At 42.5% G+C, this 65,604-nt stretch overlaps 1 protein-coding gene across 5 annotated transcripts; it reads right to left on the bottom strand.

Annotated features, from left to right (window-relative positions):
* Positions 1-6,157: 6,157 nt before the first annotated feature.
* Positions 6,158-59,033, bottom strand: LOC122536622. Of its 5 annotated transcripts, XM_043669111.1 has the most exons (7): positions 58,933-59,033; positions 58,239-58,713; positions 57,911-58,199; positions 47,814-47,961; positions 39,965-42,043; positions 10,641-10,777; positions 6,158-9,733 (listed from the first exon to the last, which is right to left on the bottom strand). In XM_043669111.1, the coding sequence occupies exons 5-7, from the start codon at positions 40,146-40,148 to the stop codon at positions 7,307-7,309; spliced, it is 2,748 nt and encodes a 915-aa protein (XP_043525046.1). In that variant the 5' UTR covers positions 40,149-42,043; positions 47,814-47,961; positions 57,911-58,199; positions 58,239-58,713; positions 58,933-59,033; the 3' UTR covers positions 6,158-7,306. The 5 variants fall into 5 exon arrangements, with proteins under 5 accessions (XP_043525046.1, XP_043525049.1, XP_043525047.1 ...); XM_043669114.1 differs by lacking the exons at positions 39,965-42,043; positions 47,814-47,961; positions 57,911-58,199; positions 58,239-58,713; positions 58,933-59,033 and adding exons at positions 32,389-32,640; positions 47,578-47,588; XM_043669112.1 differs by lacking the exons at positions 39,965-42,043; positions 47,814-47,961; positions 57,911-58,199; positions 58,239-58,713; positions 58,933-59,033 and adding an exon at positions 32,787-34,281.
* Between the last annotated feature and the right edge of the window lie 6,571 nt (positions 59,034-65,604).

The raw sequence follows: 65,604 nt of genomic DNA, 5'->3' as shown, positions 1-65,604 counted from the left end.
TTTTTTCTCTCCTCTGCCAGCGAGCGAGTTGGCAGGGCCCGCCGGATCGCAGGAAATTTGAAACTGAGGGCGAAGCACATCCGCGATGAAAGTCGAAAGCCGGACGAAAACTGGTCTGCTCTTCGTCGATCGAATTGCAACGAGAGCGCCGGTCTCCGAGGAAATTGCGTTTTCCACTCCGTATCGGTAAACTGCGATATTTTCAACTTTCATTCGAAAATTTGCCGCGCGTCGGGAATTGATCAACCCTGTACCTACAACTGAAATTTTACTCGTTTAGAGAGAGAGGTTCGTATGTATTTGCAATCTTCTATTTAACAAAAAAAAAAAAAAAAAAAAAAAAAAAAAAAGATGGCAGCGGAAACAAATGGAAAGTTTATATAGTGTATTTATATAGCTCAGAAGAAAGGTTAGACTTCATCTTTATATACAGAGTGTCCAAGCGAAATGGAGGCAATTCTGCGTGAAAAAACAAGTAAAAAATAAAGAACAAAATTTTTTTCGTTTTGCAGGTTTGTATTCGAATAAATCGAATTTAAATATTCTCCGAGCATGGTTTCGTGCACACACGTGTAGAATTACCTCTTCTTCACCTGTACGATTCTCCTAAAAATTTTAAATTCCAATTATTAACAAACGAAATTCCAATGAAGTTGCAATCTCAATAGTTCAGAAAAGGTCCGATTTCATATTTCCAAAAGAAATAACGATCGGTAATTAAAAGAAAAAAGAAGAAAAAAGGAAAAAGAAATTAAAAGAGCAAAAAAAAAAAGAAAAAAAAATGGAAAAAAAGAAAAAAAGAGTAGGTGGAAAGGTATCAATTTGGTACGTCGACAGTGCATCGTTTGTTCAGAGTTCATCCATCGGCGCTGCAGCTCGTTTCGCATGCCGGCGCAATTCGCAAATATTTGCGCGACGAAGGAGCGATTGCAAAAACGCGCGGAGTTCCGGCAGAACCGGCTCCAGAGCGTACAATACGCGCTCGCGCGCACGCTCATAACAGGATATTGGATGTTTCATGTAAATGAACCATTTGTATCGCGCGTTGTCCCAACTGTGTTTCGATTGCGACAGAAAGTTTTTAATCGGTTAATAGAAGTGTTCACCAAGCGTTGTTCAACGAAAAGCAGCGAGGAAATTGCGATTTTTTTTTTTTCGAAAGGAGCGGAGATCGATTTCCACTAGCGTAGCCCGTTCCTCGTTCGCGGAATTTTTAATCGGGAAACAGAGGTAAAATTTGCACGTGCGAAATTCGACGAAACAAATGTCCCCGCTTCTCCACGTCCGCGATTGGAAGAAAGATAAACAAGAAACGTTGGAAAAAAAAAAAAACGAGAAACACAGAGGGCAAAGATGAAGTTTGCAGATTTTTATAAAGTATTGGAATTTTCACGCATGATACCATTGTAAAATGTATACAATCTATTATTAACAATAAAGGAGAAACAGTCGAGTGGACTAGACTGAAGAACAATAAAAAAAATGCGAAGAAGACGCATGAAGAGAATGTTCAAATGCGTGTAGAAAGCCATGAAAATGAGGACTTTGGAATGAACGAGAAGATGACCGAAAACGAAAGTATTCAAGTGCAAATACGTTTTATATAACATATAGGATATTCCCAAGTTACTAGGATCGAAATTAAAATCAATCGATGTTAGAATAACAACTGTACCAGCAGTTTTGAGGTTAGGAAATGAAAGGAACGACACTGTTTCGAAAATCTCCGGCACGGTGGGAAGTTAGTCGAGTTAGAAATGACCTACGGAAATTGATAAATTATTATGTTGCGTTGAATTATTAAACAATCAGCGGTTAACCGCAACGTTTCAACGCAACTTGTAACACAGTTTACACGAGCGTAAATTGCTGAATATTAATTGAAACTATGCGGCGACGTTGAACGCGTTTGAACATTCGCAACATTTGATAAGTTATTTCTCCGTGCCAAGGAACTTCGAAGTTTCCTCGAAGTGCTTGCTAAAAAAAAGAAAAAGGGGGAAAAAAATAAAGAAGAGAGATTCTTCCGCCAAACTGTTTAGTTTCTCGCTGTTTATGAGCCGAAAGATCTCGGATAGAATCTCGCAACGTGGCGAAAACTTTGTCCGAAACATCGCAAACATCGTCGTTGCAGTTATGTCCAATAACGTTCTCTCGTCGGGAATTACAAAGAAAACTTCGACGTCGGGCGAATTTCCGCGGGACAAAAGAGAAAAAGAAGAAAAAAGGGGGGGGGTGAAAGAAAAAGGAAGAGAGACAACGATGTCGAAATTACAGGATGAAAAGTTTCCACAGGGAAATATTCCTACGGGGGTTTGCCTCTCGCTTTCCCGATAGAAAAAAAAGAAAAAAAAAAAAAAAAAAGAAAAGGCGAGCGAAAGTGGCTGCAAGTTTCTTCCAGCGAAGAAAAATTCCAAACACTTCGAAACGTTTCAGCCTGGCGAAGAATTCATCCGTGCCTCCGTTGTTTTCCGCCTCTTCCATAGTGTGCCTACGCTACGGCGGCCAGAGTTTCATTACGTTTTTCGTCCGGACAATTTCGAGCGAGTAGACCGCGAGCTTTATTACGTTCTCGCGTTATGTCGCTGCACATCGGACACTCGAACGCCAGCTGGCTATTGTCCTTAGTGTTGGTGCCACAGGTCGGAATGAAGTTCCTTCGTTTAAGTCTCTGCTCGTTACCGCAACCATTGGATTATGAGTTTTTTTTTTTTTTTTTTTAATCCGGCGGAAGATTAGCAGATGTCAGTTGGCGGTCGTACAAACAAGATAGTAAAGCGAGTCACAATCGTCTAGTTCCATATGAAGAACTTACACACTGTACAAGAACTAACGTCAAAGATGAATAGAACCTTGCTTCTTACTAAACTTGATCTTTGAGTTTCTTTCAACTTTTATTCCCATTCCAGATAACCGTAAATTTTACACGGTTTAATTTTTTAATTCAGCAAGTTTATTCTTTCATTCTTGCTTCAACTCTTGCTAAACTTGATCTTCGAGTTTCTTCCAATTTTTATTTCAATCGTTAACCTCTTGCGCTGAAACGACGTGCACGTCGAGAACTTTTTTTTACCACAAATTGCAACATTTCCTCCGTTTCAAGTATATACGAATGACAACGAATGATAAGTCTATTACCTCTTAATCATTTCCAGTGATACCGTACCGACGAGTTCAAAAGGAAAAAGAAAGCGACGAATTATTGTATATACGGTTCGGTCACTCGTTACGGTCCGCGAACAAGTTGCCAGCGCAAGTGGTTAAATTTGTCAATTTGAAAAGAGGTATTAAAATGAAAAGAACAGCGAACCACAATGTCACGCAATAAATCTGGCCCATCTCAAGTGCACGTAGCTAATCGTTTCTCTTCGTTGCAGGTACGTAACACCGATACCATTGTGTCGTGGCACAAAGATTCGCTTAAACCACGGCGCCACGATGTCCGCTCGGCCTGACCGGATTCATAAAGGCTTTACGAGGTGCGTAATTAAAGCTGATTATCTTAACGGCCATTGTAACAGTAGATATCGTTCCCGTCTTCGGCCTATAAATACTTACGATAGGCTTTTAATTGGAATTCATGGCCGCTCCGTTGTATAGGTATTCCCTCGCCCGATAATCTTGCTCGTATCGCGCGATATCCGCGCGGGGCATAGAGACGAAGCACAGCCAACCTCTGTTTCGCAGCCTACGTGATAAACGTATCTCCCGAGGAGGTTGTTGCGCAATTACAATATATCTTCGGGGCTAGCGGTAATTAACCGTCGCGTTCCTTCCTTCGGCTCCTTCGTCTCGGCGAATTTTGAGGAGCCGATCAGCTCGTTTCAATGGTTTCAGAGTTTGTTCGACCCCTTTTGGCCGTTGTTGGTGAATTCTTTTCTCGTGAATTGCATATTTTTCTCGGGCGCCGGCGAGTGACGGGGGAGAACAACGGGGGTTCGAGTTTAGTTGAGACAAGATTGGCAGTCGTTCGAACTCGGCAACGTTCCGCGCAAACGGAACTCCGCGAATCCGCGGAATCCGTGGAATTTGAACGATTTTGTTTCGGGGTATCTTTCGGGGAGTAACTTTTTCGGGCATTTGGGGAATTTTTCGGGGGAGGAATTTTATCGGATATCGGATAAGATTCTCTGACACATTTTCACCGAGGGGGGAGGGGAAGGATTGAAACAGCCACTATTTGTTTCTTTTTTTTTTTATTGACAAAGAAGTAAAAAAATCACGCGCGCGAGTTTCGAATCATCTCGAAAAAAAAAGAACCGTGAAAATCCGCGAACAAGCCAGGTGGAGAGCGTCGCGAAACGCGAAGCACAACTTCATTAACTCCGCCTCTCATCAGAGATCTAATCCCTGACCCAGTCAATCCCTGTAATCTACACCCGCCACACGATCAAAGTACATATTTCCTCGCATCCGAGTCATGTCGCATCTCCCGTGTCGCAGACAATGAATAATTACGCAACCCCTCCGTGTCTCCGTTCTTGTTTCGCAATAATCGCGTCAATTATTCAAACGACCTCTCATCGCCAAAATACCACGGCCCCTTAAACGCGTGCCGTCTGCCGCTCGAGCAGAGGAGCCCACGTGAACGACAGTTTTATCAGAGGCGCGAGGCGAGAAATGTCCACTTTCGGGGGGGCGAAAATCACGGCCAAAACGAAGAGACCGACGTTTCGACCGACGTTTGCAAATGACGTTGGCCCGTATTAACAAAACGTCTCGCGTCGCTTTCGCCGCCATCGTCGTCGTCGTCGTCGTCGTAAATTAGTTCCAAGTTAATCGGTGACGGCGTAGGGTTGCGAGCACGCCAGCCTCTTCTGGAAAGATGGCCGCGCGAAAAGAGATAATTTGCATTTTAATTGCGCCGGTCTGTCTCCATACTCTGCGTCCGCCACCCCTTCGAACCGCGTGCACCCTCGTCGACGTTGACACTGCAACCTGCCCGCGCCTTTCCTCGCGAGCGGCAGAGTTTCCAGCCGCCGAGAGCTTTGTTTCATTGTGCCGCCATTGTGCCGCGAACATTCGCCTTTACCTAGTTTACAGTTTACAGCCCGCGAGACTCTGCTGTAGTCGACGGCTTCTCAAGGTCATTTCCGATCCGACCGGTGAGATTTATCATTTCTAGGTTTATCGATTCTTTAAATTGAGTTGTCTCCAGCTCGCTTTGATCGTCCGTGGAACCGAGAGTAGACGATTAAAATTGAATTGAATACCTCAAAGACCACCGGAATAGATCCCCACCGGAAGCCAGAAATTAAAGCGGCGGATATAAATTCGCGCGCGGGGCACAATCCATCTCAGCTTCATCGAGACGAAACAAAAAAAAAAGAATCAAAGAGCATTTCTCGCAAAGAAATGATCTCCGGCCGGCTTCCATTTCGTAGCATCCTCTCTCTTCCCGATGCTCTTAAACTTTCCTCGCCGCGGAATGGCAGAGAGGGGGGAGGGGGAGAAGAAAGAAAAAGAAAAAAAAGGAAAAGGAAAGAAGAGGCAGCGCGTTTAATTGTAAGTACATTCAATTTACCCGGGCGATTCCTTTCTCTCGATTTCTTTAAATTTCTTCCCTGCCCCCTCCCCCCTCCGCTCCGTGGTTCTTCGAGAGAGAGGGTAAAAGCAGGGATGGCGTGGAATAACGGACACGGAGAGAACGCTGCAGAAGTTTGCGCTTCGGCGGAGGATGCCGAGAGCGAACTTTACCTTTAGCTTGCGCGCCCGCTCCTCCTATTCCTCACCATCCCCCTCTCCTCTTTCTCTCTCCTCGTCTCGTTGCAGACCCCATTAATAAATGGGGCTCCTGCGAATAAGTTGCGTCGAATAATCAATAATTCGATGAATTAATACCAAGAGGGATCAATGACTCGGCGAAAACACGAGGGTGTATCGCGGCGGTTTGTCGAAAATTACGAGTATCGAGAGAGGAGTCGAGATGGAGAATAATCGAGTGTTTTCAGCTTGTTAATATTTATGATACGTACGTACAAAAGCGTGGATTCGAGGTAAGGATCAGCCGAGGGAATAGATGTACACTCTGGTCTTTTGGAAAGAATCGATCCATCTTCTTCCGCTCTCGTTTGCCGCTCAGTTCGACTCGGGAATCGAACATCGGGCAAATGCATTTCGTCATTCCGTCGATTTTACGAAATCATCACACGAAAACTTTACTTTCGAAACTGAATTGTTATTTACATCTCTTGGAGGTTACATCGTAGATAAAAAGCAATCTTACGTAAAAATACAAAAAAGGACATATTACTCTTAATCTCGTCTTCAGATACGTTAATCTCCTCGACCTTAAATTACGATAAATGCACAGACGTGTCTCCGAGAACTTAATACCTAACGTCGAAGGCTTGAATCGAACGAACAGGACGAACAAGAAAAATCCCTTTTGTTCCGTTGGAATCGGCTAAGAGCGATCGATAACAAAATTGGATGGTTCTGGCACAGTTTGCGAAACTTTTATCGAGGCGATCATCGACGCGGCAGGTCTGACATCGTTACGTATTAATCCCCTAATTCGATTCGCTTGCTTCTCGAGCAACTCGGCGCAGAGGGCAGGGACCCGTGCTTCTGTATTCCTGGCTAGAACACCACCACGGTTGCAACTGTCACCTGAACGGGGTAACGGGTTTTATGGTGTCCTGGTTCCGCCTGGCGCTAGTTTTACGACCTCCCCCATTGGCTGCAGCGGTTGCCTTCTAGTTACGCTGAAGGTCGATACTGCTCCTCCTGGACTGTGCCAGTTCTATGTTCAATATTTTCCTTCGGTTACTCCTTTACGAGAAACCACTCGTCCCACGGTCGATCGTTTCCCGAGTTTATTAGATCGGTACGATCTCTATAAAATATTACGTATCTCTTTCCTTTTCCTTCAAGTTTCAACTTCTGACTGAACAATGTTACTCGTTCGTTTCTGTTTCATATCGTATTTTCCAATACAATGTCTCTTGTTAAATTATTTTACTCTCTACGGTAATTGTGAATTTTCTATCGCTCACAGCTCGAGAAGAAATTTTTTCCCAAACGACAGAATCATTTAAAATGATTCAACGATGCCGATCTACATTTTCCTAAACACGTCGTAGTCGCAGCGCGTGTCCTCTTATTTATTTCAAATTTTTCTCACGATATCGAAATGCACGTTCGCTCTTGCCGTCTCGCACCGGCAGACATTCCATCCGCGTCAGTCCGCTCCAAAATGAAAGCCGAGGGCGACACGCTGATAAGCCAGGCCGCAACATAAACAAAACTCGAACGTTTAATTAGATCCAGCCCGGTGCCACCAATAAAACCAATTACCGGCTCCCTAAACACACCCGTTGCCCCAGCAGGCGCACCAAGGCACGTTCCCGCTGCTGGTGCTCGCTTTCCTTGCCTTCCTTCCGCTGCCGATCTCTCGGCTGCTAACAGAATTAGTCCTCTCCCTCTCGGAGTTTAGCGCCTCCTTTTCTCGGCCAGTGTCCGAGCTGCCGCTTCTCACCGTTCTCACCGAGGTCAGAGACGGCCTCTTCTTCGCGTTGAAGTACAGCGACACCCTTCTCGTCTGCTCCTTCTTCGGCGAGTCTTGACCCGACGACGACGATCTGCTCTCGTTCTTGTCGTCCTGGCCCTCGGACGTGGTCGTCGTGGTGGTACTCGGCCTCGCGGGCTTCTTTCGCGTCACTGACTCTACCACTTCCGACGACGTGACGCTGCTCTGTTTCTTGTACTTCCTCTGAACGGCAGGCGACGGGGCGGCGGGTTTCTCCTTCCTGGCCGCCCTCTTTCTACGCCCGCTCGGCGTGTTCGGCGCGCTTTCTTCGTGGGACAGCGCGTGCTCGTCCTCTTGATGCGAGTCACCGTCTATGGAGGTCTGCGTCTGTGCTGGCACCTTGAGCGCCAGGTTGTTGTAATACATCATCCCTCTCTGCCCGTACAAACCTCCTCGCGGAACGAACGGCACGTTCTGGTACAAATTCTGGGTGTGCAAGTATGGATTGGCGTTCAACCTGCGCATGGGGTTGAACTCGTATGTGGTAGACGGGCCCACCAGAGTATGGGGGCTCGGTCTTTCGAACGACGTCACTTGGATCTGGGGCTTGCTCGTCGGTGACGTTAGCTTCCCGTTGATCAATTGATCGGACGGGATCAAGAGACGGTTCTTGTCCGACTGTTGAGCCGTTCTGTACCTGTCCGCGAGAGGGACTCTGCCAAAGGTGGACACTTGAGGATGCGGAGGGTAGTAGTAGAGGCTGTCGTCGTTCACTTGAACGGACAGGGGTCTGGTGACGTTGTTCCGGTTCGCGTAGCTAGCGGTCGGGTCGAAAGTTCGTAGGAAGGGGTTCTTGAAGAGCCGATAGTCCACCGTGGGTAGCTCGGGGATCTCCGGGGTGTCAGGGCTGACCGTCTGCTCGACGCGCGGCGTCCTCAGTGTCACGTTTAGGTACGATTTGTAAGGCTTCGAGTCCGATATATTGTCCAAAGTGTTGTCACTCCGGGTCAACATCTGCTGCTTGCCGCCAGATTGACACTTGCTCGGCAAATCCTGCCACGACAACGACTTCGTCAATTGATTGACCGTGGCCGACTTCGCGTCGGCGATCAATAAGTTGTCTATACTGAAGAACGTCCTCTGTCCGCTTCTGTCGTCCAGCGTGCGATTGTCCTCGCGCGGGATCGCTCCGTCCACGTAGAGATCGGCCGATCCCTTCCGAGGCGTGAACTGACTTTTGGACACTACGGTGGAGCCGGTTCCAGAACTGCTGATCGTCGGCGAGGATTCCTCCATCTGTTTCTTCGACAACTTCGAAGACAGCGGGGCGAAAAAGTGTTTCGGTTTCTCGGCTCCCGACACCGGTCCTGGACTCTCTTCAGCCTCGGTGTTCTTCCTCCCGTCGCCAACGTTCGATAAATTCGCCAGGCTCACGTCCCAGCCGTTTTCAATCATCTTCTCCGAGTTTCCAAACGTGGACGTCGCATTGAACGGGTTGCTCGACAGCCTCAAGCTAGCGCCCCTCTTTCGAGGGAAGCTCGGGAAATTGGGGAAACCGGCGACAGTCGGTACGAACGATTGTTGCTTCGATTGCTCCTGACGAATCCCAGGGAAGCTTTGCATACTCGGTACGCCGTCAAGGTCGATCGTTCCGAACGAGTGCCTCACCTGCGTTTGAGGCGTCACGACGTTGTTCTGCCAGCCTGCCGGAGGCGCGTGTAGTATTTGATGATCGTCGATCTCGTCCACGCTTGGCTCGGTTAGGCTCGATATCGGGACCATCGGCTCCGCGTTCATTCTCGGACACGGAGAGGCCAGCATCACCGACGACGCGTTGGCAGGCATCATCAGGTTCAGCGTGCTTGGGAACTTGAAGGGACACTCGGCGTAGTAAGCGGGAGGCTGATAGGCGCCAGGATAAAACGGGATGTTCTCGTGAAGTTGTCTCGGCTTCAGGATGGAATGCGGACTTTTCTGTTCGTTCGGTCGCGGAACGTTCTCCGTGGGAACTTCCTTCTTGTCCCTGTCCCTCTTCAGCTCCTCCTCCTCGTCGACCACCGACAGGTCGTCAAAGTCCACGTGCAGTCGGTGCAGCCCGTTGCTGGCCATCTTCTCCGTCGAGATCTTCTGATTCTCCACGTTCTCTAATTGCTCGGGTCTGTCCTGCTCTTTGGCGGCCTCATCGCCGTCTTGGCTGAGCTCCTCCTCGTCCTCCTCGAACGAGTAATCGGATCGCAGCCCGTCATCCTCGTCGGAGCGATCCTGAAATAATCCACGAAATTACGATCACGCGATATTCACGGTAATTTCGAATGACACTGTCTGTGGAATCTTTGTACCAAATTGTACGTACAGGGTGGGAAGGAAGAGTTTGTTTCTGGCTGTCGTAGATGATTTGATGGAGATACGTGTAAAGAACCTCGCTGCAAAATTAAATTTCAAAGACAAAAGAATTTCTTTCTCTTTCGCGTTGTATTGTACTCGTCACGAAGGTAAAACTTTTCCATATAGGAACCATATAGTTCTCTCGAATAATGGCAAAAATGTTTCTTAATCGTTGCGGACGTATGCGTACTAACAGCGACTTCATGGTTGTCTATTTTACATTAATTTTCGCATTAAGTTTCACCAACATTTGATTTATCATAATTGTAGCATCAGTGTGAGCCTAAATAATGAAATGATGAAACTAACTGTTAATATTATTCGAAATATAAACGTTACATCCACGCGTCCAGAATCATAAAGTCGCTGTTAGAACGCACGCGTCCGCAGTGTTTTAAATGATTAAGAAACTTTTTCAGGAGAATTATTCTATAGGATCTACGGTTCCTTGGGAAAATTTTATCTTCGTGACGAGTAGAATACAATGCGAAAAGCTAGCTAGCCGCGGACAAACTTTTCTTTCCATCCTGTACGTATACAATTTTTTTTACTAAATATTTCTAACTATATTTCTCGATACTCGACATCAGAATGGACAATTTATGACGCTTGTTCTCGCCGACTACATCGATTTTCCATCGGTATCCCTCGAATCGGGGATTCCGCCGACGAAAACAACGCTGCTGTTATCAATCAAATAACAAAACCCCGGAAAATCGACGAATCGATCAGTCATCCTCCCCTCGTCCGGATTCGAAAGGAAGGAACTTTTGAACCGTGCTACCTCGTATTCTTCGCTTTCCGAGCGGCACTTTTGCCTCTTCAGTATCTCCTCGAGCTTGTCGTACTCGTCCCTCAGGCTCCATATCTCTCTGCGCAGCTGCTCGTTCTCCCTGCGCAGCTTCTTGATGTCGTTCTGACCTGCAAACCGAATTGAAATCTTAAGAAATCTTCGATCGTAGAGATGGAATTTTTTGTAATAATAATCAAGAGTTTGAGAGAGTCGCTGAAGCATCGAAGTTTCTCGAGAAAAATCAATCAGACACCCGTGTCTTTCAGAGGAGATAAAATATTGGGTCGAGTCACAAATAATTTTCGCAAAACAACTGCAAGGAATATACAATTACACGATTACATACACTACCGGCTCGTTCGATAGCTCGATTGATTTGCGTTTTTTTACTTCCAGTTTGCCCATTTGTAGTCTTCAAGTAGCATCCCTTGTTTCTCCTTCTCTGAGGGATTTCTCAGATCTTAAAAGGCTCTTTCGGAGGATTCTTTGCGTCTGTTTTATGTTTTTCCTTTGACGTGAATTTTGTCGACTTTCTTTACACAACTTGTTTGTTGTATCCAAAATGGAAAATGAAATGCAGCATCTTCCCCACACGCTTCACATAACTCTCCTCTTGCTTGAACAGCATTCTTAGCTCTATAAGAAAGGTAATAAAAAAGCAAAATATGTCGAAAATGCTTTTTTTTATTTTCCATTTTTGATACGATACTTCCCCCCTCTCCAAAAAAGTAACTGCACAGAATTAAACGAATTTTTTTAAAAATAAACCTTGAAATGTTGGCTATCAAGATATATAATGACAATATGATTTAGAATGAACTTGGCTGGTAATGAAAATACAATTAACTTGTCGAAAAACAACATTTGCAGTGCAATTCTGCAATACCTCGATCCTCGGAAGAAGAACTGCGCGTCGGGTTCCGTGCTGGCTCGTTTTTCTCGCGGAAATCGCTTAATCACGTACCGACCGTCCGGTTGCACCTATCGAAACGATCGATCATTGGTCAGGCAACAATCTCTGACCCTTCGTCTTCCGGTGCGTCAAGGAACCGGGTGATAAATCACCCTTCCAATTACTTAAACCGAGTGGTACGAATAAAGTTCCGGCGCGGCCTAATCCAGCCGACGAAAGGCCTCTTGCACGCCTTTGGCGAAACAAATGAAAAATCGCGACGAAACGCTGGCCTCCTTCCTCCTCCTCTCGTTTATCCTCGTCGCGCGCAGTGTTTTGATCGATCGTCCGGCCAGGCGGAGATCACCCGGCACGATTAGACGCACCTCGCCGACGCAACGTTTTCCCATTGTGTCCGCTGGCCGGTTCTCCGGTGATTAATGCGACTTCCTCTCTCTTCGTCGAGCGTTTAGAGGGAACACGCGAGCCCCGTGCTCGTCTTGGCGTCGTTACGCTTCGAGGTTAGCTTAGCAGATGTGCTGGTCACTCTCAAATTTGTTTTCCGTTTCGTCGGAAGGGACAGTTGATGCTCTCGAACAGTATCACCATTTGCGTGGAATACTCTCGAGAGCAACTCGCGACAGTTTCAATTCTCCAGTGAACACCTAGCTTTATTCCTTTATTCCGGATTCGTTTTTCCTTTTCGTAGGGTGCAAAGCTTGAAACAAAAATGGTCCGAAAATGATTGTTGGTAGAGAAATGGCGTGAAACATTGAAAACGACGCGAAGACTCGGCAGACAACTCGATCGGCGGAAAGAAAAATTGTTCGATCGCGTTCTCTGTGGTGACGAATTGGAAAACTGGCGAAATTCGGCCACTCATCGGCCGCGTGAGCGCGCTTTATAAGCAGCCGCGTGATAACAGGCCGCTTAAGCCGTTACATGGCGCAACAAGAAAAGCCACGTGCTAAATCAGGATTAAAACACGAAGGGGGAGGGGGAGGGGGGGGGGGAGCTGGCCGCTCGGAAATTTAAATAAATTAAATCCTTCCGGCGGTTCATAAATTCGGATTTTCCGGCTGGACACCGACGGATATTTCGATCCTATTAAATCTCGCGCCCACTATCTCTCCTTTTTTCCCCTTTTCTTCTTCGTCTTCGTCTTCTTCTTCTTCTTTCTTTTCCTTCTCTAGCTTCTCCGTATACTCCGTCTTTTGTTTCTCTTTTGACAAATCGCGACGCTCGGACAGCGTTACAAATCGCAAATGGCACTAATCTTGTCAAATTGTCGCGCGACACGCCTATTCAAGCGTGCTTCGCGCGTTATTCGCGCAAGGGCAATAGCAATAACGGAGAGGGATGTGAGAAGTAATAAACAAACCAGGGATGCGCGATGGTATTTATAGGTGACTTTTACAAGCGTCGTATTTCGCGATGCTGAGGGCGTAAATTTGGCTTTGCAAGACGCGTATATTCTCGTTTCATGCAAAGACAAAGTTTTTCCAGTGACGTGTCGAACGTTTCGGCTCATTGGAAGTATCCACAAGTTTTTCAGTTATTAATCTCTGTATTTATTTTCTTATCCTATGGCACTTGTCTGACTATCTCTTTCACTTCTCTTTATCGTTTATTCTAATTATCTATTTATCTGTTATCTGAAATCTCGAAATGTCGCGTTCACGTTACCAAAGTGAAACGTTCCGAGTTACGTACGCGATTTGAATATTTCCGTGTCAATTGTCTGAGAACCTTTCGCCGGTCGCCCTTTCGCCAGTCGCGGCGAAGTTATTTTATCTCGAGATGATTTCCGCGTTGATGAAATGTCAGGTCTCTGTCGGGGTGACATTTGCGACGGACGGAAGAACGTGTTCGCCAATCGTGACGCTCGCTCGCCATTTGCATTTCGCGAAACATCGTCCAACACTGTCTTCGCTTTTCACAGAATTATTTCTCAAAAACTGTCGCACGATTTTTGGAAGATTCGTTTCCTTGGAAAGATCGCAGATCGACATTCCGCGAATTGTTACATTCAACTCGTCGTCTCCAGACGCGACTCAGAACCTCATCGAGATTCGCTTAACGAGGTCCGCCTGTCGAGGAGCGCCCTTCTGAAGTGTATCATCCTGGCTAAGACCAACCTTATCTCCTAAACACGATGCCAATTAATTCGAGTGCCGAGCAGAAAACGGTCGCATTAACGCGAGAGACTCAAGCGTGCAATGAACACTTTCCCCGGGCGGGACATTCGAAACGACAGTAAGAGAGATTATTATTTTTAATAAATAACTGTGCAATTTTTGTCATTAATTTAACTAATTTTAATTCTATCAATGTACCATATAATTAGTCGAATCTTTGCTTTCAAGAATTCGGTGAACATTTTCCCAGCGGGATATTTGAAATAACAGTTAGAAATAATATTTTTATGTATGTTTCGTAAATAACTGTGCAATATTTGTCACTGTACCATGTTAACTATTTTATTAATGTACTATAACAATCGAGCCCTGACCGATGTGACTGATTTCAAACTATCGTTTGAATTAAATGATACGGTTGTTCTCGTCAAAATTGATATTAATTTCTGTTTGGACAGAAACACGAGTGTATATAAATCTACCTGGTTTAGTTATCGTTTAGAATTATAGCGATCTCTGTGTGTAGAATACTTTGATATGGTTGTCACAAGTATTTTCATTTATATTAATATTTTTGGACTAACTAAAGTCAAATGTGAAAGTGAAAGTGTCGTCGGCGCCACTTTGCGGGCAACTGCGAAGAACAAAAACTGGATGTCCTTCCCTCTTTCCCTTCCTGCTCGAACGTTCGAACGCTCTATATCAGTTACGGCGAAACTTTTTGAGAAGTGGGTCAAATTTTGTTCATTATTTTTTTTAGTACTAGCTCGTGGGTCACTAAGTCAGTGGCGTCACTTGTAAGAGGGGAAGGGAGGATGGTTAAAAACTACTTTTTTTTGCTTCTCACTTTTATAATCCTCTAAAAAGTTTACGTTTCCTTTTTGTTTGACAACTTTTACTTTTGCAAGTGAAGAGCAAGAAATAAATGTCGACGTCGACAAATTGATATAAAAGGGGTGACATCATGCCCAGTCACCTCTGCACCATACATTAGATATATATACTTTATTTCTCAATATTTTTTATTTGTCTGTTCTCTCTTTTATTATATAAAAAAACTGGCAAAGCTAACCATTCTGAGAATGGAATCTAGTGAGTTTTTTTAGTGTTTATTACATCTGTTTAATCGTAAACGCTGTATAAAATTTCTTAGACACAACTAACTCATATAATAACATTTAAGACTTGGAATACCTACATGTATACATAACCAAGCCGTAAATCCTCCATAAAACACAATTATGCATTTATTTCTCACTTTTAACCTCCAACCGAACACTTGTAATTTTCTTAACATTTTTTGAAAAGAGAGGTTCGAAAAATAATTAAAATTCTTTTATATATACGATGACAAGTTTATAAAAATCAACGCGTGGATCGTTTAAAAAGCCTGCGTGGGTCAGTGTCTGACCCGCGGGTCATAGGTTCGGTCATCATTGCTCTATATTAATTACTTCACAAGGGCAAGGTAAGGTTTTGTCGAATGGCAAAACTGCATTAGACCGGAAGAGGCTACATAAACAGAGACGACGTACATTAACGACGCGGAGGTTGGAGCACGACGCTCGATGGAAAAAGGAGAGTGGCGTCACGTTTTCTCCCCGTCGAAGAAGAAGAAGAAGAAGAAGAAGCTGATCAAAGCAGCGGCGCGAGCCGCATATTTGGTTTCGTCGAGTTTCCATCCAGGGGGCGGGCTCCGCGTTCCGCGTTGGCCCCTTTGAAAAATGGAAATTGCGTCCCGCGGATGCAAACGAACCCCACCGAGGCCGTAGGCTGTGTTTTCCCTTCCCTTTGAGCTGTCCCCGGGACAAGAAATCGCGTAAGCCCGGACTGATTGATCCCCCGCGTCCCCGTCCAGGAAAACTTCGCGCCTGTTTGCCTGCCGTATTTACGCTCGATGTTAACGAGCCGCGGATTATTGTCGGATCGGAAGGTCCTTCCAATCCGGAGTCAATAACGCGTCTTTAATCGTTTTAGCGTCAGTAAAGAGCTATTTAAAAAAAAAAAAGCTCGTGTTAGTAAGTTAAAGTAGAGAGAGTGATAATTGCCCGTTTACGCACGTTCGCGTGGTTTAGGTTTAATTGAAAAGAAAGTAATTAATAAGGAGAGGAAGCTTCGATGTTACTGACGACGATGCGATGCTATAATCGAAACCGAGCGCATTGTACATTGAGCATCGCGATATCCCTTTGGTAACTTTGGTACACTTTGCGAAATTTTGTAATTATATTTATAATTTGAAATTTATAATTATTGTTTATAAATATTTATAATTTATATTTATATTTATAATTAATTTATATTTATATACATTATGCAAATATATATATAATTTGTATTGCAAATATATATTGTATTATAAATATTTATAATTTATATTTATATTGCAAATGTGTATTATATTATAAATATTTATAATTATAAATATAATTTATATTCTACATTTGTAAATACAAATACAAATTAAATTTATATTTACAAATTATGCTTATTACGTCTGCTACGATACTTTTCGAGGTGTCGCGCCGTGTCACACATAAACACTATCATCAGGTACTCATCTTGTAACACTTGTAAGGAAATATTCAAAAACAGCTTTCGGGTATAATCGAGGATCATAACCATACTTCTTGCTATTTTGTCATTACACTCATGGAGCAATGAAAATTTCTCTCTTGGCTGCCCTGAAAGCATCGTGTTACAAATTTCTTGCCAGACACACACTCTTTAGACGCTCTTACTAGTCCGATGCTACTCTCGTTCCATCCACTCGCCTCGACTCGAAACGAGAATTAATCTGTCATTGGCGATGAGAGGTAGTTTCTCAGAAGCCGCGAAGATTCTCAGGTACGACGGGGTAACCCCATTACCAGGGCAAGTGGCGATCGTCGATGCTTAATTGCACGGTGGGTCGCAAGCCGTGAGCTCGCAAGTTTGTAATCGAACGAGACACGATCGTCTGCCAGCGGTCGAAATTAGATCACGCCAATATCCTGTGTAAATTATCACGATCAAGAGAGAGAATGAGAGAGAGAGAAAGGGAGAGAGAGGGACGAGACGACGACAACGAGCGGCGAGCTCGCGGAGGAAACTCGAGGAACCGATTACCATAATGCAGATTGCCTTTCGTATTTATAACCGGGCGTTAATTAACTCGTCGCTTGCCGCGCGAAGATTAATCCGCCTCGGCGAGCATTCCTTTGGCCGCCGTTGATATTCCAACGAGATCGACGAATGATGAATTGGCACTCGGGTTCTCGAGCACGCTAATTGGCGTTTTATTGTGCCTGCCTGTCTGTCCTCGCCTTCGCAGGCCGTCCCTTTGGTCCTGTTTCGTGGTTGCTTCAGCAATCGGAGAGTATTCGAGAGCAAGATCACACTCTTCTTTCACGTAATTTCACCTTGTCACGCTCGTTTTGGAATATTTCTTGGGCATGGAGTTCAACTCGCAATAGCTTAAGTTTAAGTAGAACAAACCTGTTTCGGTCAGACTCGCGCCTATTTTCAGTTTCGCTCCTTTCGGTGATAGTTACACGTGTTTTAATTTATAGTCGGTTCTCCTCTCTCGAAAAGTGAAAGTTTATTTTGGGAATTAGATCAGGGTCTGTATTCGGGAGGAAAGTTTAGCGGAACTACTGCCTTCCACTATTTTTGAAACTCCACGAGATTTTGGACAGAAAAAATTGGAAATTTCGATGCAAGTATTATGTAATTTTTTTCTTTTTTTTTTTGGTACTAAAATAATCCGTATTTCTTAAAAAAAAGTATCTTACAAGCTCTAACATTTCCTAAGGTTTCAAGGTTTGGGTTAGATTTGGGAAGTTCAAAGCGTTTAGCGGAACTACTGTCTTCTACTACTTTTGAAACTCCACGAGTTTTTGGACAGAAAAAATTGGAAATTTCGATGCAAGTATTATGTAATTTTTTTCTTTTTTTCTTTGGTATTAAAATAATCCGTATTTCTTAAAAAAAAGTATTTTACAAGTTCTAACATTCCCTAAGGTTTCAAGGTTTGGTCGAAAGTTTCGAAGAAGTCGTTATTTCATCAAAGTTTTAAGATTCTGGGTTACCAAAGTTCTTTCGTTAAAGCAATTTATTATTACATTTTTGTTAAATTCTGCTTTTCAAATATTTCAAAAGTTTAACATTACGGAAAACGAGGAGTTTTTTTTTTTTTAGTAACTTAGCTAATACGTATGTGTAGATTTATAATAAAATATTTTTATTTAGTAGAATGTATGTATTTTCTTAAATGCCTGATCCCCAAACGCGTATACTTTTTGATTTTATTTATTCTAAAATTGAAAGGATTCTTTCAAGTACTTCATATTTCAAATTAAATCATGCATTAGATACTTAAATATCTGTTCTTGGTCAGACACGTGTATTTTTTGACTTTATTCATTTCAAAATTGAAACTTGAGTGATTCTTTCAAGCACCTCATATTTAAATTAAACCACTGTGTATTGGATTAAATTATTGTTAAACTGTAATCGATCGTCTGTAGTCAGCTGGATGAAAATTTTTATTTACACTACAATAAAACAAGATCTATACACGTAGCTAGTTCAAAATGTCTTGACAAGTAATAAATTTCACAAAGTTTGATAATAATTTTTCGACAGTATAAATTTTGTGTCGAGACTTGAGACGAAATGTTCGCGCAGTAGATCATCCCTTTCTCGATCAGATCGACGCCTGTCCACGTTTACGAACATCCACTTTCACGGAGATCTTTGTCTCGGAACAAAAGAAATGGAACATTCTTCTGTAAAACGCACTCCGGTTTTTCCGATTTATGCACACATCGATTTTCCTGATAATATAATATTCCCTTCGGCGGTATTTTCAAAGTTGACAGAACGGAATAAGTCGTTCGATTTTTTAACGTTATTGCGTATGCAAGACTATCACCCCCGGGGAAACCGTTCCATTGACAGAATGACGAACGTTCCAGGTAGTCGGCGGTTACTCCCAGGGCTTATAAATCAGACGATATTTCCTGTTTCGACGTCCCGGTTCCTGCGTGCCATCTTACAGTCAATTCTCGTGGAAAACTCGCTGGCTGAAAGTGTTTCTCTCCGCTTTTACATTACTTTTCATTCTCCTTTTTCTCCTCTTCTTTTCTGTTGTAAAAACACTTAAATTGTATCTTCCATAATGAAATTCTTCGTGCGAATTTTATTTCGTCTTCCTTGTTAAATCCCTCGATAAACATGCAAATAGGACTCTCTTTGCAGTATTCAACGGACGAAGCGAATTTATTCTCTGGATGCTATTAAATAAGATATACGATTTGCATAAGCGTGGCTAATGGATTATGAAAGTTCCCGCTATCTGTGCGAATTTCCCTGCCTCGACCGCAAAGCAGGATAATAATTAAGTAATCCTTGAGCACGACTGCAATTTGTTTAATTTTCTTCAACACTCGTTGTCGCGATTCGACGTCGCTTTGCAGCTTAACGGATCGATCGTTTCATTCGATTCGAAAGCCAGAGTAACGTTTTTTTTTTTTTTTTATTATTGTAATTAAACGTTTAGGGTTACATCCACCTTCTCTATTATAACCACGGTGAGTTTTATGAGAATTCGGGTATGACTATAATAAATGGTATGATCCTTTTTAAAAGACTTTTTCTCCGGCACCTTCTTTTTGCAGCATTTTGAGTGAATTCGTAAAGTTGTGTTCCTTTTATCTTTATATTTGAGACAAACGGTTATACAGAATGGTCACTGAGAAACTAAAGTTTTAAAGAGTTTGAAAAAGTCATAACCCATTAATTTTCAATCTTTTTTCTTTTCTTTTCTTGTAGGTTAATTATATTTCCAAATAAATGTATAAAAGTTATTTTTGTTTTATATCATTCAGTCTTTCAGTGACCACCCTGTATATGTTCAATGAAGTTAGGCAGATTGCACGTGTCACAGATATTTGGCTCTGTGTTTGTGATTAGATAGGAATAGGTGTCCAGTTTGCGTGGCCTATTCTTATTCCTATTAGTGAATATTTGCTCTTTTCTGTTCAGCCAGAGTAACGTTTCTATCCTAGCCACAAGGAACTTCGTAAGTTTCCCCAATCCGCCTAACTCGAGCGTCCGTGAGAGGATGGATCCCCGATGAAGTACTGCCTGTTTCTAACTTCGGCTCTAAGCGGACACGGATCGGTTAAGTAGTCGTTCGAAGTAGACTACTCGCTTAGAAATCGGCGAACGATTTTATCCTCGTCTGGGCCGGCGCGGGAACTTTCAAAATTCAAAGCGTTCGAAAGCGAAAAGCCTAGTCGGTTCTTAGAACTTTCTCGGGCTCCTGAATTTAATATAGCGAGCGAGAGCCTGTCAGTTCCTTGGACAATCTTCGTCGAAAACTCCTCTGTTTTCTTTTCCCTGTGCGAACTTTCCACACACACACAGAGTATTTTGTAGGAAACGCCGTTAGTCATTTAAACGTGACTGTATTAGTTAAACGTGACTATTTCACAGTTATTTCATTTAATATTCTTGAAATGAAACCGTGTGGTAATAAATTAACATCGCGGAGAATCACAAATACGTAGTTTGTAGAAAACAACAAGGAAAAAGAGACTCATGTTTTGAATTGTACCATACGCTATTAGATTATTAGACGTATCGTGAAATAAGGTTGTATTGTTAGATTTTTAGTATGTGCACATGGCAAAACTTCAATACAGAATACGAATAAATAAATAATATTGGTTTAACGTAGTGCAGTTTAGTGTTTTCGATTATTTCAATATACTTTCTGAGAAAGCGTGTATGCTGACGAAGAATTTCTAAAAATCGAGATTCAATTTTATCCATAATTTGTGTTTCGATACACAGTTTTCATAAACAAATATGCAAGAAAATTTATTGACATTTACTTGAAGAAACTTGTAAAAAATAAGATTTAAATATATTGTTTAAACAGAAGCAAAAAGACCATTAATTTCATCAATCACATAAAAATTGGCTTCAATAATTTCCGAGATATTTGCGTGATAACAAAATATGCTCCGCATACCAACTTTGAGGGTAGTTTTCACTCTTTTAATATCGACGATTGCCAGTTAAAAAAAAAAAAAAAAAAAGAAATACAAATCGTGTCAAGTGTTTTTTTCTCGAAAACTAAACGTTTATACGAAATTTCGTCAAAATCGACTACGTGCGACGCGTATCGAAATCTACTGTAGCGAAATTTCAAAACGGCGAGTTAGGCGAGTGTCTTTGTACTCGAGAAATCCTCTAGTATCTCGCGCAAAACGGACAATCCTCGGACAAATTATGGCTTTATCTTTGGGTAGAAACGTTCTAGTTTCTCCTCGGGTTAGGCTAACGTATTCTTTCGCCGAACGTAGTTTATCACACGTTCGACTGCAATTGCGAACGAGAACGCGGCAGACGTAGCGAGCGAGCGAGTGTCGTCGAAATAAGAGATCGTTGTTTATGGTTTCGAGCGACAGACAGGCCTCGAGGTATTCCTGCACGCGCGAATTTTACAGCCACTGCGGCTTGTTCTCTTGGCGCTAAATTATATCGTCGGAGCAACCGTGCTACAGGGTGTCCCAGCAGGAAAAGGCGTATCGATAAATCTTGGCTCGCCAGCTTTCGAGCAACACGCGTCGCGTCTCGAAATTTTCGTTTCAATTGTCCCGAGTGATTTATCTGTCTGTGTTGAATTTATGGGTTATGATTTCTTGGATCTTTCTGTGAATTTTTTTTTGTCAAGTTTCTTCCTAACTTTTAGTTTAAGTTTCTTATCAATTCCAATCTCAGTCATTGGCTACTTGTTTGTCACAGCAAATATATACAGAGTGACGCAAATATACAGCTTTGTTCTCGTAAATTATTTTCGTATATTTATAGTGCAACTGTTAGATTCACAACAGGAGAAAATAAACTGGAGCGTCGGAGACCTAGAGACGGGTGCTTTAAATTTAAATATCTGTCAAAAATTTTTGAAATTCGTGACGTACAGTTCCCAATCCTTTCGCTGTAATTTTTACTCTCGTGTTACAAAAAATTCTCGACGTACGTAATTTCCGTTCTGCGACTTTCAGTCTTTAAAATGCGACCACGAAAATGGATCTCGTTCGATCGAGTCACCGTGTATTCCGAAGCTACGGAGTTCCGTAGTACAGTAGCCGACGACGCGGTTGCCAAGCGTGACCGTGTCAAAATACCCTTTTGCCCGCTCTTGAATAATTACTATCGCCGGTATTTTTAACTCGAGAAGAAGTTGCCGGCGTAGTTCCCGGAAAAGCGTTCGCGAAATGTCGGGACGACAAGCTTTCATTGAATCTTTAATCGTTACCGTGCAATCTGCAATCTGCGCTTGCCTAGAGCTTGCATTTCTTTTCTTTCTTCCGAGAAACGTGACACGAAACGGGGGGAAGCGAGAGAGGAAAAATGTTCGTGTACAGCCACGCAAATGTTCATTATTGACTACGAGCGTGGGATTTCCCGGTGCACGGAGCCAACTGCTAGTGCTTTTGCTTACCCCACTTTCAAACATAACCGGGAAGAATGTCTATTCGCTGATTTCGTCGGAAAGAACAACAGGTGTGTGTGTGTGTCTTTGTTTCGACGACTCGAATTATTGAATTATTTATCATTCACTTGGTAAATTTCTCTAGTGCAGCGACTTTCGTCTATAATTTCTGCCTGTAATTTTTCGAAAGGGAAACTCTCCCGTTAAAACGGATTTCGTGTTCTAGCGATGGGAGAAGCTTTTGTTAGGAAATTAATTTGGGAAAAGCCGCTGCGAAATGTACAGTGTCATGAAGAAATCGACTTAACGACAGAGCAGAGTCGACCAGGGAAGGAATCTGGGCCACGTGTCGGTGCTGTTCGAAGGGAAGCAACGCAATTCCAAAGAAAACAATGTAACGTCCAAGTTACTGCAAACCAAACTACTACCCTCCACCGGGTTCCTCTCTTTCGCGGAACTCCACTTTCGAAACAGAATTACCCAATTTCCTCAGACCACGACACACACACATGCACACGTACGCACGACAGAAAGAAAGAGAGAGAGAGAGAGGGGTGCGCTTGCAGAAGCCACAGAGAGCACGCAGCCCTTGTCCGACAAGTCAGCGGCCCGACGTTACACATTCGGCTCGGTCGTGGCAAAATAATTTAGCCGCGGTAAATTCGATGGAATCACTGTATACGGGGAAGCCTCGCGTCGCGATCTTCCCACCTTCGAGTTTCCAACTGCGCCGCGTCGTTCGTTTCCGAAAGTTTCCGTCCAAAACGTCGACGAGAGAAACGCGAAATTGTGATCGTAATTTATAACGGCGCGCGATGATGACAACAGGGTAATGATAACGACAGTAACAACGATGATAATGATAATGATAACGAGCGAGTGGGCGGGTCTCGAGGAACGGGCGGGAACTTTGGCGGGAAACTTTAAATGCGCGTCGACGGGATAATAGGAGAGTCTGGCAGTCGGGGCAATTTATGGGGCCGGTGGTTCTCTGGACGATAACGAAACGCCGCGGCGAGGGGGCGAAAACTTGTCAAAAGGCGAAATTACCGTTGACCCGGCACGTTTAATCCGTGGCCGTGGCTCCGGATGTTGGTTTGTTAGTTTGTTCTGGCGCCTGGGGATAGGAGGTGGGGGACTGAATGCCGCCTGGGTATCGTGGGTTTTATTTATTTTATGTCCTGGTGTTTCGCGTCTATTTTTGGAATTTTCGGAAAACGTCGCAGCCCAGCGTAATTTTCCTTGTGATTTCCTTGTGGTCCGCGATGGTTCCTTGGAAGTTGCAGTTCGACCGGCAGGTAGCTTATTATCGACGCCTGTTAACCACTTCCTCTGGCAACTGGTTCGCGGACCATAACGAGTGACCGAACCAGTGTACAACAATTGATCGATTTCTTTTTGAACTCGTAGGTGTGATATCACTGCATAGAAATTATTGAATTAAATTTATTATTTGCTTTGTATAATATTATTTAAAACTGAGAAAATATCGCAATTTATTTAAAACCGAAGACTTAAATATTATTTAAAACTGAGAAAATATCGCAATTTTTTTGTCCCAAATTGCAACATATTCTCAGTTTTCAGTATATTTAAATGCAACCCGAAGCGAATGATAAATTTATTACTTCTTAATAATTTCTATCCAGTGATATCATACCGACGAGCTTAAAAGAAAAAGAAAGCGACAAATAATTGTATACGGTTCGGTCACTCGTTACGGTCCGCGAACCAGTTGCCAACGCAAGGGGTCAAAAATCAGGGGCCAGTCGGTAGAAAAAAATTTATGAGACGATGAAAGTCAAGCAATTTATAGCGAATGACAATTGATAATTGACACATTGTCGATAATTGACACACAAATTCGTAAAAGAGGATCACACGTATAACGATCCACTTGGTTTCACTTTAAAGAGCGAAACCTCTGCTTTGGGGAGGTTTGTTTCTTTTTTTCTTTTTACACCGTGTAGCGACTAATCAAAATGACGACACATTTTTCTTGAAAATATTCAAAATTCAAAGCGCGAGAAAAACGTTAGAAAATTTCTTTTATAACTAAATCTATCACATGAAGATCTTTCAATAATCATTTGATCTCGCGAGATTTTCCCTTTTCGATCGTTATCAGTAACGAAGAAAACTTCCTCGAAACTGATGATTCTGAGAAAGCTGTGCATGTACCTGCGGCGTTTCAAATTCAAAGAGAAGAAGCAAAACCAGAACGGAGTTACACGCGAACCAAACGTGTGAATTCGACTAAGGGCGCGACTCGCGAGTCACTGAACCAACAGCCATCTCATCTAAAATTCAAACTCGGCTCTGTTTTAACGTTAATTTGTCACAGAGGCGGCACGTCGAAATCATCTTACGCGATACGTTGCGAGTGTCAGACGAATTTACAACTCGTTAACATAGACGGGACGCGGCTGCAAACGGAGTCGTTAGACGAGACGAGTTGCAAACAGATGAATCCACAATGAAATATCAGCAATATTATTACGATTTCGTCGTAAATGTACAGAATTGAAAGAAAAGTTTTTTGTTCGTGATTCTATCGCAGATGAATTCTATATGATCGGTTTGATGGAAATTCATGTAAAAAACCTGCAAAATTGACTTCGATCTTGAATTTCAAAATGAACATTTTATATATATATTCTACTCATCACGAAGGTAAAAACTTTTCCAAGAAATCGTAGGTAATCTAATAATTTTTTTGAAAAATGGGAAAAAAGTTTCTTAATCGTTCAACACTGCGAACGCGTCCTAACAGCGACTTTACGGTTCTGGATGCGTGAATGTCTATATTATGTAATGTTTATATTTCGAACAGTGTTAACAGTTGATTCTATCATTTGATTATTCAGACCCACACTGATGCTACAATTATAATAAATCAAATGTTAATGAAACCTAACACGAAAATTGTATAAAAATCGCTGTTAAGACGCACGCGTCCGTAGTATTAAATGATTGAAAAACTTTTGGCCACTTTTTAAGAGAACTATTAGGTTGCGACTTATGGTTGGAAAAGTTTTACCTTTTGAAGTGGCGAGTGATTGAAGTTCAAGGTCAAAGTCAGTTTTGCAAGTTTTTTTACACGTATTTCCATCAAATCGAAGGTACAGAATTCATCAAACTTTTCTTTCCACTCTGCACATTTGTAATATAATATAATTACTATAATGTTATAATTATAGTAATTACTATAATACTATAATTAATACTATAATACTATAATATAATATAATTAATACAATAAATATAATATAATTATAATATAAGTTTTGTTTTACATTTGCGATTATAAATATAATATAATTATATTGCAAGTTTTGTTTTACATTTGTAATTATAAATATAATACAATTATATTACAAGTTTTGTTTTACATTTATAACTATAAATATATTATATGTTATACAGTATAAATTATAATATAATTTTCGCTAATTATTCGACTTTCGACTGCCGATTCACGAGGTGAAAAAACGAACGCGATCCATGCCGTGAAACACGAACAAAGAAAGTCAAAGAGAGGATTTCAGTGCAACGCGTGACGAAATGTCGACTCGTTTTCGGACTGGCGTATAAAAATCTACGGAACAACCTTGGCGGAATTCACGAGGGTGAAACTCGGGCGACGTTTGCCGCGCGTTTTTAGCTTACGGCCGTGAGGCGTGATCGTGCGCCGAATTGAAAAGAACGAAGGGACGAGGAGAGGGTTGAATTGCAACCTGCGGTTCAAGCAAGGCCGAAGGCTGTGCGAGCTCGTTTCCAAGCGGGCGAGCTCGGTTCCCAAAGGCTGACAACGGGTTTTTGCAGCCGGTAGAGGAGGACGAGAAACCGGCGCACGTGAAAATAGCGCGAACACGTTCGCCCGCGATCACCGCGGGCGATTTTTCCGTCGACGAGCCGGCAAATTACGCGCGGTTTCGGGGTCGAGCCGGCTATTTCAGCCCGCTTTTGTCGGCAAATGGGTAATTGATGCGCCCTTAAAGACGACGAAACGGCGACACCGGCACCTCGTTCCACTCGCTAGCACTCCCGCTTCCTGCCAGATCTGGTTCACCAGTCTGTGAACTCTTTTCTAAAGACTCCTTTCTCAGTTCTCTCCCTTTGGAAATTCCCGATCTTTCTAAACATTCGCGTTGCACGTTACATTTCGCGTACTTCAACAGAGAGGAATTTAGGTGCGCAAATATTCGCAAAATGGAATGGACGTGTGAAATATTTATTTTGCAATTTTTTTGTGAAAGGAACTTCCATTCATTTTTTTCAACTGTATTCGTGGAAATATTCATTTGCAAAATTCCTCGAAATCCAATTAATTTTACGTTCTAAAGATACAATTACGCTCTTAATTAATTTTGTCGTTCAACCGCTTCGAATGAACAACGATTTAATCGAAGTTAATTTCCTCTTTGAGGGCCGACTGAAGAGTACCACTTCAAGTACCTCTTCAAAGGGATTCATTAACAGGCGCAGCTGTTTGTCAACGGAACGTCGAACGAAATAGATCAGAATGAGAAGAAAAATCGTCGTTTAACGCGAGAGGAATTAAGACAAGAGTCGGGTTGTACGACAACGATAATAGTGATTTAATGCGAATCACGTGACTCGCGTCTGCAATTTAATGAGTAATCACGTCAGAGGAGAAAAAGCCCTCTCCACCCTGCCCCCCCCCCCCTTCGCCTCCCATTACCATTGTCAGTGAAATTAGTCAGTGTTACAATACCATTACTGCTTCCTCGCACTCGGCAAGATTACAGTCGCGCTTTTGCTCGCGCGGGGAGCGACTACAAAGACCTTTAATTTACTGACTCCTCTACACGAACGTTCCTCCTGGGGACAATTAACGAAACCTAATCAAGCACTCTGCAAGCACGGTACCAACCAATTTCGCACCCACCGTTTCGGACGAATTTTTGACAGGGCAAATTGACAGAGCAATTTGCCAACTCTCGTCTCGAATTTAGCAATAAAGAAAGCTTGATAATAGAGCTCTCGCGAAATTTCAAAGGACGAGATGAAAAACAGAGAGAGAGAGAGAGAGAGAGAGAGAGAGAGAGAAAATACACATTCACGCGACGAGTAATAACTCGCTTGCTCTCGGAACTCCAAGCTATTTTTCGCTAAACGCGCAGAAACTGAACAGTTATGTCAACACGGGATCGTTCGGACTATCGAGTCGATGCAACATCGCGTATGCGTCAGTAGCAGAGAATGCAACTACACGCGCCGCGCACTATTTTCATCCGCCACGAATTCTTCCGTACTGACATTAACGCTAGAACTGCTACCAGAGTTTGGAAACTCGTAATTTTCCACGGGATACTTTCTACACTTACGTTTGCACAAACTCGTAAAAAAAAAAAGAAAATAAAAAAAGACACGCGGATGTAAGACTTTTCTGTTTCTCTGTGAGTTGGCTAGCTCCAGCTTCCCTTAGGAGCTAACCTTAGGAGTTAACCTCTTGCGCTGGAATAACGTGCCACGCACGTCGAGAATTTCTTGAAAAATTACAACATTTGCTCGGTTTTCAGTATATTTAAATGTAACCCAGGCAAAACGAATAATAAATTTATTACTTCTCGATATATTTCTATCCAGTGATATATTATACCGACGTGTTCCAAAAGAAAGCGACGTATTATTGTATACGGTTCGGTCACTCGTTATGGTCCGCAATCAGTTGCCAGCGCGATTGGTGAAAAATCACGCCAGAAAAGGGACGTGGAAAAAAAATTTATGAGACGATGAAAGTCGAGCAATTTATAGCGAAGAGTATAAATGTTTAAATAGACAATGAAGAATTGCCGATAGTTGACACACAAATAAAAAAGGATCACACGTATAATCCACTTGATTTCACTTTAAAGAGCGAAACCTCTACTCTAAGGAGGTTTAGGTTTAGGTTATTGTATACGGTTCGGTCACTCGTTATGGTCCGCAATCAGTTGCCAGCGCGATTGGTGAAAAATCACGCCAGAAAAGGGACGTGGAAAAAAAATTTATGAGACGATGAAAGTCGAGCAATTTATAGCGAAGAGTATAAATGTTTAAATAGACAATGAAGAATTGCCGATAGTTGACACACAAATAAAAAAGAATCACACGTATAATCCACTTGATTTCACTTTAAAGAGCGAAACCTCTGCTTTGAGGAGGTTTAGGTTTAGGTTATTGTATACGGTTCGGTCACTCGTTATGGTCCGCAATCAGTTGCGCCAGCGCAATTGGTGAAAAATCACACCAGGCGTAGAAAAGAATTTATGAGACGATGAAAGTCGAGCAATTTATAGCGAACAGCATAAATGTTCGAATAGACAATGAAGAATTGCCGATAGTTGCAACACAACATCGTAAAAAAAGGATCACACGTATAATCCACTTGGTTTCACTTTAAAGAGAGAAACCTCTACTCTGAGGAGGTTTAGGTTTAGGTTATTGTATTCGGTTATGGTCCGCAATCAGTTGCCAGCGCAAGTGGTTAATTTTCTTCTTTCATTTTCTTCGAACAACAGATCAGACAGACCCGTGAACTACTCACTGTCTTGCATTCGTCGTGTTCAAGCAACGTGTCCAAGCAACAACCGACAGAGTGGAGACGACGACGACGACGACGGGAGAACGTCGCGGTATCTCATCGATCGGGCATCGTTTTTGGGAACTCGTTGTTTCGGTCGACACTCGGCACCCTCTCGCTCGAAAACGTCGTTCATTGTCGCGTTGTCAACTCGCGTTTCACGACGATTCTCGGCGCCGGACCGCTCGCTTCCTTCCCCTGCCACATGCTAATTTTGCTGGTGCAGTCACGTGCTTTCGCAACGCGAGTGCACCGGCTTGGCTGGCCGCTAGTGCGAAAGTTTCCTCGGTGCTCTTCCCACTGGAATTCTTCCCTCTTTTTCTCTCTCCATCCCGCTGCTTTTTACGACCCCTTTTGTTTGTTAAACTATTTCGTTGTTGCTGCTCTCAGGCTCTTAGTAGCTCCTTCTTCTGTGCTTACCGCTGAAAACAGGCGTGTGCGGTTCGCTCTCTTCTCTGGTAGTTTGGTGAAAAGGATCTCGCCTCTTTTAATGGCGAAAGAGCAAGTTGAAAATTAATTTATCTGTCCGTCTTCTTAGAAACTGATTCTTCGTTGGGACTTTTCACGCGGTCAAAGGTTAAGAAGACTTTGTTCCTCTTCGCACGATGAGTGTACGGTAATAAAGTAAAGTTTTGTGATGTTGTATTAGTAGTATTGTTATATAATACGTATATAATATATATAACACAATATAATATAATATCATATATAATAATATAATATAATATTGCATACAATAATATAATATATCATATACGTATTGTACGTAAGTGAATATATATGTATATAATATCAATTATATATTATGTAAATATATATATATATATAATATATAAATAACAAATTTAAGTAGGTAACATTTTACTGTATAAGGTTATTAAATAATAAATGTATATATATATATATATATATATATATATATATATATATATATATATATATATATATATATATATATATATATAATAAGTATTACAAAATAATAAGATTGACGGAGCAACCATAAAAGATAACTCTACGTGAGAAAAGAGAAAAGAAAATTTTTTCATTGAAGCCTTCGTGTTCAAGAAAATCGAGTTTGAAAATATTATATTTCTTGTAATAGTAATTCCTTTCTATCACGTCTAGAATTAACTAAATTCAAGTATAATATTGTACGTAGAATTTTAAAAACTAAAATTTCTTTTTTTAAGTTTTCTTCTCTATATATAATACTTATAATAACTATCGGACGTTAATCAGCGGATAACTAACTAAAGTCTGGCTGGGCGTTTTTTTCTTTCTTTCTTTCTTTTTTTTTCTTTTTTTTTTTGTTTCAAAATGAGAAGGTTCATCCAGCTTTCAAGCGGATCGCGCAATTCCTTCCTCGAGACGAAATAAATTTTCGTTAATGCTGGCGAAACTACAGCGCGGCAGGAGCAGCTCTGCTATTACTACTTTCGTTTAATAAGCTCCAATAACGTTAATTACTGCAGATAATTACATTAAAACTCTGATATAATTACAACGTGACTCGCTCGCGGAATTCTCCTCCCTGTTATTTCGACGGCAAGATTTCGCGGATAACTCACTCTGTGGATATTGTTGAAAACGTAACAACCAGAATGCCTCTACTTCAAGAATCGATGAGGAACACCGATAACGATAATACATTGAAAACACGCATTAAATAATAATCGAGAATAATCATTCGCAAAATTATGAGCAACGACATTTCGTAACACTGAAAGGATAACTTTTCTCAACGAACGAAAAAATAACGTAGCTGTTTTTCTAACATCCTTTCGATGCTTCGTTACGGAGGTTCAACTTCAACGCAACATAAAAAAAAAAGGAAGAAAAGGAAAAAGAGAATCCAACCTCGATAAATAACCAGGCAACGAAAGAGAGAAAGGACCTACTCTCTCCAAGGAGAGGGAACCAAATTTACGAGTATCTGTCCAAACACTAGAGCGGCGGTATCGGTATTCGGAGCGTGGCGTATTCAAAGAGCGGTCGAAAGGCAAGGAAGACAAACGGATCCGCGGAACATCCATCGACGGTGAAGAATCCCGGCGCGTGCGAAAGGGGTTGGAAAAAATCTGCATAGCGGAATTTAATATCGAGGGACAAACGATGATTCCGGTGTGCTCTTTCATCCACTCGCCTTCCTTCTTCTCCTCCTCCGCCGCCATCCCACTCGTCTCTCAGATTATTATACTCTCTCGATGGTATTCTCTCGACGAGAGAGAAAAAGAAGGAAACCAGCGACGAAAGAAAAAACCGGGAAACCGTGCTCATGAATTCTATCAGCGAGAATCATATCCACCTGTGCCCCGTGGTCATTATCCTGTCTTCGTTTTTTCCATTTCCTTTCTCTCCCCCCTCCCTTGTATTTTCTTTTTCTTTCTTTTTTTTCCCGCCCCCGGTGCTTTCCTTCTTCTTCTTCTTCTTCTTGTTCATCGTCCCGTTCATCGCCAGCAACGAAACAGAGGGCTAGTCTGAGAGAGAGAGAGAGAGAGAGAGAATATTAAAAACTTTTTCCATAAAGCGTCTTCGCGAGAAGCGAAGCCTCCTGGCTTCTTTCAGTTTCAAGCGTCCTCCCTCCCTCCGCTGGCTTTTTCCGAATTAGTTCGAAAGACGGTTCTTCTCTTCTTCTTCTTCTTCTTTTCCTCTTCTCGCCCCGCGAAACAATGAAATTTTATTTCAACTATTTTTCATAGTCACGGGACGGCACACCGATTTCTCTAGACTGGTTCAATCAGCGGAAAAGAACGCGAGCTTCATTTATTCAATAAAGTATTTTTCAACAACAAACGAAAGACGAGAGATTGACTCGATCGATTTTCGTGGGAATTCAATTGGAAATATACAAAAATTGTTGGATGCAAGAGAAAGAGAGAGAAAAAGTTGAATTCTAATTACGTACTGATAATGAGGGATCGTTGGCAAAGTGTCATTTAGAGGAACAAAGCACACAGATCGACGAGAGAACGTTGACGCGATCGAAAGGTTAATTGGAGACACGTGTTTGCGATCGCTCGTAACTTAATTAAGGGAATTGGGCACGTAAAGATGATTAGGAGCACGATCGAATGCGTAGTAAATTAATTGGTGGGCGGGATATTTAATTAGGATATTTAAAAACCTTCGTCGATGTTAATGACAGGAAAAAGAAAAAAAAAAACAGATTAATGACAGGCTTGAGGAAAATTACTCAAAACGAAAAAACAAAAAAAAAAAAAAAAAAAAAAAAAAAAAAAAAAAAAAAAAAAAAAAAAAAAAAAAAAAAAAAAAAAAAAAGAAAAGAAAAGAAAAGGAAAGAAAGAAAAAAATCATCCAGCCATATATAGCGAGCGGAGCGAAGAGAAATCGAATAAAGGGATATCCGTTCGTATTTCCTTCCACCGAGAGAGAGGAATTCTCTCGCGGCGGTAACAGTATTAATTCCACTCCAATAGTAGCTTCATTATACTCTTCTTGATACTACTCGTTTCCATTACGATAATACCACTACTTTCAACGCCGAGTAGACCATTACGCCGCGCGATTATCCTCGAAATGTAATGTAAAAACGAAACGAGGAAAAAGAAAGAAAGAAAGGAAGGAAGAATGAAAGAAAGAAAAAAAAGAAATCACAGTATGAAACCTACTCCCTTTTTCTTCGCCTCTGCTTCTTCCCCTTTCTCTTCTGTGCATCGTGCCCCTTTGTCCATCTCTCCATTCCAAAGCTCTCGCGCTATAGCTCTTGGCCACCGTTCGGGCAAATCATCCACGTGATTTCACGTTTCGACGTCCAAGGCGTTGATTTACGTTCGACAGACGCGCGTCGATCGCAACGCCTCCGAATTATCCTCTTCGAGAGTCGTTAAATAATCGAGGCAACGTTTCGTCAACAAACATGGCTCGGCACGAGGCGTGCAAAATAGCAGAGAGAGAGAGAGAGAAAAAGAGAGAGGACGTTACTGATTTTCGGCGAACGAACGAACGAAGCCAGCTTCCCTCGTCGTCGAAGATCGATTGGCTAGTTGGATCGGTGATCTCGGCCAACCTGCAATCCATTCGTCTCGCGCGTCGTCGAGAAACAGTGCCATCTTGTGACGCTCGCCGTCCTTGCTCCAAATTCCCCGATCGTGTTGCACCATCGCTTCTTTTCTGGTTTCTCTTCGTTTCTTCTTTTTTCCTTTTCTTCTTTTCCCTATCCTCTCCCCGTGGTCGTTTCTAGTTGAAAAACAGTTGATTTTCTACGGAGAGCGATTTCTACGATCCGATGGCCGTTCTTTTTCATTTTTCGCAGTTAGTTCGATCTTTTTCACTCTCTTTTCAACAGTAATCGATTTAGCAACCTTGTCTCTCGTCTCTCTTTCGAACGATCGTTTTTCTCACTTTGATCGAATCTCCGTGTTGCTCGTTTTTTCTTTTTTTTTTTTTTTAAATTTTTCTCTTCCTCTCTTCGCTTCTGTTCTTGTCAGTTGTTCTATTCTCGGGCCTTTTCTCCTCGTTGCTGTGTTCCTTCCTCGATCTCTGAAAATTTCCGGGAAACTGCTCGCTGGGTAATTTCAGCATTCAGAAAGACGACGACGGAGAGGGAAAGTCTGTTAGCTCCAGTGTCAAATATTTATATTCTCGGGGAAAGAGCCGATTTTGTTCTCCTTTCGAGAATGGGCAGATTGGAAAATTTCACCGAGCGAGTGAGTGAATTTTTCAACTAATTTCCAGAGTGACATTTCTCTCGAGTAGTATATCATCTTTACCATCGCGCATTAGACCACATCGTATGTTTACACGGCGTCGCGCGAGATTGCTTTACAGCTGAAGTAAAATCTTGCACCCGGCAGTAAATGTTCCCTCAATGTACATAAACTTTGCTCGAACGATATTATGTATCGCCCCGAGACGGCCTCACTTTTCCAAAGTTTTTTCCCCCCCGAAAATAGCAGCGTGTAAAACTGTCGCGTCGCATTTTTATCGCCGCGTGCGTCGCGTGCGTGGAACGAGCTCGAAAAAAATTGAAACGAGAGAAAAAGGAACGTGGGTCGTCGATTTTCTACGTCACTTCTTCGCCAACAGATTTTTCAATCAGTTCCAGTGAAATTCAATCACCGCCGTCTCACTGTCTCACAAAAATGGCCGTCAACTTGGTAAAATTATCACCGTGAAATCGCATTTTTCGACACTTCGCCGTTTCTTTCTGTCACCACCCGATGAAACCTTCACTGGCAATCTGATTTCCAACTGCTATTTACAACGATACGAATTTTAATCTTCGATTCAGAAAATTGCGAAAAACGAACCTCGAAGTTGAACGTTCGATCGACGTTCGATCAAGCGAAATTCGAAATCGGCGTGTCTCTTGGCAGAGGATCGAACAGATAGAAAGAAAAAGGAGGAGGGAAAGAAAACGGGGAAGTTTGAGTGAAAAGGGGCGGACACGGCGGTCGTTTTGAGCCTCCGGAGAAAACTAGCTGGCAGACGGCTGGCCGAAGCAGCCCGCCAGCCCTCTCCTTCTTTTCTCCGTCGCGCGCGACTATTTAAATCTTTTGTAGTAGCTGCTGGCTACGACCAGCGTCGACGGAAATTCGGTCGTCACGTGGCGACCACAGGGCCACCAGAATCTCCCTGTCTCACCGAATCGCACGCCGCTCGCGCGGATATCTTTCAACGTCAATGCGAATTCACCGAAATCTCGCGCTTTTTTCCGACTCTCGATTTGTTTTTATTACTCAAGTCAAAACTCACGCGAGATCCCCCGAGTTGGTTCTTTGGCGAATTGTGACACAATGTTAAGAAAAATATCCGAATCAACAGCGAAATTCCGCTTCAGCTGGCTAAAAATTTTGAGCAAAAGTTTCCAAAGTTAGAGGCGAACGCTGTGAAACCAACTGGTTTTAACCTCAAAGGCAAAATAAGCAATAAGTTTATTACTTCTTAATAATTTCTATCTATAGTGATACACCGACGAGTTCAAAAAGAAAAAGAAAGCGACGAATTGTTGTATGCGGGTTCAGTCACTCGTTATGGTCCGCAATCAGTTGTCAGCGCAAGTGGTTAACCTCTTGCGCTGGAATGACGTGCTACGAATGTTGAGAATTTTTTTAGTATATTTAAATATAATCCAAAGGCAAAATAAGTAATAAATTTATTATTTCTTAATAATTTCTATCTATAGTGATACACCGACGAGTTAAAAAAGAAAAAGAGAGCGACGAATTGTTGTATACGGGTTCGGTCACTCGTTATGGTCCGCGAACCAGTTGGCCAGCGTAAGCGATTAAGATGCTGAAAGATAGAGTTAATTTATTCTTGTAAAAGAATTACAATAAAATTATACAATAAAATTCACGAGGAAAAAACAGATAATAGACACGAAAGAATCTTCTAGAAGATCCATTGAAGGAATACAGGATGCTATCTGAAGACTATGAACGACACTCGGAAGTAAAAACGCAAAACAGTTGGATTCTATGCGAGCTATCGAACTGCAGTGCCTTTGAATTTGCAGCCGACACTGTGTGTGAAGAAATATACATATCCTTTACAAGTATATAGTTCTTAGATATTCTTTGCAAAAGCCAACAAAAATACATGGAATACAAGAGATCTCTTCTTAATTATTGTGATGAAAGTGATGAAAGAAGGGGAACAGCTTTCTAATTATTGCGTCGTAAAAGCAAATTGACCTGATCTCAGGTAAAGATACGAGAGTCGATTCGTTGCGTCTCGCTCAGCGACGCCTGTTCACGTTCAGGTTTCGTCTTGGACGATCTTCTCTGGGGTGGTTTCAGCGGCTTCTTGGTGGTTTTACCCACTTGAAACTTGTCGGTCAAAATTCCCAGTTAGGAAGACAGCGTTCCACTGAGTTCGGATAGTTTTCGCTGGTCGCTCGTTGCCGAAATTTTCGCCCGTGGCGATTAATTTACCTTGCGAGCCTTTGATATCAATAGTTAGGAATAGTGTCTCCCTTCTTTCGTCATTTCGACCAATAATAAAAAAAAAAAAAAAAAGAAAAATTCGTGTTTTTCTTCGTATTTTCGTATTGGTTTCACTTTGAGTTCATTTTTTGATATCGATGACTGAGGACAGCAGATAGACAAACTTCAGTTCGACGTGTTGATTTGTTTCCTTTTTAAACGTATCCTTTGCTTGTTTGAAGAAAACGAAAAACTAAGGGAGAATTTTGTTCGTGTATTTCTTTCAGAAATCATTCAAGGCTTCCTTAATATTCCATAATTCTTCAGTAATGCCTGTCAACGACAATTACAATTCAAACGATAATTAATTGAAACCATCGTTCTTTAAAGGTTCTCCGCTAAATCCATTTGCAGATCTACAGACAGATATTTAAAGCTGACGTCTCAACTCCAATTTAACTCTTCTGAGGGGACGTCGTACCTAAATCTAGCCAACAGCTCGGACTTGTCCTTTTTTATAATTTGCTGATAATTTTAACGAACGTATGCATTTGGTGTTGCACGATGCGATGTAATAGTATAATATACAGACGCCATAGAATAAAAGCCATAATATAACAAACATAAAACGAAGAGTAGAATTCCAGAAAAAGAAATTTCTGATGATAGTGTAGAATAGCAGTCTATGAAAAATGCTGGAGTGTGTTATTTTCCCAGAGGTTAGAATTACGCGTCATTAACTCTAGCAAATGCAATGCACACGTTGACGATTGCTTTAAATTTAAACGACACCACACAATGTTGGAAAGATATACTTAACAAAATTTTGCGTTAAATACCATTCGAATGATTATTTCCAGCGTTATGTCATTTTGTTTGAAGTGACGATGCTTCGTAAATCAATTGCTGATAGATGATACGAAAGAAGCTTGCCTCGAGGGCAAAAGGTTAATTTCAGCCTCGGTACGTCACTTGAGCCGCCAATCGACGGAGAGGAGAGAAATCAATTTCTCTCGATGTCTCAAATTTCAGTCAGCGCGATCTGTAGGTAGCAACAACGCGTGTTTCTTTTCTCCCTCCGAGAGGCGAGAAATACGCGCAGCTTCCACGATGACGAATCCCACCCGTTGATTAGGAGGACGCGGGCGTGTTTCGTTCGCGTTGCAGAGTGATCTGTAATTTTTCAGCGTTTGAAAATGCCTTAAAAATAATCGCAGCCTGACGCAACGGGCGTCTGGCGTTCGCCTGACGTCGACGATATTCATCAACCCCCCTTTCCCCCTTGAAAGAGATTCGTACAGGTAGAAATAGCACGGCCCCGGTGGAAACTCGAACTCTGAATAAATTCTCGCCTCGAATTTTCATCAAGTAGATCCCGCCGACCTCGGTGAATTTATCTCAATGTGAAAGTTACGGGATAGAACTGTGTTACCAGTTTTGAAGAAAAGAGATCATATGACAAGAAACGCGGGATCATCTTAAAACCCGAAGCCTCTACTTCCAAAGCGAGTTGTTCAATTTTTCATCTAAAATATTTTTACCTTTATCTCTACGTACTTGTCACGGTACGTAGGAAAATTGCACGTTGAAAAATTGTTTTCCCTGATTGAAACTACGATGGATTGAGAAGATCGAAGCCTCCTCTTTACAACTACCTCCGAAAATCTGACGTATGACCTTTTTCTCACCGTTTCATCGAATACTTTGAATATTACGTTTGAATGAAGTTTCAAGTGAAGTATCTGATGTTCAAAGTTCAAGAAATTGGCGATGAAAAATCGTACAGTAAGTTCACACGAAGGGAAAGCTTTGATCTTCAAATCTATTATAGTGTAAAAACATTCATGGAATGAAATGAACGACGCGTTTTTGAGAGTAGAGACTTCAATCTTTAGAATAGGCCCGAGTTATTGTTGTACGATTTCTTTTTACAAAATTGTAACAGTTTTGTTATTTAGTGTCCCAATTATTAATAGAAATAGAGGGACAATTTTGTTAACTGAGAGTGTTAAAATACAAAATCATCACACGAAAGAATTAAACAGATATACAAAGCCAAAAGTTTCTTCCCATCTATTTTTTTTTCTTTTTTCTAAATAAAACATTAAAATGTAAAAGAAAACTAATTTTATTAAATTTAGTATGTTTCAATCAACAGAAAAATTTTTTTAAATATATAATAAATAAATCACGGATTCATTTCAGTAGGAAGTGAACTCAACTTACTACGCAATGTTTCAAAGTTCTGTTTTCTCAATTGCAAAAAAAAAAAAAAAAAAAAAAAAAAAAAAGAAAGAGGCATCGATCGAAATTTTCCCTATTGACGTTTATTTTCTTATTGAATTTCGTACTAAAAGGTTGCTCAGCACGAGCGTTTCACGCGAGATGTAGTATCTAATGTTTAGTTAACTTTTAAAATACATTTTCTCCCGCCAGCGCGAACGCCGCCCTTCAAAAATCTGTACAGAGACGACATCTGGATTTCTAGAGCTTTCCTAGAGCGAACGTTCCCCGTGGGCGGCAGCATTGCTGCCAAAACAAAGCTTTTCTTGGCTCTACGGATAAACAAATTTCGAGAAAATAGCTGGCTTTTCAACGACTCCGCGCCGGTGTAAGAAAATATTCGGCACGTTCTAAACGTTTCGTTAGCTTTCGTATTAATATATATTCTCTTCAATCGATACTTGCCTACAGATATACAATTTTCGTACAATTATGTTACAACTTTCAGTTCAAGTTTCTTCGTTGCGTAATCTTTTTCAATTTTCACCAGATTAAAAAAAGAAAAAAATGGTCACGATTAACTTGCCATTTTAAAGTTTCCTTTGCGCGTGTTGTTTCTGATATTTCTTCTGTAATCGAAGGTTAGACGTTTCGAGGTTTCGTACGACACAGAGTTTTATTCAATTTTATCGAAATTACGGATGATTAAGTGGCTGATAAATTCAGAAGGACTACCGGTGTTTTCATTGCGTTATCCGTCTAACAAATTTCCCTCGAAGACGCTGCTGGGCCGCGCAACGAGCAGCATCTAAATCTTTCTTATGACTCGACTATCTTTCCCGTGCCACAAACACCATTAACTCTGCTTATATAATCAGCCCGTTTACCAATATATTTCAATCTGAGGCAATGCATAATGCGCGTTTGTTCCTTTGCGAAGAATTGCTACGTTCACCAGATCGATGTCGTAAATTTTTAATTCGTATCCGCGCTGAGAAGCGCGATTGTTCGCGAGAAGACAAAAACGAGCACTCACCGTCATCAGAGTCGTTCAGTCAAAGGTTCAATATAGCGACGAGATCCATCGAATCGTTATCTTTGGAATTTTCTCACTCTTCGCGATCGTCAAACGTCGTTGTAATTTCACTCGGTAATCCCGCTCGAGACGAAAATTCCATCGGCACAAGAACCATGCTCTTCGAATACTCGCGTTACGCGTTCTGTTTCTATTCTTTTCGCCTTCTCTGTCTCGCACAAGTGAGATCGTTCTGTAGAAGTTGCTACCGAGATATTTCACGTGGCGTTAATATTTCTCGCGGCGTATTTATGAAAATTATTTACCCGTTGGGAAATTCTCGCGAGAGATCGAGAGTGGCTAGATGGAACCGCGACAGCTGCCGGCCGGACGCGAAGTTGGCGCGTTTGGCTAAGTTTCGAAAATAGCACCGGATTCGACGCCCGTGCGTCTATTTGTAGCAGAAAAGAACCAACCAGGTCAGCCACGTTCGCTCCGTGAAAATTCCCTAGCGATCTAGTAAAGGATCCATGCCCCCCCCCCCCCTCTCTTTCCCGCTCTTTGAAAACATTTCGTTCGCGATTTTATTCGACCTTTTTCTTTTTCAGAGACGCGAGAATTATTTTTAAACGATCCGGGCAGTTAATTCTGTTTTTTTTTTTTTGAATGTTCGTTCATTTCGTTCTGTTGAGAACACGGCATGCGAACGTAATTCTCGTTCTACTACGTGTCTCGGATGAAATTTACATAACCTTTGCTACGATATTATAAAACGTGATACAACCTTCCTCTCACGGTCCATTGTGTTTCTCGATAAAATATTTCAATCGCAACGTGTGCTAGACTTCATCGTGAAACAATATTATCTCTCTTTCGTAGTTGTATTTTCTTTTTAATAAAAGGAGACACGTTTCAGGCAGTTTTCTATTAAAAGTGGTGTGTACCAGAACCACTCGAAATAAACGTGTCGTCACAAATTTCTCTGAGTTTCAACTGCGCGAAATCGGTCAGAAACAGTCCCAAAGTGATCCCGACTTACGGGCGAAACAATAATCCGATAATATCGGTTGAACCCTTTACCTTGCTCCACTTCAGCGTTAATGTGAATAGTCCTCAGTCTCAGCTCTTCGTTCTCGTAAATCATCCCCCTCGAGGACTTCCGGTCGAGCTTCCTGTTTGGCTTCACGCTGCAATCCCTGCGCCTGGCCCTCAGCATCCCGGCCCCGCCACCCACGCTCACGCCAGCACTCGTCATCATTTTCATTAATTTAATAGTTTCACAGTCGCGATAAATTACAAATATATATATATATTTCACTTCACTTAAAAAACAAGAAGAAAGCGTCCTATCGCAACGAATTGCAAATTCGTGTCATTTCGTTTCTTCTTCGAAACTCTGAAGCCTCGTTTTTGGAATCGAAGTCACGCTCACTGTGTTCTGTCGATCACGCGGCTGCATTCGAGAGAAATGGGAAAGTCACCAGCCACGAGGGGAAAATCTGTAGTTTACGAGAAACGGGACCGACAGTCTCTCCCGGTTTCGGCGCAACTTTACGGTCAGCCGCGACTCGTTTCACATCCGGGGTTTGTACTTTCGCTTGACGACCGCGGTGGACGCGTTGAAACGTATTGCGCCATTAAGGGGCGGGTTTTAAAGCCCTAAAGGGCGTTCAAGTGGCGTTTAATCTTACGCGAAGCTTTTTAGATTGGATTTGCGGCGTCTGAACTTCCTTCAGATTTTCTTCTTTATGGGCGGGCTTGCCCTGGAATCTTTCTTCCTACCAACTTTCTCCGCTGCTTCGTCCTCCTTTTTTAATCTCTCTCTCTCTCTCGCTTTCTCTCTGGGACATCAACTTTTTCGCGTCTCTCAACCACTCACCCTGGCTCGTTTTGTTCCCATCTTGGATCTTGCTTCAACGTAGTTCTTTATTTATCTGAGATGTCTCTGTGTCTTTGATCTTGAAAATAATTAATTCCAACCTTTTCAAGTAACCCCAAGACTTTTCTTCACTCGTCCTCTCTTGGAAATTCCTAACACACCACCTTTGGAGTTACGATCCCCCCCCCCCCCTTCAATTTTCTCTTCAGTCAGAATCAAGCTCGCGGCTCTTAAAAGCAAATATCGCCTCTTGAGCTTCTGAAATTCCCTCCACGTGTCCACCGTTATTCTCCGCGCCGCGCCTCTGTCGTTCAATTTTCAGCTTCTTCTCCCCCCCCCCCCCCCCCTGGTCTTCTTCTTCAAAAAATCTGCGCCAACAAAGATAAGAAAATTCCTCGGAAACTCTTCGCTCCGTGGAAAGTCAGCGCGCGTGAAGGTCCCGTGAAAAGGACAGGTTGGACGGAAGTGGTGCCGGGCGACCGGCTCGATCGTAAGACCGCGAGGCTGCCCCCGGCAGCGGAAACTGCGCGCTTTCCATCGAATTGTCGCGCGTTCGCGCGTCCAAATCCCAACGTTGAATTTGCATCATCCGTTCGTTTGTCACGTCGCGTTGTTTCTCCGCTGCAATTTGCCTGCCCATTATTCAAGCGTTTATCAGCGCTCTCAATCCTCTCCCTCCCCCCTCCTCTCTCGCGTTTCTTTCTTTCAATTTATTCGCCCGCTTCCGGTTTCCCCCCCTCTCTGTTTCTCTCGCTTCGACTCTTCGAACTCGCAAGTATTTATTCGCGCCGCGAGATCTTGTCGCGCCCCCGTCGAGAGTCCAAGCTATTTTTTTCTTTTTCTTTTTTTTTTTTCTTTAAATAAAGGGGGGAGAGACTTTCGCTGGATCCGAACTTGGCTAAACGTTCACCAGACGATTCGCGCTGGATCCTTTTCGGATTTATCTCTTTCGCGGATGATTCTTGAGGGAAATCAGAGTCGCGTTGCTGATCTTCGAGACTTGGATTGGAAATCTTGGAAATCTTCGTGGTGTTTCGTTCGTAGATCGACTTTACAAGCTTCGTAGATCTTTGATTCTAAAGTTAACCTTCGTCTTCCTTCGATTTTTTTCTTTCTTTCTTCTTCTTCTTCTTCTTCTTCTTCTTCTTCTGGAAGATGATTCGAATATTCCGGTATCCTCCACGCGACACTGCGATACTTCCGCCAAAATGAATTTTCACCAATCAAGTACGTTTCTTCTCGAGTCTCTCAGTTGGTCCCCTCAGTTTTGGTTCGTGTCTCTGTGAAAAATGAAGGAAAATTCATTAACGTTTCGAGCAACGAATTCCTCTGTACAAACGAGCGTACAATTATCATTATTATTATTCCGCACGCGTGAAAAATCGGTTTCGGTTATATCTTTACACAGCTCCCGTGTGCGTTTAATTTAATCGCGATTTCATAGTCGGTTCGACTGCGACGTTCAAAAATTCAATGGAAGGTTAAAATTCAAAGGGGAGGGACCAAGATTCGGAGATAAATAAAGATAGACAACGAAATGTTATTTACCGGCGCTGTCGTTTGAAACGAAACGAAGATTCGGGCGAGCGCGACAGAGTCTGAAATCTCCAGGCCAAATCTGATTTCCGTGCTCGCGAGCAACCAGGAATCGCAATGCTTGCGAAAGATCAAACAACGAGCATCAAACGCAGCGGCAACCGCCGGGTTCTCCGCGCGCGTAACATTATTTCGGGCGAAGCAATTAAAAATATCCCCTTGAACCGCGCGCGTGTCCGCTTCGTTTTCCACGTTCGCGTTCGTCCATCTCGCGTGTTCAAAGCCAACGAAAAAAAAAAAAAAAAAATCAGGACTTCGTTTCAAAAGGCACTTGGTTACCAACCGGCGTGTCCGCGAAATGAAAATCAAGCAAAAAGGGAACCAAAAAAAAAAGAAAAGAAGAGAAAAAATGAAGAAGAGAAAGGAAAACGGGTGGGGGAGAGGAAGGGGGGGGGGAAGATCGTATCCAGCGCAAAGAGTTAAACAACCGCGATACCACCCGTGGAAAACATTAGCAAAGAGAAATCGAGTGAACGTGCGCGCTCAAAGGGCTCGCGCGTTACGCCCGTGAAATTGAAACCCTGCCGGGCGAAAAGTGAACGGGGAAGGGAAAAAAAAAAGAAAAAAAAAAGGAAGAAAGAGGGAAGAGGGTGGAAAACAACCCCCCGGTTTACAGAGAGTGGTGTTGCAGCGAACGTTGAAAAATTCGACAGGTCGAAAAATGCAGGTCGACCGCGGGTGATGCTGAATCTTCGCGTTTCGAGCGTGTTTTCCTCGCGAGCTGTTCCGAGGGACGGTCGATTAAATCCTTGCGCTGGCAACTGGCTCGCGGACCATAACGAGTGACCGAGCCGTATACAACGACCCAAACCTAACCTAAACCTTCTCAAAGCTGAAGTTTCGCTGTTTAAAGCGGAAACCAAGTGGATCGTTATACGTGTGATCCTCTTTTACGAAGTTGTGTGTCAATTGTCGGCAATCCTTCATTGTCTATTCGAACATTTATGCTCTTCGCTATAGATTACTTGACTTTCATCGTCTCATAAATTTTTTTTCTACGCCTGACGTGATTGTTAACCCCTTGCGCTGGCAACTGATTGCGGACCATAACGAGTGACCGAAACCGTATACAGTAATACGTCGTTTTCTTTTTCTTTTGAATTCGTCGGTAGGACATCATTGGGTAGAAATTATTGAGAAGTAATAAATTTATTATTCATTTTACCTGGATTATACTTAAATCTACCTAAAACTGAGAAAATATTGCAATTTTGGGACAAAAATATTCTCGACGTGCGTCATTCAAGCGCAAGAGATTAACCACGTTGCGCTGGCAACTGATTGCGGACTATAACGAGTGACCGAAACCGTATACAGTAATACGTCGTTTTCTTTTTCTTTTGAATTCGTCGGTAGGACATCATTGGGTAGAAATTATTGAGAAGTAATAAATTTATTATTCATTTTACCTGGATTATACTTAAATCTACCTAAAACTGAAAAAATATTGCAATTTTGGGACAAAAATATTCTCGACGTGCGTCATTCAAGCGCAAGAGATTAACCACGTTGCGCTGGCAACTGATTGCGGACCATAACGAGTGACCGAAACCGTATACAGTAATACGTCGTTTTCTTTTTCTTTTGAATTCGTCGGTAGGACATCATTGGATAGAAATTATTGAGAAGTAATAAATTTATTATTCATTTTTCCTGGATTATACTTAAATCTACCTAAAACTGAAAAAATATTGCAATTTTGGGACAAAAATATTCTCGACGTGCGTCATTCAAGCGCAAAAGATTAACCACTTGCGCTGGCAACTGATTGCGGACTATAACGAGTGACCGAAACCGTATACAGTAATACGTTGCTTTCTTTTTGAACACGTCGGTATGATATCGCTGGATAGAAATTACTGAGAAGTAATAAATTTATTGTTTGTTTTGCCTATTTCTAAACTGAGAAAATATTGCAATTTTGTGACAAAAAGTTATCGATGTGCGTGGCACGTCATTCCAGCGCAAGAGGTTAAAGCGTTCGCCCGTGGGCCGAAACGTTCGCGCTTCCCAACGGGAGATGTACACAGGGAATGGGGAAACATTCACGCTGTTGAGCGTCGCCAGAACGTAAATCTGTGCTTTGAAGACCGTTTTTGGCTGTGGTCGTGTACTCTCTCTCTCTCTCTCTCTCTCTCTCTTTATCTATCTATCTATCTATCTGTATGTATGTGTGTATGGTACACGAGTAAGTCTGTGACATCAAAGAGGAAGAGGTCTGGGGCAGAGAGGATGAAAGCACAGGTGCATATCGTCGTTTCGTTCGTTTGTGGGCTGCTGCGTTACTTTTTCGGTTGTGTATGGCTGCACGAGGAGCAGATTCGGAGGAAGAGATGGCAGATGGACCGAGGAACGAGAGAGACACGCGAGTGAAGGTTCAAAGCGGGACGAGTGGATGGAACTGCGAGGTGAGAGATGGAGAGATTGGGATAAAGAGAAAGAAGAGAGGTGGACGTGTAGATGGAGGAGTGGAAGAAAGGATGGAGAGCGATTGATAATAAGGGGGATTGGCGGGTGGCTGTAGATTAAAATCGGAAGACGGAATTCGAAGTTTGGGAATGAAGAGAACAGAGGTTTCAAGGGTAACATCGAAATACGACAGTGACGAATTGAAGTGAAAGAGAAATGTACGAATGACGCGGTGAGATTGTCGAAGAAGAGAGCGTGTAATTCTAAAAGAGAATGAGAGTGTGAGAGTGTGAGAAAAGTAGGATTTAAAAATAAGGCGAGAGAGAAAAGATCGAGGAATGGTAAATTATAATTGGCAGAATCCCGAATGAAAGAAATAGGCGTTTGCGGGATAACAAAATATCAATTAGTTTATTAAGATATCATATATAATAAGCAGCAAAGTAAAAAAGAAACGTACGAATGACACAATTTGTAGATGGAGGATAAAGTGCGAAAAGAAGAGAAGACGCAAAATGACGAGATATCGAAGGGAAAGCAGAGACGAAAACACGCGTCCGGGGAAGCTTAATTAGAAAGGTGAATGAAACATCGGGAAACGAGGAAAGAATCTCGAAGAGAAAGAGAGGAGAAACTTTGCGATAGCAGAGATAAAGGAGAACAGAAAAGGCAGACAATGTCGAAACAAAGCGATGTCGTTGAACGGAGAAGCGAGAAATTTAACGAGTGCACCGGGAAAGAGAAAGAGGGAGAAATGGACGATGAAAGGGAGATTGAAGGAAAACATCGAAAGCAAGTGGAATCGAGTCGCGGGAAAGCTAAAGGGATGGGAATCTGAGGAAGAGGACTTTGAGGGGAACAAAATCTGGAAGATGAAGAGCTCGAGAGGGCACGGAATTGAAAGAAACACACGGGGGCACTGCCGAGTGAAACGTGGAAAACGAAAAGATGCTCCACCGACGAACGATCTGATGATCGTTGCAAAATAGTGCCAAGAGTTGGACAAAATTCGAATTGTACAATAAAGACTTGATCGAGGAGAGGAAGAAAGGGATCGAGAAAGGGCACAAAGAGGTAGATTAGGGGCCTTAGAGGGCAGATCAAAAGATACGAGAACTCGAGAGACTCGGCGGAGAGAGGACGATGAAAGATCTAAATAGACAAGAATTAAAAGAGAGGGATTTAGAAGAAGTGTTCTTCATCCGTGGGATGAAGGGGGCTCGTAGCTAAGGAGGAGAGCCAGTAGAGGGAGAAGGGTCAGTAACTAAAGAGATTAAGGCATGGAATCCTAGAAAAAAGGGGAGCTCAAAGAGACGTGCACGAGGATTAAGAGAGAAGAGAGATCAAATGAAGAGGAATTAAGAGTCGAAGATTTGGAGGAAGAAGAGGCATTGGTGCGTGGCCGATGCAAATAGACGTACATACATATGTACGTGTGCACGAGGAGGAACGAACGACCGAATGAGTCAGAAATCGGTGTCAGAACACGAACGTTGTTAAATCGGGAATTTTGTTACTAAATAATAATTTTATATATATATATATATATATATATATATATATAAAACTATAACTGTAATTATATATAATTATATAGTATGTATTATATAGTATAATTATAGTTATATATATAATTATAAAATATATATATTTAGTATATAATAAATTATAATATATATATTTATTATATAATATAACTATAACTATGATAATTATAACTAAATAATGCGAACTCTTTGCCCTCGACAACATTTTTTATATCATTTACTACAGCTCATTTGTTTATAAAATAGTGAGCGAAGCATCGCTTCAAATAAAATGATATAACATTGGAAATAATGATCCTGTTTAAATGGTATTTAGCATGGAATTTTGCTGATTGTATTTCTTTAATTCGTTTGAAACAGTCAAGTATAGTATATAAAAGTTTAATGACCCATAATTTCAATCAGTTGAGAAACTTCCTTCTCCATTTTATAAATTCTCGTAAGAAGCAACAAGAAGTTTAATTTGTGTGAATTATCCCGAATTATTCGAACAACAATCCGACGATTGTCAACTGCCTCTATCCTCGAGAATTTCTTCTTGCGAAATTTTATTATTCCTCTCACACCGATGCATTATATCATGCAACGCCCTACCTACGTTCGTTATAATTACCAGCAATTATAAACAATTTTGAATAAATTGAAGTACGATGCCCCCTTGTACATTACAAATGCACGTAATTTAGTGTTACAAAAATCATTCTAGCAAGCCATCTGGAAAAACGGTAGTCTTCGATTTGCACGACTTCGAACGCGTTGAAAAGCATTTAGGAAAACAGAAGATAGTTGGCGGACAGAAGGGTAGAAAGGAGGGGGAGGAAAATATCAAAGGACGAAGTTTCTCCGGTGAATTCATCAGTCCATAAAACGCTTTGACAATCTGCAGGCGTAATTGATTTATAAACAACTGGCTGGAGATTGCTTTCTCTTGTAACTGTTTTGAATTCCCGGACACCGGTAATTAGGAGAGGGAAAACAGGGATTTTCGAGCACACAATTATTGTTACATCAGCGGAAGCGAGGTTAATTTGTTCAAAGAACCACGGCTCCGCCTGGCCACGTTTTAAGCAGGTATGTTTGTTTGCTCGGTGTCTGACTCTGCACGGTGTTGCTCCACTGTCGCCGATCATTAAAATTTGTTTTCATATCCTCGCGGATCTTCCTGTGTTGACGGCTTCAATTAGTTTCTATTTTCATCGAAATAAACGTCTCGACTCGGTGGCTCTCGACCTCTCCTTGCAACAATTTCACGGCACGCGAACATTTCAAACAAAATTCGCTCGTCAGAATCCGACGAACTTCAAAAATACGAAAAATTGAAGGAATACAGAGGTACTAACGAATCCAAACCATAAATCCATAGAATTTCGGGAAACTTCAAAGCTACAATAGCGTAGAAAGATCTAAGAAACGAATTGGTAGAGTCCGAAGGACTTGAAAATTTGCAACGATCGTTATTATTTCTCTGATTGTGATATCAATTTGTCTTCGTACTTACTTTCCATTGCACAGGCCACGTTCACGCTAGCGAACATCTACAATTCTATCTTCTGTCTATCGTTTTTCAAGAATTCCTTAGGTGGACGGAGCTTCGCGATCGAATTTTCGTCCAGAGGTTTGCCCATCAGCTGTTGTGCGGCTCAGTGCTGCGAACAGAAACTCCCATCAGAATAACATTTCCTACAGATATCGACGATTCCTACTTCCCTACTGTTTTACAAATAAACAAAATAAAAGAATGAAATTCTGCAGGATGAGCGGATATTTCCGCCGGTGAAATCAGGCAGCATTCATTCGGCCTCGAAGGGTAGAGGAACAACAAATTTTCAAACGACAATCAGCAGCAGTTCGAAACTTCCTTCTTGTTTTTTTTCCTCTCCATATATATATATATATATATCTTTTTTCCTCCATTCCCCGAGGGAAAGTTCACGAGGGGGGGTTGGAAGCGAAGCTCGAACGGAATATTCGCGGCCGTAATCACGTTCATTTGAACGCGGATGCATTTTAATGCCGGCAGCGAATCGGGTGAGGAAGGAGAGAGGGGACTGGATTCGCGAAAGTTGTCACGCTGCGGGGCAAAAACTTAGGGCTCGTTAAGAGCTCGAGGTGCGTTCGCGTGACACTTATCAAAGCAACGGCCAACCTTCTCCTCCTCCTCCTTCTCCCCTCTGAGGGAGGGAGAAGAATTAACGAAGAGGAGTGTCGCTTCTCGCCAACTTTGTGAATTTTTCTGATTAGCGTCTTGATGAATCTGGCTCGGCTGGTATATAAGAGTTCTTTCGGTGTTATCCGCGACTTCGAACTTGATGGAATAATTTTGAATCTCGTCTCTTTTCTCCCCCCCCCCCCCTTTATGTCAGTTGCTGAAGACGCCACGTAACACGTACGTGCGAAAACTGTGGAAACTGGAAACTCTGGCGGTCCAAGTGTGCCGATCTCGATCACGATCTCGAGCGAATGTTCGGATCGAAATCTAAAATTAGGCAGTTTGTTAACCCGACCTGGTCGTAAACCGTGGCCACATTCGTAAATGAGAAATCGCGGAAATGAAAAGTCGCAGAGCTGGGACGGCACTGACTATGTCAAACTGAGGCTGCTGCTAGTTTCGTTTCGATCTTTATTGCCCTATCAGATTTACAGCGGTGTAGCCCAATGAGTGTCTGATTTTTGGAATTTGGAAAACGATCGTACCAATCGCCAATATATCGCGAATAATTGATGAATTTTCACACGCAGATTAATCAGATCGGTTGAACGGGGGAATTTCATTTGTAACACGTTCGTTTGATATAAAATTCCAAAGGAACGAATGAAAATCGACGCGAGTGTAAGAAAATTGTTTATTATTAAGAAAACTTGGATCACGGATATATATCCGACGCCAGTTCGGATCAGCGGCGTTTTATAGACGAAAAATATACTACGGGCCACCACCTGGTGGCGCGGTTTAACGATTTCCGGTCGCGATTTTCGATACGCATTTCCATGGCCGTGAGTTACGTTCGATGGATTCGTACAACAGACGAGCTGCTAGAATGAAATTACGCGATCTAAAGATGTTACTTTTTAATTTTGCTATTGCCATAGTGTGTAAAATATTCTACCAAGACCCAAAAGTATAACAAATTCTGAGAAACCATCAAATAGAGGAAAAAAGATTCGAAGAATTCGAGGAATCTACAGATAATAAGTGATTCAAAATAGACCCAAAGAATCTCGAGAATCCAAGAAATTTCATGCAAAGACTTATGAGAAATTCTAAAAAAAGTCTAAAGAGCTTGGAAAATTAATGGACTAATAATCCAAAGAGTATATAATCCAACAAAATTTCAAAGCATGCAAAGATCTACGAATAAAATTCGTAGAATCCGAAGAACTTGACAAATTTGGAAAAATTCAAAGAACCTAGAGACACTGATGATCCAAAATAACCCCTCCCTTCCCCCCGAAAAAAATTACCGAAGTTCCAAGAAATTTAAAAAGATTCGCCATTTAAAACGATTTTTAAATGAGAATTCATAAAGTTCGACGAACTTGAAAAATTCAAAGAAGATCCTGATGACGCTAATGATCCGAAATAACCCCCCTTCCAAATACCGGACATTTCATAGCTTGGAAATGAAATTTTCACATAAAAATTCGTAGGATACGGAGAACTTGGAGAAATTGGAGAAATTCAAAGATCTCCCGACGAGCAGAAATCATATTATCCAATGAGACGTCGGTATTTCTGCGATGTAACCAAGGTTATCGTTACACCGCGAAACGGCTCGATCAGAGAGGGTGAAGAGACGAGCAGACGCGGCGCGGCGCGGCGTCGGCTGCACGCGAAGAGCGGTTGCACTCGCGACACGGTCGAGATAACGACAAGCCATGGATTACTCGCGCGACACGTGTTGCCGACGTTTACCCCGCGTTTCACGTTAACATGTGCATCGGCGTCGTTCCGCGTAAGTGCGCGCCGAAGTGCGCGTGCACGTGGTTTCGGCCGGGACGATCCTGTTGCGGATGATTTACATGCGGTCGCGCCAGCGCAACGCCAGCTGGCTTTGCTCGCCGCGCACGATACCGTCGTACTTTCCCTCCGCGCGCGCGTTTTCCATCCTCGTCGCGGTTCACTGCCCCCCCCCCCACTTTCACCCCCTTTCACCCCTTCTCTGGCTTTGCCAGCCACTCGGTGGGCAGACGACTACGATTCCTCTCGTTCTCGTTCTCGCTCTCGTGGTGATCGGTCGGTCGGTTGGCGCTCGATTTTTAGGGGTTAGGACCTGGGTCGAAGGGTGGCTTGAATTTTCAACAGCCGGAAGAATCGGTAATAGGGTGGTTTCACGCCGCAGAAGCCTTCTTCGGTTAGCCTCGCCGAGACGATCGAAAGTAGATGGAACGTGTAAAGTGGAAGTGGGTTCTAGAAGCGGGGACAGTTATTCCGGATTCGTGATCGAGGGCGACCCGCGTAATTCGTTTGTCGTCGCGGCGGGGATGTGTTAAAGAACGGTGGCGTGTATTTTATTGGAAACGGATGACGTGCAGGGCTCTACACAGCCCCAATAAACATATAAACGTAACGTAGCGAGGGACATTATCGTCAGAGTTCCATGAAGCAATTGCTAAAGAAAATTACTTCATGGAACTCTGATCTTTGTTTGAGGTTTCGGTCGAAAATGACCCTCTCAATCACTTGATTGGCGCACAATCTCCCTCAAAAGCAGGTTTTTTTTGAAAATTTTCTTGCTACCCCAAACACAAATCAAACTAAACAACCAAAATGATCAGGTAAATAATAATAAACAAACCCCTCGTGTTAAATGCAGCTAACGGGGGTAACAGCATCCCAGATACTATTGGATACGATTTTTAGTAATCTGGTTAATCGGAGTAATTTAATCGAGATGCAGAATATATGTGTATGTATTCTTTAAGAAGGAACATTCCTATCAACAGCAAGAGTATATCTTTTCGAATTGTGATGTTGCAGAAAATATTTCCTATCGAACAGGAACGGTATCGAAAGGTAATACTAATAACCGGCAAGAATATTTTTCTTCCAAAGTCATTTTTTCAACGAGTTTCCAAGTTCATTGTTTTTTTTCACACGACTCTATATATATATATTTATATATGATAAATTAATATACACAATAAAATAATAATAATATAATAAATTTCTACGTGAAATTTAATTTTTTAAGCAATAAAAAAAATATATATATTAATAAAATTATAATTAAATTTAAGTTTCACGTAGAAATTTATCCGTATCTTATCGAGACGAGAGAAACGCGACAATGGAGTGCCTGGCAACAAACAGAAAGGGTAAGAAGCAAATCCCCAATTTTCACCTAAAGCGACAACAACAGCGAGGCGAGTCTCTCTCTCTCTCTCTCTCTCTCTCTCTCTCTCTCTCTCTCGCTGACAAACGTCCAAGTACTTTGCATTGTCCGTTTCCTATCTCAATAGGCACGGGGAGGTACTTTTCACGGCGGAAGCGAAATAGAAAGCGTAACAACGCCGAGCAGCCGCGGAAACTCCATTGAGAAAGTCCGATGGCTCCGCTCTGGCGATAGAATAAATCACGGCGAACTGGCCTTGAAAGACGCGACTCCGCCGACCACTTTAAACCGCGAGCGGGGCAGACACGGGCGAACTAACTTTGTCCCCGCGATTTCCAGCCGTGGCTAATTGAATTCGATCGAAAATACTCGTCTAATTGCAGCGTCGGGCTTGCCTCTTTCTCTCTCTCTCTCTCTCTCTCTCTCTCTCCTTTGGATTCGCTCCGCGCGGAAAGTGGGGCTGAACTTTCCAGTTTATGGAACTGAATCTTAAGTGGCCGACCCTCCAATTTAAACTTGGGTTATCGTTCTGTCCTCGAAAGCGGGTTACCGTGTACTCACACCCCCTTTCTCTCTCTCTCTCTCTCTCTCTCGCCTCCTCTCGCCGTGAATCAAACCCTCTTCTGTCCCTTTACTTACGTGCCGTCGAACTCGAGCAACTGCCGAACTGGCGAATCGCGACTCCGGGTAAATTGCACGGTGGAATTTTTCTCAAAGCGCGGAAGCGAGGAGTTTCGAAGGGAGGGATGCGCGTGATTCATGCGCCCGCCGAGGAAATTGATGACCCGTTCGAGAACGACGGAGCACGAGGAGCCTTCGTGACCCAGAAGAGCAAGTTTCTCCCGAAACAGAATGTGAGTTTGGATTCACCATTGAGAACTGAGAGTCGTTTGTTCAGCCATTTGTGTCGATGGTTTCTTTCGATTGAAACATTTTACGCGTTAATGATTGTGAACGAAGCGTCCAGAGCGATGTACAAAGCGATGAGCGAAAGTGAACATGCTCGTGGGATTTTATATCGTTAATAATATTTTATCGAATGTTTGGTTTTTTTTTTTTTTTTTTTTTTGTAGGACGTTTTGGTTTTCCCAAGAAGATTTTAGCCAATTTTGCGCCGTAATTAATTTAAATGGAAAATTATCTGTACTTTGGATTGTTACAACTTCGTAAAAGAGTAATCGTAGCAATCTACTTGATAAATCGGAGAATTTTTTTTTGACCGTGAACTCGTCTTTTTCTCCCAAGACACTTTAACTTCATGGAAAGTGTCCTTCCTTCTAAAAGAATTCCAAAAATTTACATGTGTGCAAAAAAAAAATATGATTAAATCCTTGGTGATCTTGAAAATTGAAGTGTTACCCTTTAAAACTTGCTGTATAGTTCTTTTTTCTTCATCAATTTTTTGGACTTTGAACATTAGAGTTGAACGACAGAAACTCAAAGAATCCTAATTCCCTATTTTGTCGTGTTTAATGAAACTGCAAAAAAGAAAATCGTACAGCAAGGTTGAAGGAAAATTTTTGATCTTCAACACTCTTTGCTGGAAGAAATTTTTTTAATATCTTTAGAGATGTTCGAGTTCACGAGAATGAAAGAAACAACTCAGGGTAGTCAAAGTAGAAGCTTCGTAGTTGAGATTGTCGTACAATTTTCTTTTACAAACAGTTTAAAACAGCTTAAAATACCGACAGTTCAGTCATGTTCTTCATTGTATATATTAATTATTAAAATTCTCTTGCTAATCAGTCAACAACAGTCAGTGAAATTAAATTGCTCTACGAGTAACAAGTAAGTAATACTAAAACACTTCAAAGCCTTACATTTCTTTTCCACTTTTTAATAACCAGTTACGTGCATATATCAATACTTGCATCGAATAAAATTCTCTTGTCACTTGATGCGCGTGACTCACGGGTCGAGAGAAAATCGATGGTGTAAGTGGACGGTTGGAAAGTAGGGGTGGGAAGATTCTTGACCTATTGGAGTTGTTCCCAAGTAGGAAATTCGAGTTGGTCGAGCGGGAAGACGGTGAAAGGGAAAGAATTGGAAAGTTTGCGCTTTGATGGACGCGGAAATGTGGACTGAAAATTGATTTTCTGTTTCGATGACAGAGGGGCGGGATTGATGGGACGAAATTGAATCTTTATGACGAGAGAGCATGTGTTTCCTCGGAACACGTACTCGGTGCTTGCTCGGTAGAGCTTTCTGCAGACCGAATTCTCCAGATCACGTGCTCACGTTTGCGTCTCTGATTTTTGTTTCAGGTGAGCCTTTGTAGCTTGTGCCAACTGTGTCATACGTAAGTGAACAACGGTACTTTTATTTAAATTAATTCATTGATACTCTACTTCAAGAATTTCGAATAAAATTTAATTAAAAAGATCGTTCCCATTTTGCAATTTTATTTTATGTACAAACGATTTAGACGAAACGTTTATCTCTCTCTCTCTCGACAGTTTGTTTCGCTTCACCAGTCAGCAGCTCTTTAACGTCTAAAAAAAAAAAGAGAGAGAGAGAATCTCTCGAGCGTGTAAAGAAAGAAATATAATAAAGCTCTCGTCAGGAAGGTTCTACCTCTCGTTTCTGGTAAATGTATCGCGGTGAAAACTTGATCGATCCTCGACCGATTTTCTTTCCTTCTTTTTTTTTTTTTAACGAGTTATTCGGCCTGGCGCCGAAATAGCGTTGCGTCCAGAACGCCTGGAAATCGAGCGCCGACCACCCGGTCAGATTCCAAGCAATAAATTAGGTCTCCTTTCCCGATACACGACAGAGGGGCCATAGAAATTCATCATTTTTTGTTTTGACACCCAGCACGCTCCTCCGGCAATTTGTTCTCGCGCGCTCTTCCGCTCGCGTCATTAATTACTTCGCTTCGAAACGATTCCCAAATGTCGTTCTCTTTCAATTTTTATGAAATTTAACATTTCAGTCTGATCTTTCTTCAATTTTCTGATAAAATCTCGTCCGCTTTCGTCGCACTTTTAACGTTAGAACTATCGACGCCTGAAGCATAAAATTTTCTATCAGAGATGTCAAAGTGAAAGAAAATCCTTGTAAAACAGTTGGGATATGCAAGCTTTTATTTACGTATTTTAAGAATCATTCAAGCCCCGAAAAATACAAACTGGCCTGTTCTATTGGTCACTTTGATCATTTCGATAGTTTGAGTGTTAAAATTTCATTCCTCCAAATTTCACAAAAAAACGCGATCACACGCGCTCGAGTTCGAATTTGGCCAGATTTCTGATTGCTGAATTAACAACGAAATAATACCGATAGGATCAAGCGACTGAAAACGAGAGAGAGAAAGGTGAGAAACGAGAGGAGAAAGAACTGTTAAACTGTCTCGAAGTGCGCGCTCCATTCATCGCCACCGGAATTTCCATCCTCTCGCCACGGTCCGGGCCTCCCCAATTAGCCTTGTCAAAAACACACGTCGAACCACCCCCGATGAGAGAGCAATGCCCCTTCGCCGCAGCCCCGGCGTGTCATCCGCTCTCTTGGTTCACGTGGCTGACAAGGAAAATGAAATTTCCCGCTGGCGGACGGAACAAACCGGGGAGGGAAAAGGAGAGGAGAAAAAAAAAAAAAAAAAAAAGAACCGGAGGGCCGTGGAATTGCGTCGGAAAAATGAGGCCCCCTTGCCCCTCGGTGACCGGGCATCCGTCCCTCTCGCCCCCTACCCCCACCCCCTTCCTTCTGTATGTTTCAAGGGCGCCGCAGAGCTGTGTTTTCGACCGGCCGGAAACTCTGCAAAGTCATTTCGAGGCCGTTGCAACGCAATAAAAAGAACGGCGAGGGCCGCGGGTTGGCAATAAAGGCCAGTGACGCGGTTAACTGAAAAAAAAAAAAAAAGGAAGAAAGAAAGAAAGAAAGAAAGAAAAAAAAATCTATTTTTCCGCTTCGGGGCGCGGTTATCGTCCCCCTGGTTCAGTCTCTCTCTCTGCGCGGGACCGTTGACAAATACGCGGCCAATTTGATACCGGGGTTTCTTCCTTTCTCGCGGTGGTTCTTCTATTATTCTTGGGATGAACGCGAGACGGCGTGCTGGGTTGACACTGGCGATGAGCGAGGGCGACGTTAATACGACGGGAGAGCGAGAGGTTGGTTTAATACTTTCGGATGTTTTGTTCGAAAATGTTTGGCGAGATTTGATAATGATAATCGTGTTAGAGTGAAACGGAGAATCGTGAAACGTACGTGGGCTTGTTCTTGCTTCACAATTGAAACGACAATAATGGAATAATGATGGATTTAATAATAGTAATCGTTAGAGTGCGTTTAGATGTTCATGAAAAATTGGAGAACGTGGAATGTACGCTATTCTTGTTTACTAAATTAAATAATTAATCAAATTGAAATAAATATTTTTAAGCTTGGAAATTTATCTCTACGAAATTACTTTAAAGAATAATTTGAAGTTGCGTGCTTTGGTAAAGGAAAGAGAAAAAGGGTCACGCGGGTTTAATCCTAAAAGCTTACGAGATCTCGACGGAGGAGATTTCGAAATAGTAGCGAAGTGTTTGAAACTGGCGAGAGGAGGCTCTTTCGCTCTCTGCGAGAAGGAGAAACAAAGGGGATAAAAAGAAGAGAATCGCCGCGCGAGCGAAAAATACGAAAAAAAGACGAGCACTCGCGGCATGAAAATAAATTCCCAAACGGAGATCTATCCTTCGCGAGCGAGACGAAAGGGAAGACGTATGTATGTACATTCCTGAAACCACCATTCGTAATCCAAACAGTCGAGTATTAATAGGCGGGAAAGAAAACAGTGAAAATTTTCAGCGACCGGTGTCTGACAGTCGTCGAACAGCTGACACACGGACAAGTGATCCAGAAATAAATTTTTCTCGTCTCGCGAATTTTTGCCGATTGCCCCGAGTACAGTAATCCTCGTAATTTCTTTGGAATTGGGCTATTTTCATTTTTCTTCTTCTTTTTCATTCCTCCAAAAAAGAAAAAAGAAAGAAAAGGGAAATAATGAGAAATAAATACGTAGAGGTTGAAGAAATTAAATTTCATCTTTGACTTTCAACTCGTTGCAACACCATGTAACCATGAAAATTATACACCTGCGCGAAATACGCGTGTCTACTTGAATAAACAAACACTTGTTTCGAGCACATTTATTCGCCATTATACTCACCCGGGAATAATCTAATCGTTCAGCAAAGAAAGAAATCAAAGGAACGTTTCACGAGGGTGTTGGGAAGTTGGACCTTCGCACTCACTGTCCCCTTGTCCCGCCTGTCAAATCACGATCGTTCCATTTCGCAAGTACGAGCCATATGATCGCCGACCGTCTCTGAATCATCGTTGCAGAAAATATCCACGACCGCGAGTAGGTATAAACCCACTGCGTGCTTTCACCTTTGAAAAAAAAAAAAAAAAAAGGTACCACCAATTCGTCGCGTCGCTTCGTTTTGTCCGATTGCCCTCCGGAGAAACCTCCTTTCTCGCAAAAAAGACTCTCTCTTTCGAGTCACGCGACACGAGAACGAAGAAAGAAAGAAAGAAAGAAAGAAAGAAAGAAAGAAAGAAAGAAAGAAAGAAAGAAAGAAAGAAAGAAAGAAAGAAAGAAAGAAAGGGGGGACAAAAAGAGGAAAAAATAGAAAAAAAACCACGAAACATCCTCCTGCGGAAAAGAAAAGGGAGAAACACGACGTCGCTTTAACCGCGAGTTAGAGTTTCGAAGCACGTGGAAAAAATGGCAACCTCCGCTGGGTACGCGACAAGACGAGGGCGTTACACGCGACACACATTCGCTCGACTCGAAAGGAAAAAAAAAGAAAAAAGAAAAAGAAAAAAAAAAGGAAAGGAAAGAAAAAGAGGCGCCGAGGGAGCAGAAACAGCGGGAAAGGAAAGAGACAAGGAGGGAAGAGGAAGGAGAGAGAGAGAGAGAGAAACTAAAAGGCAGAGAGATAAAACAGAGAGACAGGGACAGGGATGAAGGAAGAGAAAGAAAGAGAAAGAGAGAGAGACAGAAAACACGAGAGTGGACCAGCTCGAGGCAACAATGCCTTTTTCGTCCTTCTTTTACTTGCACCTCACTAACGACCGGCAGCACACGTTGTCCAACCTTCCTCCTCGTCTTTTTTCCACTCTCTTTTTCATCTCTCGACCCGTTGCTCCATCGTCGAGAACGCGTCTCTGTCCCTTTCCTCTGCGACCCTTGTTTTTTCTATGCCGGTACACAGGAAGCCAGCAAGCTTCTGTCTCTCTTTCTCTCTTTTTCTTTCTCTTTTGCTTTATTCCTCACCCTTTCCTTGCACCACCTTCTTCTCACTCTTTTCTTTGTTCCTTTTCTTCTTCTTTTTCGTCGTCGCCGTCTTCTTCTTCTTCTTCTTCTTCTTCTTCTTCTTCCTCCTCCTCTTCTTCTTGTTCTTCCTGTTTCTGTTGCGTTTCCTTCACGCGGCCACGGCCGTGCGGAATTCGAACCGGGGTTCGATTTGGCGGCACCCGGTTTGAGCCGGTCGGCATAACTGCGTTCGAGTAGACCACTCACTCCCGGACTCGTGGCCTCTCGCCTCTTCTCTCTCTCTCTCTCTCTCTCTCTCTCTCTCTCTCTCTCTCTCTTTCTCTCCCACTCTCTCTTTCTCTCTGTTTCGCTTGCTCAGTTTCTCGCTACCACCTCTCGAACGTTCTTCCACGGTACTCCTCCCTCTCTTTCGCACCAGTTTGCCGATCTTTCTTCATCCCGCGCCAATTTATCGCTGTCCTTGTCGGTAGTAATGGGTTCGAGGTGGTTGAGTTGGCTCGTGCGAGATTGCAAGAAAGGGGAGTGTCCATAGTTTGGCGATTTTTCGACGCTCGACGATCGACAAATGGCAAGAGGAGGATCGTAACATCCGGGGCTCTCGAAGCACGGATAGATTTGACGAACAGCACGAAGATCAGGGTATCTATGTTTAGAAACCTTGGGACGGACGTCGTATCCGATTTAAATTGCAAAAGAATTGGGTTAATGTCCCCGATGTAAATCAGGTGGAGCTTTGTCACTAACGGTGATTGTTCCAGAAGCCTCGCGAGAGTGTAGGACTTCGAACAAACTGGCTCAAGGCTCTAGAACCATAAATTTTTTATACACTTTGAAACATTCGGCGTTCCCAAGTATAAACGTTTAAAAGATTGTCAAATCTTCGTTAACACACACACACACACACACACACACACACACACACACACACACACGCGCGCGCACATACACACAAAAAGAAAAAGAGAACAAAAACGGTGAAAAGTTACTCCGTTGACAAATTTAACCGTCGATCGACTCGTTACCGAAAGATCAAGAAGTCTAACCCTACACTTGCGTACGTCCACAATCGCTCCACCTCCGCGAAGAAACCAACCACTAAATCACCGCGAGGGAACCGCAAGAACGACTACCGCGTTCCAAGTCATTCTCGAACTCTCGAATGTAGGTCTCGGCGATAGTCACGAGGTGTCCTCTCCCCGGTGGCAATCGAATTAGTCCCATCGCTATCATCACCCTGATCTTCCGCCGCGATTCTTTTAGCCTTGTCCCTCTCGGCAGCGGAGCTCCCCTGTCCTCCACCCCCTCCTCACGCGTCTTCGCTCCGTCTTCTTCGTTTCGTTTTCTCTTTCGTAAACAACGTGGCTCAACGTGGCTCAACGTGGCCCGACGTATCCCGATTTTCTCTCCGCCGCCTTTTTTTTTTACCCCTCCACGCGCTGTTGTTCCTCCCCACCCCCTTTCTGCTTCCTTTCCTCTTTCTCCTTCCGGCACACCCTTCCTTTCGACGCCCAACGCGCGCACACGCGCGTGCATCTTGCACGTACACGCGTGCACGGTACGCGATAGTGTTGGTAAGGCGAGCCACGCTATCTTGCCGATCTAAAATTACCCCAGCAAACGAGAAACGGCTGCGAGCCTCTCTCTCTCTCTCTTTCTCTCTTTCTCGCTTCTTTCCGCGCGTCTCTGACCGCTAGCACGCGCGCGAGTTCCGCCCTACCAGGTAGAGGATCGAGTCGCACTCGCTAGCTGCGGATCGGTTTTCTTAAGTGGCCTACTCATGGTCTTTGCGTACGCTTACCGCGACCGATATATGGGGATCTTAACCCCATGGATCGGCGGTCCCCCAAAGCCGATAGCTTTGTATCTGACGAAAGTCTCTCCGTCTCTCGACGATGCTACGCAATTTTTTTATTTTCGAACGTTTGTGTTCTCGTTGGTTCTCGACTTTGGTTTTTTTCAAATTAAGTCCAGCCTTCGAGACGCGTGAACGCGCGTTTTTTTTTTTTTTTTTCTTTTTACTACAGCGATCCAGCGCGCATGCGCAGTCGCGACACGATCCTAACCTAGACACGCTCATTTCTACCAAAGTTAAGAATCAATGCAAAGTTTTATTGGGTGATGGAACGCAGCGAGCATCAGTCGTCGAGTGACTATAGTCATTATCGTCAGTAGCGAAAAGATTAAAACTTTTGATCGGTTTTGAGGTCTCAACTTGAGAGACCGATGGATCAGATCCGTAGAGAGAAGTGAGGAAGATTCAGTAGAAACCGTGCGATGGTTCACGTGAATACGATTTAGGAATTGGCTCGTTAACGCAGTTGCGTTTGTATGTTGATTCTTTCGTGAGTTAGGGAAGTCCGGAGTAATTGGATACGTTTAAGTTGGGCGATGAATGTGGCTTTTCTTTTTGTGGATGAGATGCGTAGGGACGGTCACAGTGTCGATTTCAGTCTCTAGTCTGTCTTGAATTCACTCACGATTTCTCATTCGAGCGTAAAATTTCTTTGATCGAAATGACCAATTTGTAACTTTTTTTTTTTTTTTTGGATGCAAGACAGTGCATTTTTAGAAATTTAAATGATCTTTCGTAAAATATAAGAATGAAAGCTTGTTGTATTATAAATCGGAAACATCCTTGATGGAAATTTCACATTTTAATCGGCAGAAAATCGTTAGGAAACCTAGTCTCCTAATCCCCAAACGTTCAAAGGTAAATGAAACTTTCTGTTCCTTCTATTTCCTCCGCAGTATTTCAAACAATTCACGGTTCGAATCTCAACAATTCTCGCGCCGAGGATTAGCGAGAAGGGTTGATCAAACGTCGCACTCGGCGTTGGAGAATCGGTTAATAACCCGTGTAATTCGACGAACGACCACCGTGATAATTACACGGTATTGTTTGCAACGAGTGGCCAGTGTCCCAGCGGAGGGTGTCGCGGTTACGGCGTTTAAGTTCCGGGGCAGAAGATAAGCGGAACGGCGAGCGCGCTATGCAAATTCCTGCGGCGCGTTTCACGCGCCATAAACTTATGAATGACCGACACTCGGACTGATGCGCTTGCTCGCATGACTCTCCGCTCGTGGCTCGATCCATAAACATGCGATCCGGGGAATTTCGCGTAATCATTGCAATCGCGCGGCGGCAACCATGATCGATCGTACGGATGGAAATTGGACGTGAATGACGCGCGTTTCTAGCCATCGAAGAAAATTCGTTGTTACAATAATAGTTAAAAAAACCACTCTCACTTTGCGATCTTATTTCCTGTGAACTTTTTTCGATCTAGACGAAATGTTTATCTTTCTCGACGTTTCGCCAGTCGATTTAACGTTTTTCGCAAAAAAGAATCTTTTCGAAAGAAATGAGAAAAATACAATGAAATTAAAAATTCTCATTAAAAATTTATTATTACAATGTGGAAGAAGTGGTGTAGTTGAATCATTTATAACGCGAGGCAAACATCGCGATATGAATATGGATGATACAAGGCCAATTCTGTGTAACATGGTACCCATAAATTCTATGCCATTAATTTAATGTAGAAATAAATCACGGAATATGTAAAATCTTCTTTACCGCATGAAAGTTAATTATTAATATACATTATAATGTTATATGTTATATTATAGTGTAATGTATATATAATGTAGCTGACAAATATATATTTATTTATAGCGTAAAATTCACTACGGCATTTGCACAAGACAAAGCGTTTACCTTGCAACTTCATTTAAGACGTATATGCCAATGCACCGTCTATCTTTACCCCGATTTCCCAGTTTCCAACAAGTTTCGACTATCCGATTCTCCGAGCATCCACCACTGGATTCGTCAAACTTGTGAACGAAAACGCAAACTGGCCGCGGTCTTCTAATGTCTTCTAATCCGGCGCGAATCGGACTTATTACACACGTGGTGTACAAGTTTTAAAAATAAATCCGTCGAATCTGAATGCACCTGTCTCGTGTTCATCGTTCTCTCCGATCTCTCGTCTACCTACCGGGTTGATCGTTCCCGGAGGAGGTCAAGCCCGGCGGTGAAGTTTGGACGACGTTCAGTAGAAACAGGCAGTCGCGGTCCGGCCACTAGGTGGCCTACATTCAGAAGTTAAATCTACACACCGGTGTTCCAGTCTATTATAAATTGGACCGTCGACGCGTAAGTGCCGGGTGCCGCGAAAACAGCGGCTCATTATTCCGGTCTTCGATTCCTCGGGGACGAAAGACTCGGAGATTCGAGTCTGGTGTGCCGCTGTATGCGGCTGTTGGAGGAGATTGCTCGGCGTGTGAGCTCAGAGAATTCGAAGATCCCAAATTGTTTCTTGATACATTTATTCGCTAAGTAACATCGAGCTTTGACAATTTTACAATTTATTTATTGAGTGTGCAATAATAGGTGTTGGGGAAGATTGTTCGAGACCTAAGAGTGACGGTGAAACGCACTTTTCGAAAGTCCTAAATTTTTTTTCCTTGAGCTACTTAATATGTTTTGCTCGTTTCTTACTTCGTAAATTCACTTTGTAAAATAATGTTGAACTTTTTCAATTTTATTGACGTTAGTCTCGTCGGTATTTGTAATTTCATTGATTTATTTAGAATTAAGGGAACATCAGAATTTCAAGATTAAAGAAACGCGGTCTATTTGGCAAGAAATGTGTACATGTTTATTATTAGGTGCGACCGTCTCCGAAGGATCATCACATGCATGAACATTTAGAAACTGCATATGTACATTGGTATTTTCTCGTCGAGTCTATTTAGAAACATTGGACCTAAATAACAACATGCATTTATAGAAAGTTATTTAAAGTCTGTTCGCCGCTAATTTATTCCACGATACTCGTTACGGTCACCCGAGTTTCCGGATTGGTGGAATTTTCGCAACTGTCAAGAGCATTATTTACGAACTGTCTATTCTGGTAACATGAAACACATTAGTCAGTAATATACATTTTGGTTTGAAGGATCTAGATGACGCCTTAGGCTGTGTAATGAGGGATCACAGCTAATCATTCGACACACTTGCTCGTAATTTTCATTTATTGACCAAACTATTCTACACTGTTGTCGCCTCGTTCAATAAAAATTGCAATAAACATACGTATAGCGTGTATATCGACTGATAATCACGCGCAACGATTTAACGTCTTAGTCTACAATCAAGGACGCAGGATCAATCATTCGACACTTGCTCGTAATTTCATCTATTGACCAAATTATTCTACATCGTGCGATCTCGGTCGTATTATTTTATAAAAATTCCAACTATATATATCAACCGATAATCACGCGCGATGGTTTGATTAAACGGCCGGTGTGCAATTTGCCGGGGATGGCCGCGACTGTGTTGGCGCTCGAAGAATGACGACGAAGAAAAATGCAATTTCGCCGTGGACCGCCGATTCGGGGAATTCCAGCGTGCCCCGGCCGGACAAACAAAAACGAGTTAATTAAAAGCTGGCTGCCGCAGAATAGGTGGAGAAACGAAGCCCCGTGGACACACAATGGCCCCCGCGTTTCCTGCGTGCCATCCGGCCCTCTACGTGTATGCATATGCATACGCATTCGCACGGAAGATGCAATTTTTCCGTCCGCCCGGGAATGCATATTCCCCGATCCGTCGATCACAAGCGGAGCAATTTTGGACAAGCGGTCACCATCACCGGCTCCTGGGGAATTTCACTGCAAAGGGGGGGGCGGGAAGAGGAGGAGGAGAGTGGTCGCCACCGGTTGTGTTTCCCCCGTGGATTCGTCCGCGAATTCGTCGCGTATTTTGTTCGGATTCCGGCGACTCGCGTTGTTATGCGCGGGTTTATACTCATAATATGCAGTTCGTTGGCCATTGTTTCGACGATGGTCTCAGGACCACCCGGCGGATCCCCGAATGTTTATTCGAATTCCAGACTGAAGAATCTCCAGCTTGAGAGAGAGAGACTCTCCCTTCCCAAGGTGAAATTTCGCTTTTTTTCTTTTTTTATGGTTTTTGGAAAAGACACGTCAGAGTGTGACTCGTTGAAAAATGCACGTAAATCGGTTGACGATTTGTAAAAATACTCGTCAGAGTTGTTAAATCGTACAGAGTTCTGGTCAATAAATATGTAGAAGTAAAGTGAGTAAACTTAGTAAATATGTGCCTCTTTTAATTTTGTGCCAACGCTGTTGGAAATGTTTCGAATATCGTAAAAACGAGCGCGAGATTTCGAGACGAAAGGATATAGAGAGATGTGAAATTTCGCGCAAAGATAGAAAAACACACGCGGTGACAAAACTAATTTTCGGGCAGAGTAATTTGCGATGAACCATAGCGAAAGGCTGGTCGGCGACACGTTCTTGGCGCAACGCAGACTGATTGTAATAATCGCGAGCAAATTAAATTGCGATTCACGTCGCGAGCACGAAACTCGTTAAGGGGCCCATGAAAATTGTATGGAAAATAAATTGCGCGGCCCGAGGAAAACGCGGAATTACCCGCGCTGCACACGCACAGCCCGGATTCATAGAAGTTAATGAAACTTTCAGCTAATACACACAACGAACAATAAATTAGAGGAGGCAAAAGGAACGCGGCGAGCGTAACGCGATTTCAGAGGAGGGGGCAGCTTGACTTTTCTTCCCGCGTCGCTGGATTTTGTTGCGTTTCCGCAGAAACTCCGGCGGTCGTTTTAATTTAACAAACAGACACGAATTTCCACGCTTGACGAGCGAGAAATTCAAAAAAGAAGAAAAATTCTCCTCTGAGTTGAAACTTTCATACTTTGATATTGTTTAAATATGTATTGACGAACCTCGAAAGTGAAAAGTGAAAAATAACTTAATAAGAAACAATGACACGATTAGTTAAATTAATTCAGAAGCATAATAAGTAGTCTATGAGGTAAACAATTTGACCAATTTGTTTGTAAAGTTAACGAAACAGTGGTTCAATGTGCATGAAATAAATGTTTGTAACGTCAAATTTCATTTATTATGAATTCACAATTTGGTGTGCGTCGCCAAATAACATCTCACAGTGTTTTACATTCGTTTCTACGAGAACTCGCGGTGACTTGAAGTTGTAAACGTGATTCTTCCGAACCGACGACAACGAGGGTGTTTTAATCAGGAGGGTCGGAACGAGGGTGGAATTTTTACGGGGATCGAAGTCGGCGCAAAAACTCGCGTTTCGTGACCCGTCAGATCGCACGTCTCGATTAAGGGAAAATAGAGGCAAGGGAAACTTGCTTTGATCTGGCGTTCCGAGGCTCGACAGGCCGAAAAATTTCCAACGATCGAGAGAGAAGATTGCGTTTTAGAAATCGCTCCATCAATCTTTCTCCCCGGCGACTGTTAATCTCCCAAGATGGACTGACGACACTTGATTGACTAGCAACGCGATTTCATTAAAAATTTCTCTCTTACAATGAGACTCTGACATTACGATATTTCGCTTGAGCAGGAAACGAGGAAGAAATTGAACAGCGCACCGTGGTAGAAGAAAAAGAGCGAATGGACTTCGTTTCAAAGCTAATCCCCTAAATAGATTAAAGGGAATTCTCGAAGTACGCGCATTAACTGAATTTATATCGGCCAATTAACGCCGCCCGTGAATTTAGTAATTCATTTTCGCTAGCCGAAACCGGCCTTTAATTTACGCCCATTGTTTATTCATTAGACCGTTTAACCCTTCGATAAATATTCGTACCATTCGCCGGGCG

Source organism: Frieseomelitta varia, unplaced genomic scaffold, assembly GCF_011392965.1.
Source record: "Frieseomelitta varia isolate USP_RPSP 00005682 unplaced genomic scaffold, Fvar_1.2 scaffold_856, whole genome shotgun sequence".
Classification (NCBI taxonomy): Eukaryota; Metazoa; Arthropoda; class Insecta; order Hymenoptera; family Apidae; genus Frieseomelitta; species Frieseomelitta varia.
This window is presented reverse-complemented; position numbering and strand designations above follow the sequence as displayed.

Excerpts from the sequence above, each read along its gene's own strand:
- LOC122536622 (XM_043669111.1), bottom strand. The coding sequence starts at position 40,148 with ATGAAAATGATGACGAGTGCTGGCGTGAGCGTGGGTGGCGGGGCCGGG. Across the intron at positions 10,778-39,964 it reads TAACGCTGAAGTGGAGCAAG|GTCAGAACGACATCAAGAAG; the intron begins GTAAAGGGTTCA and ends TTCGGTTTGCAG. Across the intron at positions 9,734-10,640 it reads CGGAAAGCGAAGAATACGAG|GATCGCTCCGACGAGGATGA; the intron begins GTAGCACGGTTC and ends GGATTATTTCAG.